General features: G+C 38.0%; 2 protein-coding genes and 1 long non-coding RNA gene across 4 annotated transcripts; 2 read left to right on the forward strand and 1 right to left on the reverse strand.

Moving 5' to 3' along the window:
* Nucleotides 1-1,884: 1,884 nt before the first annotated feature.
* LOC148158264 (uncharacterized) lies at nucleotides 1,885-4,371 on the forward strand. Its single transcript, XR_015763719.1, has 3 exons — nucleotides 1,885-2,459; nucleotides 3,051-3,143; nucleotides 4,010-4,371. It is a non-coding gene; the product is annotated as an uncharacterized LOC148158264 (long non-coding RNA).
* A 12,903-nt stretch (nucleotides 4,372-17,274) lies between these two features.
* Nucleotides 17,275-34,058, reverse strand: slco4a1 (solute carrier organic anion transporter family, member 4A1). Of its 2 annotated transcripts, XM_015001281.2 has the most exons (11): nucleotides 32,921-34,058; nucleotides 31,736-31,826; nucleotides 30,398-30,519; nucleotides 30,138-30,249; nucleotides 28,337-28,491; nucleotides 26,229-26,499; nucleotides 24,619-24,781; nucleotides 23,675-23,850; nucleotides 22,929-22,993; nucleotides 22,681-22,829; nucleotides 17,275-21,894 (listed from the first exon to the last, which is right to left on the reverse strand). In XM_015001281.2, exons 1-11 carry the CDS (start codon nucleotides 33,765-33,767, stop codon nucleotides 21,724-21,726), a joined length of 2,322 nt encoding a protein of 773 aa, XP_014856767.2. In that variant the 5' UTR covers nucleotides 33,768-34,058; the 3' UTR covers nucleotides 17,275-21,723. The 2 variants fall into 2 exon arrangements, with proteins under 2 accessions (XP_014856767.2, XP_087863051.1); XM_088006925.1 differs by lacking the exon at nucleotides 17,275-21,894 and having other exon boundaries at nucleotides 22,069-22,829.
* Nucleotides 34,059-54,816: 20,758 nt separating this feature from the next.
* LOC106926398 (nuclear factor 7, ovary-like) lies at nucleotides 54,817-57,473 on the forward strand. Its single transcript, XM_015001285.2, has 2 exons — nucleotides 54,817-55,240; nucleotides 55,352-57,473. The coding sequence occupies exons 1-2, from the start codon at nucleotides 54,986-54,988 to the stop codon at nucleotides 56,588-56,590; spliced, it is 1,494 nt and encodes a 497-aa protein (XP_014856771.2). The 5' UTR covers nucleotides 54,817-54,985; the 3' UTR covers nucleotides 56,591-57,473.
* The last annotated feature ends 14,616 nt before the right edge of the window (nucleotides 57,474-72,089 follow it).

Below are 72,089 nucleotides of genomic sequence, written 5' to 3' on the forward strand. Positions count from 1 at the left end.
CAGTGAAGCCATTTACTAGTAGCGTTAGCTTTGTACCTCTCATTTGTGGCCTGAATGAATTCTGGATTGTATTTTTTGCATAAGCATAACTTCAGACTACTAGTTCTACTCCTGTCACCTGCACACTCAAAAAAATGAACTTAGGGGGTTATTACATTAATAAAAGAATATCATGTACTTTTAACACAATAATTTCATGTTTTAAACAAAAACGTGATAAAATCATGTTGAACAAACAAGAAATTCATCAACTTAATGTTTATGAAATTGAATCATGTTGAGATAACACGATTCATTATAGTCAGACTGATCTTGTGCTGGAGGCGACGAGCGAGATCATGGCAGATCCCGCGAGATCATGGGAAATCACACGAGGTCCTGCGAGATGATTGTTTTTCGTGCCAGGAAAACGCCAGCTGCAGTTTAGAGAATACTAAATTTTCCTGGCAGTATTGTGCACATATCAGTGTTGCTATGTTTGGTTACGTTTCTATGTAATTGATGTACTTTTCTTCTTTTCTATTCACTTTTCTTATTGTGTACTATATTACTTTTTATATTTGTATCATGTTCGAAATAAAAAAAAAAAATCAAATTTCTCATGTCAGTGGCTAACATGTGTTAACATCACATGAAGTGATGGTTAGCTGGTAATTAATCAGCGTTTTTCTAACATTTGCACCATTTCCTGCTTCCTCCATGCTTGTGTCAAAGCACAACTGAATTGAAGTGGTCATTGCATTTATAAAAAATAACATGTTTAACAGAATTATTTCATGTTTCAAAGGCAAATATGACAAAATCACGTCAAATAAACATAAAATTCAACAACCTAGCGTTAATAAAATGTATTCAAGTTGAGACAACGTGATTCAATTTAGTCAGACTAATCTCCCGCCGAAGACGGTCTAGCGAGACCCGGAGATCACGCGAGACACTAGCGAGATTACGGAAGATCACGCGAGATGCTAGCGAAATTATGGAGGATCACGCGAGATGCTAGCGAAATTACGGAAGATCACGCGAGATCACGCGAGATCTTGTGTCTGGGAAAACTTCAAACGGTTCTTTCAAGAGAAGCGGGAAGATTCCTGCTTTGGATCTGCTTACTTTGAAAAAGGTAAGATTCAGTCTATTTTCATCCGTCTAAATCAAAAATAAAAATCGAAATAAAAAGATGCAAATTAAAACCATCAGACTTTTTAAAATAACATTTTTTTCTGTTTGGTCACGTTTCTATGCAATTGATGTACTCAAATCATGCTAACATCACATGAAGCAGTGTAAGGGACACAAAGCTGCTGTCAAGACAAAAAACGGACCCCATAAATGTCACAGTTTTGCTCCTCCTGAGGTTGTTAAAACTCCCTGGAAAATAGTTAGACTGATGTAAATTCAGCATCTGGTGCCATACAAACTCTGAAGTCTGAGGTTTAGGGGATTTTAAACACAGGGGCCAAACATAAGTCTATTTAAATGTTTTTTTTTATTATTATTATTTTATTTCAGTACTGTTATTATGTAAGTAAATGCAGAGTGGACATCGGATGCACACACACTTTTGTGGCTTTCTATGGTAATACAGATTCTTCATTTATTAATAATAAAAAGTATTAAATTTGAGTCAGGAACCTGCAGAAACCTTTGCTGTTAGAGCTTTAAATGTGCTTGCAATGTCCACATAAATGTCCACCTGCTAGCTATGGATTTCTAGTATTGTTTTCTGGCTGAAACACTCAGAGGATTGTCCATTATTCCTATTAGTCCATGAACAGGCTTTCTTTTTTTTTAAATGCATATATTCCTCTGCTCTAAAGATGTATTTTGTTATTGTACTTGTTTTTCCACAAATAATTGTAGTTCAAAAACAATTTTTAAGTTTATCGGTTTAATTTTGAAATGTTGAGGTTTTTGTTTTGATTTTTATGTTTTATATTTTTATTGCTTTCTACCATGTTCAATTCACCACTGTTCTGCACATACATGCTTGCATGTGCCCAGTGGTTATATTCAGTTTCAGAACAGCTGAAACACTGGGTGCCTTTAAATCTCAACTTAAAACCCACCTGTTTAGAGTTGCTTATAGCTAAATTAGGCTTAGTGCGGTTTTAATGTCTTCAATGTTTTTAATGTTTTTGGCTTTACTTTTTATCTGTTTCACTGTTTATTAAATGTTGCATGACTCTGTGTTTCTGTTTTTAATTATGTAAAGCCCTTTGAAATGTCTTTCTGCTGAAATGTGCTGTACAAATAAAATTTGATTGATTGATTCATGATCCATTCAAGAGACTTTAACTAAAAGTTTGAATGTTCAGATACAACTCTGCTCAGGGTGAATTACATATTTTAATGTTTGAAAATCTGATCTCTTTCAGAACATCACCTGTCTGTTATCCACCTACATAAGCACTGGTGAAGGGGGTCATCGGCCATCAAGTTTTAGATTGCAGTGGCTAATGGTAAGTTTTGCCAGATCTAAAGTGACTGAATCTAGTGTTGGAGCACTTATAAAGCTAGGGTTCAGCTAAACTTGTATTTGGTAAGTCTGTTTTATTTGTCTTTATTTGCGTGGGGATGTGGAACTGTAAGGAGTGTTGTCTCTCTCTGTCTAGTAGATATGAGCTGCTATCAGCCCTATGCTAGCTACAGAAGAGTACAGAGCAAGGGGGAAGAAGGATGAGCAGCAACATGAGATTGTGATTGACAGCACTAAAACTCTCCTGCCACTGACTGGTTGTTTCTAGCACTGGGAGAAGGCAGAGGAAATAGATTTTTCACAGTATATCCCCCTATACTGTACCCTTGTTTCAGACATAAATATTTCTTAGGTGACAGCTTCAGTTAGAAGTTTAAATAAAATGTTAAACTTAATTTTAGTCATGGCATAATGAAAGGAGAATAACAATTTTAAAGATCTTTCAAATAGGCTGCAAGCCACTGATCACTTTCGTTGTGACTTCATTTGAATTTAAGTTTTCAAGTATGTGACCCTATAGTATACTGCTGGATTTTGGCGGTTGTTCTCATTGTTTTCTGATCTGCATATTTAGGAAAACACGGCTGAAGTCAGACGAGAGTGGATCCTAAAAGGTCTGTGTGCATACCTGGATGAAGATCCAGAGAAGCTGGAGAAAGAGTACATGGTATGTTAATTTATCTTTGTGTCCACAAAAGAGGTGATGATAGTTGGAGTTAATTGGACTTCCTGTGAATTACCAATAAATTTAAAATAAGAGAAGATCATTAAAACTCTTCTTTTTTTTCACTTGGGTACATTCAATTTTAATTTGACTTTTGAAATGCTTGTAGATTTCTCCCACAGAAAAGGATAATCATTAGTAAGATTGATATAATTACAGTTATTGTTAAGTGGGTTTAAAATGAGGATTTTTAGGTGAGTTAAACTCCACAAAAAGATCTTTGGCCTGTTTTATTTAGCCTTTTTTTCTAACAGCATTGTTTCATATGCAGACAAACATATTAAGTAACTTTACCTAAGATGTTAGTACTGATCTATTTGGAAATAACTACCACACATAGTCATGACATTTCCTCCATCCAGAAAACAAGACAGGTTCTTCATGTATAAGATGTTTGGTTTGTGTACAGAGTCAGGGCTTTGTTTGCACATAAGTAGGACTGGTTTGGAATGACAGTCTGTGTGGTGGATCCTCAGACTGTCATTTCAATTGAGGAGAACAGGCCATGGAATATGGGGCCTATTTGGGATTCATCCCTTCTCTTCATGTTTTTCCATATGAGACAATATACCGTATTTTCCGCACCACAAGGTGCACCGGATTATAAGACGATTTTTGTGAAAATGTAGAAAATATGGTACCTTTTCTAAATGGAAAATCTTACCACTGGACTCACAATTAACACAGACAGGTCTTTGATGGACCTTAGCTGTTGTTGAGTCAGCCAAATAAGTGTAAAGTTATTTTTTTATTTAATGAGATGTGAAATCTCTCCCCCCCAAAACCCCACCCATGTTCCCATCATCAAGGTGCACAAATGGCCGAGACCGTCTGTGGAATCTGTTATCCGACCGGAGAGTGCAGAGCCTGGCGATGCCATTGAGGATGTTGGGATTCTCCTGGATGGGGTGGAAGTGATGAACAACTTGAGCAATGTGTCTTTAAATTTTTTTCCAAAGACTGCAGTCGAAAACTAAATTTTAATTGTTACAGTTCGCAAAGTTGAGCGAATTTACTCACACTTTTTATGTTGTTAAGAATTTGATCTATGCTAAACACAGCCCAGTTTTTTTCTGGAAAAACAAAACTGACCTTTTGTTGTTTATTTCAACTTTCAACTCAGCTGTTTTTTGTGCTGTGTAAAAAGAAAATGGATAACAATTTTGAAAATAAAGTTCATCTTGTACTTTTTCTCATTGTTGAGTGTTCTTTCTTCTTTCAGTGTGGTCTTAAAACACTTCATTTAATAGCACTTAAGAAAATGTCTTTGAATTAACATAATTCAATCATGGAAAGATTTTCCACACGATTGTATAGCTTTCTTTCAGCATGAAGCATGTTTGTTCAGCTAACTTAATTTTCATGGGTTGGATCAACTTAATTAAGTAGTGTGAAGGTATCAGTGTAAAATTAGTTAGGCTGGCTCTATTAAATTACATTGGGTCCAACTAAAGTAAATAAGTTGAATCAACCACAAAAATTAAGTTGAACCAACACATTTGCTTTAAATTGGAATAACCTTAATAAATTAAGTTGAGCCAACACATTTTCTTTAAATTGGAGTAACATAATTACATAGTGCTGAAATAAAGCAAAGTAATCAGGTGGAAAATCTTTCCATGATTTTTTTATATTAATCCAAAGAGTTATTTCTTTCAGTGCAGAAATACTCAGATGATTCTGCAGTCGTTTGAATCAGAGATGGACTAGAGTACAGAGAGCTGGTGAACCGCTTTGGGAACAAACATCTTATCTTGAGTGTAAACAATAGAAGTTTTTACATGTTTCTGCTGTCTGTCTTACATGATGGGTAATATAAAAGGTAAAAAAAAGAATCTTGTCAAAGAATAGACTCAGCAGCAATGACCTCTTGTTATGGACTTTTGTTTCTGTTATTTCCTTGTGTTTATTTCCTAGTTTCATTATTTTCCCTTATCTTAGTTTTTTCCCCCTCTGTTAGTTCAGTTATTTCTCGTTTGAGTTTTTGTTCTGTTCTTTTGCATTTAGCATTCATTTGATCTCTCCTTCCACAACTGTAGTCAGCTCCCTGTAATCAGTTCTGTACATTTCCCTCCCTGAACTTCCTCCATATTGTCTCCTATGGCGCCTGTTAAGTAACTTTTGTATTTTTCATCAAATGTTACGTGACAATTCCCATCGCTTCTCTGCATTTTGAAATTGCTCCAAACACATCTGTCATGGCATATTTTTATTTATCATTATATTGCATCATATAATGGACAAGTTGCTCTCAAAATCCCTTAAGTGTATATGCCAGACAAACGGCGAGATATAAAACTGTCTTATTTAATGAGCCATAAGAGCACGAAAATAGATAGTTAAAATGTAATTATCTTTTCACTCCGTGTTAGCTGGGGTTAAAACCCTTTTCATTGCAAACACTTTTGATTTGCCACCATTTGCAAAAAGGCGCAGATGGATTCACAATGGGCTGGTTCCATTAGGCGCTCCGGAATGTCAGTGAAGCAGATTCAATAAGAGCTGGACGCCGACGCGGTGCAGCCGCTACTGGAAGCTGCTGCTCTGTGACATGCACATCGGTTAATCACTCGGCAGATCGTACAGACAGCTGTGTGGTCCGTTTTCATAAAGCAGCTGAGGTTTGTGCAGCTGCGGCGCCGTCCTGAGTGATCCATGGATTTGTCTTTCACAGCTTGGAAAGACAAACCCGCTTAATGTTGCATGAATTGATCACGTAGCAGGATTGTGTGGAACGGGTTCTCCATGAATGGCACCATTTTAATACTAATGCCAAATGCACATGTTAAAAAAAACGATGGTTACATAAAAATAGATAAGGTATTTTGTACAAATTTACTCACAAACCAAAAGAATAAAAAAGAGTTCAATTAAAAACTGATGGAGAAAAGATGGAAATGGACGGAATTTTGGAGATTTATTTATTTTCATAAAATAGAAAATAGAAACGTCAAATACACCTGCAAGTTTTTTTTTTTTACTTTTAAGTAAAATAATATTTTATTTATAATATTTTAGTCCTTAATTGATTAAACATAGTAGTTCACACTTCTTTTCCCTTTGACCTCGGTGTGCTGTAGGCGTAGGGTCGCACCAGTTGCAGCTTTTTGGCTGATCGCCGATTACTGATCTTCAAAAAGCCTGACCTGCCGATTCCAGTTTTGGCCAATGCCAGTTTATTTTATCTGAAATGTTGTTATATATAGCAAGATCGTCACAGAGTTGGTAACAGTTGGATGACTATTATGAACTGCAATATACAGACATTGATAGGTACTTTTTCTCGAACCTATATAAAAGACCACAGACAACGTATATGAATTTTATAACAAGGCTTTTGCAAAAGGAGAAATCTCCATCAACATTCTCCTCCGAGCTGCTGACAGAGAGTTCTGATCTGCTTCTGCGTGAGCCCCTGTTTTATTGTCAAAGCAGAACAGCCACAGGAAGCAGTCAGGAAAACAACAGAGGTCGTAAAACTTCTAACCTAAACAAACCAGCCAGGTGTGATATCTGATCTACGGTCTGAGCCCAGTTCAAATCTCGGTCAAGCTGTTAACAAAACAAAATACAACTGCTCACAGGCAGTTAGGAGGTATTCTGATTGATAAGAATTAAGGTCTGGGAAACACAGAGTTAACTGTTTCACATGAAGATGAACAGACAGTCCTGACCTCCAGGTCAGTTCATACACACATAAGGAAGAGAACACTTTAAACAGAAAATTACAACGATCTATAGACTGAATGTGAACTAAAGTAATGACAAAATGATAATACCGAAAATTCTCTAACAGACATGACCTGGTGAGCGGGGCCAACAGCCAAACCTCTCTCACAGAAGAGCAAACGTGGACAGTGGCTGAGGAAGATAAGATTGGGTTTTACATTTAAATATTGTCAATTACTGATTGCCCAGAATTAAGGAAATTGGGGCCGATTTTTTTGGCTGGCAGATTTAGCATTGCACCCCTACTTTTAAATATGGGCTAATTCATTTCTTGGTTGCTCAAACTTGGGGGTCAACTGTCTCCTCCCTCTGAACATGTCAGAGGTGCTTCTTTGCTTCTAATCTGAGCCTTTCCCCCCTCTCCCACATTCACAGATTGAATTCATGACGAGCTGTCTTTTTTTTTGGTTCACTGCAAGTATTTCTTCATATTCTCTGCCAAAGGAACTCAGCCTCTGAACCACCAAGCTGACATTTGACCAGCTGGTTCATTTGGGGTTGTTTTTCTGGCTGTTCATCTCTCCAGCATCAGCCAGTAATCTGGCATCAGTAGCCTTTTGGCTGATGTTTCTTTGTGGTAATGGCAAAGTTACTGTCTGATTGTTTTTTTGGAATTTTACCATGAAATAATAACAACATGATTTTTATTTATTAAAAACTTCAGTTTGAGATTTATTATCAGTAAATGTCAGTAGAATTAAAGAAAAAAAGATATTATCTACCAACCAAATAGCAAGAAAGAGAGAATAGGGTTTGTTATGACATATTTTATGGGGTGCCATTTGTAAACAGTGTCATTTGGTTGCTGAGGCATGATTGGCTAGTTCACTATTTTTTTTTTAAGAAAAAGGTTCTGAACAGATGAGTGAAGGTTCCATTTATTGACCATTTTCAAAAAGCTTTGAGTTCTTAGGGTTTCCATGCCTGAACTGTCTTGATGAAGGGCTGTTTCCATCAAACAGAACATTTGTTAGAAACAAAATAAAAAACATAATTTATTTCTCTTAATGGTGAGATCCAAGAGCGTTTGCAGAATTGATAGAAGATAAAGAACAGGGTGTACGAGGAGCTAACATATCTGACATGAATGACAGCAAACCAGAAGCACATTGTAAAGATTCTGTACTATGAAACAAGATGATATGACTTGGTTGATATGGTTCCCTTTTTTCTTTCTTGGTGTTGCCCAAAAATAAACGAGCAACAAAATGACAACAGGTTCTGTAAAAGAATAGAAACAGCTAAGCAGTAAGTTAGCATTGTTTGTCTGCCAGTAAAGAAATCAACGCCTTGGTAAGGATTAGTTTGCACTAAACTTCCACAACAGACTCCTTTGATGTCTTGTGCTCTATTGCAGGGGTGTGAAACTCCAGTCCTCCAGGGCCATGTCCTGCAGTTTTTAGATGTGCCACAGGTACAAAAAACGCTGGAATGAAATGGCTTAATTACCTCATTCTTTGTGTAGATAAGTTCTCCAGAGCCTTCCTAATGACCTAATTATTCTTTTCAGGTGTGGTGCAGCAGAGACACATCTAAATGTTGCAGGGCAGTGGCCCTCCAGGACTGGAGTTTGACACCTGCGCTCTATTGAATCTCAGAGGTTTTAAATTGATGTTCAGACTTTCAAACTTTCTGTCATCCTTTTCTTCTAAAACCAGCTTAAGGCCTTCCTGAATAATCAAGTTTTTGTTTTACTTGTTGATTTCCCCAAATTGATTTACTGGCATACACAACTCTGGATTTATAAAGTAGGTAAAAACAAAGTGAAAACTCTGTGAGATATAAATCATTTCCACAAGACCGATTTCAAAGTCACTGAGGAGATTTAAATCAGTATTTATCAAATCCAACATAAGTTCAGTGTTAACCTGCTGCTGATCATGACTTTTAGAGGACCTTTTTTTTAAGACTACACTCTGCAGCTTTTCTTCCCAACCACTTGCTCTTTATATTCCTATGTGACTTTACATGATTCCAGTCTCTAGGTGTTATCATAGAGTGGATTGTTTTTTCATGTTTGTGTGCTTTAACCAGAGACAGGACTGAATTTCCCATGTAAAGACAATGTGCCTGTATCAATGTTTGGATTTCACTCTAACTGATTCAGCATCATTCTTTCTCTCATTGAAGTATTTTGTTCTAAGAATTCAAACATCATGTATTGATCTGCAGTGACTGCAGTTATTGTTTTACATTCATGTCATGTTGTTGAATAAACTCCTTTGCTTACTAATCCGTCTCTGCAAATGTTTCTCCTTAAATGCCTTTTGCAGCCTCAACGTTTCCTTTTCATTTAGTCTTCACAGTTACATGCCATGTTAGCATGTCAGCACTCTGAATGATAATATTATGCCATCATAAGTTTAAATTCTAATTTATCCTGATGTGAAACAATAACAGTTTCTAGTTCACTTACTGTAGTTTATAACCATTGTTATCTGATGAAAGTGAAAAACATGCATTATATGTTGCAAAATAAGTTAACCTGGACAAAAATTGCAACCTGTGAAGTCTAACAGTGTATTTTGACTACAGCCATGTTTCCATCCAATTATTCAATTGTTGGTAAATGAAAAAAGTACTACCTCCCACACAGGACCTTTTTCTGGGGTTAATTTCCACCCTGGTAATTTGTTTTTAATCTGGTGAAAGTAGTTGGAACAGAGTGTGTGTGTGGGGTGATAACCCTCGAACACTAATGGTTCTTGGAACAGGTTCTGGTTCTGGAAATGGACACAAAGTATTTTTGAAAAGAAAACCCTGTAACAGAGTTAGAGAATAAGGATCTGGAAGAAATGATGACACAAAGATGAAACAGTCATTCATTTGTTCTCCATGAAGCAGATTCAGATATTCTGATTAGGAAAGGGTAAAAATGTAAGCAATGAGCTGTGGGAAATCAATTTGGCATAGCATTTCTTGTGGTTGCTATTTTGATTATTTTAAATGAAGGACAATCACATCTAAATCTAGCAGTTTATTTGAAATCAGCAATGGCGGTTTTTGAAAAACAGAAACCAGGCAAAGTGTTTCTGCAGTTGGAGTTAAAGGATTTGATTTAGCAAAGACAGGAAAGACTTGCTTTGCATAAGAGTTTGATTCTATGAAACTCTGTTGTATGTTATGTTATGAAGCCTAGGCGTAAATTCAACCTGGGAGACTCTCTTCAGTTTCCTGGCATCATCGATTACCACGCCCTTGCCAGCCAGGACCAGATCGTCGCTCTGCTCCAGCCAATCACCTTGCAAAAGCTCCTTCAAAAGGCCAGTCAACCATGGATTCACCAGCTGCAGCTGTGCTTCGACCCACCTCCTCCCCGTCTCCACCCGCATCCTGCCAGGCTTCTTCCAGGCTCCCTGCAGGCTCCTTCCTCTCAAGGCTGTGCTCCAACGCCAGTGTTCAGGCCTGGGGGAAGATGACCCTGAGCTGATCATCCAAGCTTGCAGCGATTCTCAGCTTGCACGTCTTCTGCCGGTGTCTGAGCGCCAAATTCTCGGCCCAATAAAGTGTCTAACTGCTGTTTTCTCTCTCCATGTGAGTCTCTACAGATTGAAAAGCTTTTAATGTTTTTATTGTGTATAATATGGGGGTCATGTAAAATCTTGGTTTTCTACTCCTTGGGTTTCTTCACTGGTTTTTTACATTTTTACATCTTTTACATTTTTACTAATCTGTTTTATGTTCCTTCAGTGTGAAGCTGGAATTCAACTGGGCCAGTTCTTTAACTAGTGGAGCAGATAACTTAGGAAAAAATCTTTCAAATGCAGATCAAGAGACCTAACTTGGCACTGATATTCCTGAAAAAACTATTTTTTGAAAAAAATGAAGAAAAAAAAAAAGAGAGAGAGAGAAAAGCTTTAGCCACTGAAAATTTAAATATGGCGACCATTAGTCTTGATCAAGAAAAAATTATTTTTGCACTAGAATTTAAAATTGATTGTGCCAAATCATACATAAGTTAACCATCTTAATGTATTTTGGTGGTCATTTTTCTAAATGCCCACCATGGTTATGATAGAAAATTAATTTGTTCACTAAACTTGCCAATCAAGTTTTGTCTGGTGTTAAATCATACATATTTTGAACCATAGAAATCATTTGCATTTTCTTGATCTTGTGTTTTCTTTTCTTGTATTTATTTTTCAAAAAGGCCACCCTGATTGTAATGAAAAATATATGTTTGCACTAAATTTGTTTGAAGTTATTGCTGGTGATGACCACAGCAAACCAAAATGTTAGGTTCTCAATCCACTAATCTGCTAAACAAAAATCTTAGCTTCATTAATGCTAAACGACTCAACAGCAGCCATGGACAACATTGAACCACAATCCTTCACTTACAACAGCAACTACAGTACTTCATTCCAAGGTACTAGGATCTTTGCTTTAAACATTCAACAAAGGCCAAGAAAGGAGGTGAAGAGTGTGGAAATCTGACTTTTGGACCACAAACAGTTAACCATTCCAGAGCTTCCTGACTTTTTCACCAACATGTGCCCTGGCTGTCTCTTAAACAATAATCATTGTCCTCTTCAGACAGGTTGCTCTCCAGAAGTTCATATTTCCTGAACCCAGGAGAGGTCCCTCATATTGCTGCTGTTCAGCCAGTGCATACCATAGCAAAGCAGATTCAGTGGAACTGGCCTGAGTCCTGTGGTAAAAATAAGTTTGTGCTAGTGTTTGGCAGCCTACACATTGAGTTTGCAGGACTGAGATCAATAGGAACATTACTAAGGGTTAGGACAGGTGACTCATTTCTAACAGCTTCGAATGTCACCAGGATTTGCAAGGACTCGCCAAGTGCACCGGGTCACAGCATGTACTCTGCACAACCTGCTGAGGACAGCCTGTTTGAGCTATACTACTGATACAGCCGAGTAGCAGGTGCTCAGCTTTGAAAACTGGTGTGAGATCCGCAAATAGCAAAGCCCTCAGTTTCAATTGGCATCTGGTTTTTGTCTATGGAACTAACTATCTTCCTATTCATCAGATCATTTAGAGAGTACAACTTTGAGTTTCATTGTCAGTCACTGACTGAGCTCAGGCGGTATGTTTTTTGCAAACAACGGCAGCTATGCACAATGGCTACTACTTTCACCTGTCAAACTTTCCAAGACAGACATTCCTCAGCAGGACCAGTGTAGAAGTCCAACACGGCTACCCCGCGTATAAAACATGTTACACTTCTGCACTTCTGATAGTATATATCTATATACATCAGATGATTGAAGCCATAGTGGAAATTTGGTTTACTGAAATGTATGTGAAACATAGTTAACACAGTTCTTATGCTGCGATTCAGTATTTGGCTTTGGAAGGGACATGATCAAACTGTACCTGATCACCAGATCTCAGAGAAAAACACATTTGTAATGGCATTAGGACCATCCTAAATTAACATCTGTTTAATTACAGTCCTCCAGTTAGCCCTGTTTGTCAGCGATGAATAAAGGCTGCACAAACCAGTCCTGACACCTGCTATGTGAAATAAAGACTCACTGAATCAAAACTGTTACCGTGTTTCAGTTCATCTCAATGGGGACAATAAAACAACTGAAATGTGCCTGCGACTGAGGCTGTGCAGAGGGCAAGCCGGTATCTAACAGCTTACAGAAGGCTCATGCTGACGTAACATTTCAGGGCTGCCAAAAGTTAGACTTAAAGAGACAGGGTGAAATTGTGTGTGATCATGTAGACACTGGGGCTGAAAATAGTATACTCATTTACTGCTACCAAAGCAAGAAGCGGCTGACCGGTGAAAAATGTCAGCATTAAAGAAAAAGTAAAACAAAAAACACAATTTTAATTGGGAAATTGTCTATTCAGGTAATCAGTATTGATCTCAAGTAAAGTTTTCTTTTATTTAGAATGCTGGACAAAAATTGAATTCAGTTAAGTTTAATTGTACAGTGACATATTCCCACCACAGGTCATGCTGAAGCACTTAAAAAAATATAAATAAAAGGACCATATTAGTGTGTTTGCAAATCAAATAAAGGATTCCCCAATCACAAAGTATGTTTTAAAACTTCTAGAAGAATTCTAGTAGAAAATTATAGTACATGTTTGAAGTGTACCGTTAAACCGTCATGCTGAGGGCAACAGAAGACCTGATGCTGTAAGGAGAGAGTAAACGCCTGGTAGCCACAACCTTAAATAATAAACCCCTTTCACCTATTAACTGAAAACAATACAATGTATACAGAAGTTATGTACCACTGTGGATAACTGCATTAACTACATGTAAGGGATGTGCAATGTAATTCATTTATAAATGAATAATTCATGTAATCCTTGAGTAATTTTTTTAAAATCCAATATCCTTTACAGTCTGCAGCTGTGCATGAAAAACACATTTCAAAAGCGAGCGTTTTATTTTCAACATTCTGAACACGATGCATCCAGGATTCAGACACATATTCTCACCAAGGGAATTTTTTTTTCTGTCTCTCTTTGTCATGTCTGCACTAGTTTATTTTTCAGCAGGAAACCACATTTAGAGCAAGGATAAGTGCAACATGACACACACACACACACACACACAAAAACAGAGCCTGACATACTCACACTGGCTGACCTTGATATGTGTGTTTGTGTTGGTATGTAATACATTTTTTGATTTTGGAACCGAATGCTGAGAAGAAGCAGATTGCAGCGACAGCATAGAATAGAATAGATCTTGATTGTTCACCCCGGTAGAAAAATACCTTTGGCTCATTAGCATAAAATGTGAAGTTAAAAGAATTTTAAAAAGACACACAGACAGAAATCTTTGTACTTCTATACAAACTGAGGACTTTTTGTTACTGATACTGATATAAATTTGTTATAAAAGTATTACTGATTGCACTTTAAAAATTAGGTAACTTTATGTTATTAAATGTAAAGTTTAAACAGTAATGATTCTTGGTTAATTTCAAGTTGTCATAACAAAGACATTTTGAATAATGTCAACTTTGTATTAAAAGTGTCATAATTTACCGAATGACACTTTATGACAACAGTCATAAATATTCATGAAGGCTTATTCATGTTCATGACATGTGTTATGTCATGTTTATGACAGTGTCATGACAGTCTTATTCAACCCCCTTCAAATAAAGTGTTACCTAAATTTCTAACACAGACACTTTTCCTGACCGTAACCATTACTTGTCCATAATCTTATGCAAAACTTAATAGATAATTGCATAGTTATGTTTTTATGTTGTCTGGACATGAAAAATGGCCTTATAACTTCAAATGTTCTCACAATGTTGGTTGTTTCCCAAGAGTAAGTCTTTACAACATACCTCAACAAGTACACACACACACACACACACACACACACACACACACACACACACACACATGCACGCACGTGCACACACACAGCCTCTATCGCATTAGAGCTGCTGCCTGATGTCTGAGAACTAAAGCTTCCTAGAAGGTTTTATCAACACTGCAGTGACAGAGTGACTTGTTTACTTTCTGACTCCAACCAGACATGATATATTAGGACCATCAGCATGCAAAAGAAGTTCGAAAAGCATAAGACTCTGTAAATGAATTTTCTAGAGTCTTCACTGTTGCTGCAGAACAGGTCAGTCTACCACCGGCAGCTAAACAGCAGTATGTCATTTTTTTAATTTACTCTAAACTTCAAATTAATTATTATTTCAAATGAGGTCTGTTTGGTTAGCATAGCTGTTTACCCTTGACTAAATGAAAAATCATTTGAAAATTACTCTTTGAGCTAAAAAAAAAAACAATAGCAATCAGTAAGCAGGCAAAATACTTTTTGACAGCATTTCACAGAAACCATAATTCACAGTTGGGATCGTTTGCAGACGCCATTTCAGATCAGTTGAAGAAGTCTTTATAAATAGAAAACTTTTATTGCCATTGCACTGAAATAACACATCAAAATTAGTAATGCAACTTGACAGTACGAGGTAAGACGTTCACATTGAGTGCAGGATTCACAGTCGGGACGGTATTCTCAGGGTAGCAAGCTTCCCTGATTTTTTTTTTATCCAAATGTAACATTGATCCTTATGACCAAACAGTTGCACTTTAGTTTCATCAGACAGAAGAAAAATGTGCATTCTGGCTTCTTTATGCTTCTTGTGGAGGAATGTCTTCCTCTTGCAGAGTAGTACATTCTTCGTTCTCGTATTACTGTGCCATTTAGCAAATAGAAATAATTAAATTAATTCTAAGTTTGGTCTGATTATTAAAAAACAAGATTTTTTTTTCTTGTTGCTTCCAGTGAGCAAATTTATTTTTCGAAAAGGAAATGCAGCTATTGAGAAAAAAAAAAGTTTTATGTGCCTTTATATTCAGGCACACAAAAGTTATAAAAACTTTTGGTTTCAAATGTATGTGTTGAAACATGAGACATTAAGGGTCAATGTAAATTAGAAAACATGGGAAATATCCAGGTTTTCTTTTTTTTTTACTCTTAGGGTGGTCTTCCTTGTTCACTTGTACAAAAATATATTTATTTCTATTGAGCCAGTGGAGGAAACCTGCATGTCTGTATTTGAAACAAGGAAAATAAAAACAAAAGAAACTGAATCCATCTCCTGCTCTGATAAACAGCAGACGCTCAGATAAGGCACAGGACACGGCGTGCATAAACGTGAACTGACGGAGCCATGGAAGTAAAAACTGAAAAAACAACATGCGTCGTGGTCAGGAGTGTACATCTCTGGATCCGTCATACATGGAGGCATAAATCAATATTAAGGCGACATTTTCTACTGCCATTCGATATTGTTATGAGCGGTGTGTCATCAGTGAGCATTGAGTTTCCACATCATAGGTGCACAGCAGAGAGAAGCGGTTGAAACAGAGACACAGCTGATGGCCAATTTGTGTCTGTGATGTCTTAGAGAAAACCTTTAAGACATTCTTTATCATTTTTAAGAATGAAAACGTTGCTCAGAGTCTGGTCACAAGGCTAAATTAGTTGGTTTGTTAAAAGTTTTTCTGTATTAGTCACTTCAGATCAATGATAGCAAAGGAGTAATTACATAATTCCATTAAAAAATTATTTGTATGTTTCCTCTGATGTTACGATACAGAAAAATCAGGGTTGATCTGAGTCTGTACTTAACATTGAACACTTTCTAAATAACTTATTTACTGCCACCTGGTGGTCAAAATAACAGCAGGACTGTGACTGTTTCCTACAGGAGAAATAAAAGATCTCAAGCAAGCATGTCACAGGGATTCTTTGGAGTATTTTTTCTTAGTTATTTTGTCCTGTCAATATTTTTCATCAAGTAAAATCATATTTTTATTGCCATCAGTCTTTATCCAGCTGGACCAAAATTAATCATTGGAACATAACAAGCATTTACCTTAATCTCTTGATGTTTTAGCCTTTTCATTGCTTTCCCAAATCAATCCAGATAAACAAAATATGGCTTAAAAAAAAATAAATAAATAAAAGAAGTACAAAAAAACTCTTTATTGTCAAAGTGAAAACTGATTTCTACTAAATAATGACAATGAAATAAAACAATGAATCATAAAATAAGAGCTTGTGTAAATACTAACATCACTCCCAATCAGCATTCAGCAGATGGACCTTTGGCTGCAGTCACAACAGCAAGTCTGTGTTGATAGTTCTCAATCAGGCTGTGCATCTGGACTGCAGACTTTCTGCTAAAATATTCAGACTCTGTCAGGTTAGATGAGGATTGTGTAGCCCAGCCAGATATTCCCTATAAGACTGTTCTGGGCTTTGACTGGGCCAATCCCTGACATCCATTTTGTTATCTTCAAACCGTTTCATGACTTCTTTTTAGTAAAGTAAAAGTCATGAAGTAACTTTTTTTCCTGACTTACATCGACACTAACTCTAACATATTTAGTATTGATCTCCTGCATATTTTGTATTGTAATATTAGTAGTAATATGTGTAGTATTTACAGATTTTCTGTGGAACGTACCTCCCAACTCTACCAGACTTCTCTGCAGAGCATGTGAAAAATATTGAAAGAAAACGTAGCTTAGCTGAAATAAGCACAATTAAGCTTCACACACTGCCAACTGGTGTTTGCAAAGCAACACCAGGAGTGCGATTCACTTTTCTGGCCCTGACTGACTCAAGAGCGAAGATAAACAAGATCTTGAATGATGCGTTTCGCCGTACTGCTAAGAAGTTTTTTCATTGTGTTTATTAATACGTTTTATATTCTTTGTTTGCATTACTAAAAAAGGCAGTTGTTTTAGAGTGGTATTGCTTTAGTCACCAACATTCACACCAGTCTTCAGAAGGTAAGTGATCGTGGCACAAAAAATAATATGAACAAATAATCAAACTGACAGAAAAAAAATGTCAGATGCAATGTCGTGCTGTTCAAATTTTGTAATTATAAAAACAGTTCACATTTTGAGTCATTCAATAAAAAAATTTAAATTCACAGCTTCCATTAATAACATACTCCACAAAACCAAATTAATATGCAGTTTAACAAAAGGGTTTTATACATTTGTTATTCTGAGTTAGGAGACAGAGAAAAGCACAGATAAAATGATTTACAGATGCAGGTGAAAATAATTGTTCGCCATCAGTTGAAATGTGTCAAGGTCACTCATAACATGAGGATCGAACACCATAACGATACAGATCAGCACAGTGGGTTGGATCTGACATCACAAACAGGAGAATGACAGCAAAGACGTTCAGTACTTTTAAAATTACACCGCTGATTAAAAATTTAAGTGCAAGATATCGTGAATAAATTATTTGCATAAATATGTAGATACAAAATAAAGTACAACAGTTAATTTGCAAAGCTGCTTTGGCACGATCGGAGAGTTACAGTACTGAAATAATTAGGTCCAAATGTAAAATGCACTGTAGAATTTAAGGTATGTTACCAATGTGAATCATCTTTTTCAGGTCTAACACATCATTCAGTCACCATGCAAAACAATTTCCTTTTATGAACTAAAAGATGGATACCTTGGGATTACTCAAACTGGATTTTCATGTGTCTACCTGCCTACTTTTGGATATTATATTTGATCGACTTTGGTTTCACTTTGGTTTCACTTAACCTATTGATGAGGAGTGATCTTTTTGAGTTTTTAAATGAGTGAGGCTGTGTCATATCAAATAACTAGACAGCCAAACACTGAAGCAAAGTCACATCATTCCATTTGGGTTCAGGTACATGAATGCAAATGTTTGCAGTTTGCTACAGATAACTTTTAAAAAATTGCTAGCAACTTTACCATGCTGAATGTTCAAGCTGAATTATTGTGAAGATGTTCTATTATCAGATATTGTCTTATGTTTGGCTAAACACATTTATTTAGAAAGTCACAGGAATCTGAATTTTTACTAATTTGGGTTCAGAAAATATTTTATTTGTATTTAATTTGTTGCTTAGAAAAATCTTTATCTTCCTACAGAACCAAAAAGATAAGGCTATAGATTAAAAAATATGTAAATTTTTCCCATAACCTTTTAGTTCCTATGTCTAAATAAATACAGTTTACTGAAAGGAATCAGCTGTAGATGACAGTTTTTTAAAAATATATGCATGTTTTCATTTTATTTTAAATAACATCGACCAGCATGTTAATATGCCTGTTAGATTTTGGGTTCATTCTCTTCAGCCCAGACATTCATCTGCCACTGTATTCAGATCCATCAAAGAAACACTATAGGGTAAAGAGTGCCATCTGGTGGGACACTGTCAAATAAACTTAATCACAGAAAGTTACCACCTTTCCTCCAGAGGTGTGGTATTAACGTCCCATATCTAACATAAATACAGAGCGCTTAAATTCATAGAATTATGCAAAGATAGTCAGGCTGCAGGCGATTCCAAATGTTTGTAGCCTGAAGAATAAACCGTATACATATTTAGGTATTTCCATCCAGCCTTGGCAAGGCTAATCATACATGTTTTGATACATGCTGTTCATTGTTAAATCACATATACTCTAACATTTATTACCTTATCGTGATAAGCTATTGTTACAAAATATCAATTTGATGTTTGGGAATTTCTGGTGAAGTTTGATTAGTATTTTGTTCTTGTTTAAATCCATCTTTTTGCTGTTGGTATTTCTCAACACACCATTGCACAATCTTTTTAAAACATGATTGCACTAAAGAGCACTGTCAACTGGTAAATAGAGCAACGTAGGTACGTTAACACAGCAGGCAGATGTGATCGAATCCACTTGTTTTGCAAAGATGCGACTTTCATCCGACTTTTTGAAGGCAGTCTTAACTGGAAAGTTCAAATCTTTTTACCTCACAAAAAATTATACTTGTGCCACTTCCCTATGTGAACCATATCGGACATATCGGATACGAACCCGATTGTTTTCAAAGGATCTGCAGTCCAAACAGTCATGTTCACTTTTATGTCATTGATGAATGACAGCCGTCATAATTCTGCATCAGCAGAAGCCAAAATATCACTACCTTTGAATCAAACATCTCCTGTACAGCAGCTTTCAAAAGTATTCATGTGCTTCTCAAGGTGAAAATGCGTTTGTGCTATTCATCTGTGGTGATAATCGACGTGCACATCAATATACGTTTGCTATCGAAAGACAGACCTCTTGAGCAGATTTCACAGATTAACTTAAGCAAAGAAACTCGAAGCCTGACATGGACGGATGGTTTCTGAAACCCCGCAGCCTATCAGGACAAAAAAAGGAAGCCATCACATTGAAAAACCACTAAATTCTCTTCCAATATTTCCAAAAGCGAAAGTGCAAAGACTGACAAAGAAAAATGCTCACAACTACACAACTCGAATTTCTTTTAAGAGAATGACTGGTACAAACGTTTGACTGAAGCCACACTGGATTAAAAGGCACATGGCAGCCTGTTGGGAGATTTCCAGAAACCTTCACACTGGAGGAAGACCCGGCTGTGCTCTCCAAGAAGTAGTTCTTGGAGAGCACAGCCGGGTCTCCAACAGCATCACGTCACAACAGCAGAGACTCTGTAGAACTGTGCTGTTAGCATTAAGCTAAGTGCTACAAGATAATGTGGTAACACTACCATTGTGATGAGGTTGGAGTTTGAATGAGACCAACATGGCAGCGCTGCCACAGCTGTTTTTATGCTCCACTACCCAGGCTCCCTTGATTCAAATGTTTTATGCATGACCAATACCTTTAGAAAACACTCAGACTCCATCATGCATAACGGGGAGCAAACTGTGTTTTTAATACCTTTCCATATATTGTGGATGGTCTCTCTTAACGAGACCATCCACAATCTAGTTGAATTTTCACATCCTTGAAATTTACTGTTCTCCCTGAAGGCACCCTAAGAGCATGGAAAGCTGAGATCCTTGATTTGCCTCAACAACACATCAATTGCTTCTGATGGATCCTAACCAACAAATATCCCCTGATGTTATCATCCCAAGAATGAAGCAAGGTGATGGCAGACGTTTGCTCTGGGGTTCCTTTGGGACACAGAGTTCATAGCAGAGGGCAGAATTGTCATAATCATTTGTAAAGATTCTTGAAGCTAAATTACCTCAGACTACGAATATAAACAAGACAAGAGACACTGTAGTGTAATGGTTCAACACACGAGGAGTGACAAACAACAGCGAAAGACAAAAGTTTCCGCCACTCGTGGCAAAACCCAACACATGGGACACAGTAGCGACGACTGCAAGAAAAGTTGAACATTATTATCTTTTTTATGTCATGTCACAAGCTCATGTGCGCAGGTTCACACATATAAGCTCAAAATTTCCCATGAGCAAATTTTGCCATTAACTTGCCAGGAGAAAGGCAAGTTAATGGTGCCCTAAGCTCCATAGGAGATGAATGGAGAGGGAGTGATGTCATCTCCTTTGTGTCGAGGCCTCAACAGATTCCACACTCAAGACAGAGCTGGAGACAAGGCATGTCCAAGAATGCTCCTGAGTAGTAAGAGTCCATTAAAAGTTCAGAGTTAAACATAACAGATCATCAACAGGATCTCATGTCACCAACCAACTCAATAAGAGTGTGGCAGAATCTGCCAGGAAGACTGGAATCCGTTGTCAATATCCAGATGTGCGCAGTTTCTAGAGACATTTCCAAGATCAGACACTACGGACTAACTTTTTTTTGTTTGTTTGCTTTTTAGGAAAAACTGTCTAGCAGCCTTCAAAAAGGGACATTTTCTGTTAGCTAACTAGGAAAATGGTAAGAATATGAATTTTGCATTAAAGTGTTGAAACCATAATAGTGGCTCAATACTTCCTCTGATGTAAAGGTCGTTCAGGACTCTGCTTTACTTCTTGTGATAAGAAGAATATTTGGCTACATTTTCACTGGCCTTGAGGTTTGTTACAGCATCTTAAACATGGCTTTATCTGTTCTCAGAAGACCAATCGTATCTTCCAGTCAGTCACTGTAAAACAACAGACGAATAGGAGATTCCTTTTTTTTTTAATTCTTTCAAAACCGTAAAATGTTTCTGTGAAGAGTCTAATCGATCTTTGAAAGATGGTGTCAAGCTGGACATAGTCAAAATGATACACACACCATCGCACCTGGACTTGAAGTTATTTAGCTGATCAGATTTGAGTTATTTTTAGAGATGAAACGTTAAGAGAAATAACGTTGTGAGGCTTTTGCTGAGTCAAACATACATGTCAGAAACACATGCAGTCAAAGCATGATTTCATTCTAGAAGAGCAGCATGTTAGAAGTGCTACACACCCTGTCTGGGTGTATGTGCATTTGTGCGTGAAGGCATCCTGGGTATTTTTTATAATCACACAAACAGAGACTCTGTATTTGGAATGGAGGGTCTAAGATGTCATAACCTGGCATGCAGGTTGATAATGACGCCATCTTCTGGCAGGTCTTTGATTGGCAGGTCGCTTGCGTGCTCCGTTCCCTGGTCCGTGCTCTCGCAGCTGGTTTGAGGAGACTCCGGAGGTGGCTGGTAGAGAACGCTGGCTATGAGGAAAAAGATGGTACCCAAAAGCTGAAACCGAATACAAGTGTTAATAACCATCTTTCAGCAAAACAATATCACACACACGACAAAAAACACACCTGCAGCATTTGAGAGATATCTAAGAGCACCACTTTCTTTTTCTCCCAAATCATGACAAATTGAAGTGGACCTTCTTAATCAGAGAGAGTTACACACCAAACATTCCTTAATTTGCATTAATACATGCAGAAGAAGCCATCTTGTGGTACTGCAGAAGCTAACATCCACAGTCTTCCTTATCTCTGCTCTTGGGTTTGCATCCAATGAGTGCCAAGGAAAACGAATGGGGCTTCTGGATTGGCTGGTTTTGCGAATGCTAGCCAATGGTTTATTGAGTAGGATTACGTCTCTGAATTTCACCCACAAAAAGGCACAGGTCCACTGTAATGTCTATCATTATCTTCCTTAAAATTATAATTTTTTTTTTATTAAAAGTTTGCCTAAATAATCTATATTTCATTGTAATCAATATTCCTTTTGAAAAAAACAAAACAAAAAAACATTCAGTTGTCAAAACTGAGCTGTCCTCATCTCCTCAAGTGTGAACACAATTTGACACAGAGACTCTGCAGCTGCTGTCCTCTCATGTAGAAGCTCACCTGAACTATGATGGCTGATGATCAGCACAGACAAATTGTGCTGGAAATGTAAATCGATTATACAATGGGAGGAATCCCTCCAGGACCATAGTGAGGAACTATTTTTTTGTTCTGTGCCACTTGCTTTCATTTTTATCATCTTCAAAGTGAAATGGTGTCTCACTAGGAATATTACCTTGAAGATGATTCCAGCAACAAGTGTGTACTGACTCATGGCTGAGTTGTGATAGATGTAGCAGGAGCCTTGATCACCGCACTGGTCTTGCCACAATAAGCAGGAAATATCAATCACTGAGCCAAATGCAATCGGTCCTGGAATACTCCCTGTATGGAAAGCAGTGGAACAGGAGGAAGGAAGAATTACAGTTGTTTTGGTTGCAATTTTGAGACTTAAAGCATAATCAGAGAAAGACTTGGGCCTACCAAGTGTGCGCACCAATATCCACTGGATGCCAAGAGCAAACGATCTCTGACTATCTGGTACACACCTGTACAGAACAGGGTTGGACAGATATAAAGACAGACTTCAACTCAAAGTCTAGTCCATGGCTGCCTGAGTAAAATTCTGCTTTTTGGAAACACAAATCCAAGGTTGTGACTTTTAGGCTTAAACACTTGTAAACTATTCCCTTAAGTTTACTTCTAACTCGCTTTCTTAAGGGCTCAGCATGGCCGAACTGCTGCTCTCATGATGGTCACATCATTTTCGGATGTTCGCTTCACGGTGCACAAAGGGGTTTACTGCAGCGGGAGGGGTTTCACAGGAGTCAAGCTCCTGTAAATGTTTTACCATGTGTTTAGAGAGGGGACTGTTACAAGTTACCCATGGGAGGTTTGACAAGCGAGGGCAGGTGACAAAATGATGTGATTTTCAACATGTACCTGCAACAATGAGAACTGATTTCAGCAGTTCGGCTTAACCACACAGAGCCCTTTAGTTTTCTCTAATGCTGCCTGATGCATTTACTACACACACCAGGATTTACACTGGAAGCTCTTTGCTGCCATCTAGTGTCAGAATTATGGCAAATTACATTTGCTTTTTATCTCATTTTCACTCTGAAGATCCACATTTGTATTTATTGGCTGTGCTATATATCAAGTAAACCACTTCGACTGAATTTAGCATCTGCTTAACAAAGACATCCTTCTGTTGTCGTGACACATACCTGAGAGTGGCAGTGAGAGCTGGGATGCTACAGAGAAAGGTGAAACAGATGATGACGAAGAGCAAGGAGAGGAAGACTGGCATGTGGTGGCAGGTGCTGCTGCACTTCCCTGTCAGAGCGAAGCCCTCCTCACCCCACGATACGTTCCCCACCACACAGCCACACCCAGAGTACACCTGAAACACCGACACAGGTATGCTTGGTTATAGTGTTCATCACTGAGCTTTTTTTTTTTAACGTTTGGATTTTGAGAAAATATATTTATTTTTCAATAAGGTTTTTTCTACATGTCTTTTATAAAAAATAATAAAAAACAGGTTCCTTATTGTTCCTGTGTTTCTCAAAATTAGGTTATGGGCAATTTAGTTAGAAACAAGTAACTGTGGAGCAATATTTTGCTAACTAAATATGACAACTGAGAAGTTCTATGAAAATGTGAAGTTAAATGTGTTGATCTGACTTCACATTTAACTAAATTTAAATAAATAAATTAACATTTGCATTTCCCCATATGTGGATTCTGTGGCAGAGCTTTGTGTTCTGTTTCAAAGAGCTCTCTTGCTCTTGGAAGGATCGCTACATGTCTTTAATAAATACGTAGATTCCTTATTGACCGTGTTCCTTGTTCAAAAATGGGTTATGGGTAAATTTGTCAGAAATATGTCACTGTGGAGTACAATTTCTCTGACGGTAGAAAGTCAAAGCAAAACATATAACTTAAAAAATGAACATTGCCGTTTTTCCCCAGGTATAGGTGCTGACGAGCTCTCTTGCACACATTGGAAAGTTACAACTTCTTAGTCTTCTAATTAACTCTGCCACATCTGAATGTCTAAACACAATAGACATTCAGGAACCTGCAGATCATTCTGAACTGCCTCAGTTATCGCCCGGGTCATGTTCTTCCAGTCTTACTGAAGTAAAACCAGCAGTGTGTGCTGTACCTGTCTGCCTGTGGACGGTTCAGTGTGGTTGATGGAGGTGCAGCCAGCGTGGCACGGGGAGTAATACATCACCCCGTCCGCCCCACACACTGGGTTGTAGACTTCTCTGGCACAGTTACAAGCTGCATTACAACTCACTGTGAGGTTCATGTCCAGAGAAGAGCTGCAGAGAGAAGCAAAGGAAGAAAGACAAGAAGAGACAGACAGTGAGAAACAGGTGGAAGCAGGGGCCCAAAGAAGGAATTTGGTCTGTTTCAATTTGGCTAGAACCACTTTGTTATGTGATGTATTTTTAGCCATTGGCTAGTGGATAAGAGGAGAATAAATGAGGCGTAGCATCTTAAAATGATGCGCACTGGATTCTCTGAACACACTCTGATATTAGCCTAACATCATGTATCAGTATTGAGATTTCATGTACACACTTACAGTACTTCTGATCAAATAGGAGCAGCACTACTTCAACATATTTTCCTTAAACACAAGTAAAAACCAACTTTCAATGAAATTACTCCATAGTAAATAAATGTCACAGGTCAACATGCCACTGAATTAAAAGGATTTCCTGTAGGTGGGTCTGAAAAAGATATAAATAATAACCTTATGTATCTAATGCTGACTACATCCTTTAGCTTCTTTAATGAAGTACATTCTTTTACCTGATTTACTTGTTTTGTTATTTTTATATATCATTTCAGACTCACTCAAATAAGCTTAATAAAAATAAACAGTCTTTCTCTAGAAGACTCTGGAAATGTCATTTTAAACTTATAGTTACTTCTCCATTTCATTGTTCTACAGCCTTTGCTTTAAATGCAACAAACTCTGACTCCTCCTCACTTATTCCTTTTGATTGCACCACAACACAGACATCTTTGCTGCTTTACTGGCTGTGACCTTGCTTTCCTTTGAAATTAATGAAACAATAACTCCTTGGGTTACTTCTTATCAGGTTGTTCTTTCAGACATGGTGGGCTCTGTTCTCAAAGTTTAATGCATTATTCCTCTTAAACTGAAACACAATAAAGTCAGATTAAACTTTTATATAAGGCATATGGAGAGCTGCTGTTACAACAGATCAACTGATGAACATATTTATGTAGCTTTAACATGTTATTAATTGTTAGATGCAAAGTTCACTGTTATTGGTTAATTGGTCTGCCAATTAGGATTTTGACTGATTTAACATTTTCTTCCAGAGGACAACAAGTTCATACAGCACATTTATGTATATTTCTCAAAATTTAAGAAAAGAAGGTGACCCTAACCCTAAAAAAGTACTTCATTGCAACATAGCACACTATAGGTCATTAACATTTCAGGGATTTATTAATGTAATAAATGAAATGAAATACATGAAATGAAAATAATGAAATTAATTTAGAATGGAGGATTATTCAGATTAATGGAGATGGTAGCTTACGAAAACCATCTTGTAATTACATAAAACAGTGATAACAGAGGACAGGTGTAAGGATGCTAAACTTCCAGCTAGAGCCAAGCTGAAGGACATATAGACCTGATTTCAGCCCAATATGGACACCTGGAACAAATCAAAATTTCAGTCTTGTTGCTTTTTACCTACCAGATGTAAAGAGAATAATCCCCACCTGTTTCTGAGTCGCGGTTTCTTGGGTTTGTCATACAGATGTTTGTAGTGGTCCAGTTGGTCCTGCCCCATCAGCCCCAACTGATAAGGGGCCGTGACCCCAGCCATGGGCACGTTGGGGCAGTGGACGAGGAAGATGAAGATGGCGAGCAGACTGACCAGAGCACACATCATGCAGAAGCGTATGATGCCTCGGCAACGCAAGTTCAGCCTCTTCACGATGTAGCCGCCTAAAAAAGTACCACCGCCCCCTGCTGGTACCACCATGTATCCTTAAGAGGCACAGAAAAAAAACATAGACAGAAATAAATAAATAAAGAAAGAAAGAAAGAAAGAAAGAAAGAAAGAAAGAAAGAAAGAAAGAAAGAAAGAAAGAAAGAAAGAAAGAAAGAAAGAAAGAAAGAAAGAAAGAAAGAAAGAAAGAAAGAAAGAAAAAAAACATAGTTCGGCTTAGAGGTAAATTCACTTTTGAATAAAAAAAAACACAGTAAGCTGTGGCATCAACATATTTTAAAGTTATAGGAAATATTAATGGTCAGTAGTGAGCGCTGACAATTTTGACTGGTCCTTTAAAGATTTTATCAAAGATATGAAACATTATGAGTGAGTATTACAGTATATAGTTAGCTTTTGCCCTAGTTACGGTTGGATAGGGAGAAAGTGATAGTTCAGATGAGAAGATGTAGACAAAGAAAGAGAAGAAGACAATGAACAGAGTCTCCTTAGAGTGTACAGTGAAACCAGGACCGGGAACAGAGACAAAGGACGAAGTAAAAGACAGAAACAAAACTGAAAGAAGGCATCAAGTCCACTTTTTGGTAAGAACAGTGCACAGAAATACAATCTGAAATCTGATTCCTGTTTCTCACTGGCTGGGAGAGAAAAAGAGAGAGAGAGAAACAGAGATAGTGGCACATATTTTAAAACTCTTTCCACATCTTTTTCGCGTATTAACTGGCATTTATCCTATAAAAATCCAGCTTTTAAACAAGCAAATGTGTTAGAAGGAAAAAATAAAAAAAATATGCAATAACCCGATTGCATGGTTATGCACACCTTCAAACTGATACTTTATTGAAGCACCTATTGCTTTCAGTTTTCTTTGGTAAATGCCTGTGAGCATCCGACATTTTGATTGTACCCCATAAAGGTTCCCCTGTGAGGATATCTCTTCTGTGAGATGTTATGAACTCTGGCTACATTTGCCTTGTTGCAGTTGCATTGTTGCCTTGCAGCAAGAATGTCTTGGGTCCTTCCATACAGTTTGCTCCATATGTGCAAACTGTACGGAGATTGGATGTTCTCCCTGTGCATGCGTGGTTTCTACTCTGGATTCCTCCGACAGTCAAAAACCATGATTAGCTATGTTTCCATCCAACTGCTCTGGAAATTTTGAGCACTCTTTTAAAATGCTTCAAAAGAGGAAATGCAAATCAGGCATGTTTCCATTTACTGCGGTGAAGCCAATCAACCAGGCTGTGCAAAACCTTCACTAGATGTTGATGCTACTCATGACTGTAATAAACAAGATGCAGGCATCTTGTTTAAACATCTCGGAAAAAATGGAAAGAGTCCTCTCCACCAATCTCCAAAGTTTTTGTCACCAGCTGCAAAGTACTGCTTGGATGTAATGTTGGGTAGGATGAAGCTCACAGGGAGTGCTGGATTTTGTGTAATGGCAACAGAAAAAGGTGCCAGGAAAATGTTTGTTGATTGTACATTATCGTCACAGTTTTCGATCACAGTATCGTAATTACATATTTTCCTGATATTGTGCAACTCCAGTACTGAGGAAGACTGAATGCTGGGTCAACATTAAATGGTAGTCTCAGAAGCTTCACTTGTGCGACCAGGATATTGCTGTTTTGCTTTATTGCATTAATTCCAACAACAATAATACATGGAAAAAAGCTACCACTTTGAAATAGTTGCATTGTAAATTGCATTACCAAGTTGTCTCTTAAAACTTGGTAATATTTTAAGAGACATTATCACATAAATTGTCTATATGTTAAATGTTCAGCATTTTTTTTCCTCTGCATGACCCTGTAGAAAAAGATTAAATAGATGTTCAGTCCTGTCTGCAACCCTCATTATCCGGTCACCTACCGAACAAGGTGGCAGCTTCAGATGCACTGAGACTGAACTGGGACTCCAAGAACTTTGGTCCAAAGGTGGACATGCCTGCGATCAGCGTGGCCTCAGTGGCTCCCGCCAAACACAGGAAGAGGAAAGTAGGGTTCTTCAAGAGAAGCAGCACAGACCTGAAACAAGTTAGAGAAGATCGTCAGTATGTGTATTCTCATTGTGGGTAAATAAGCCTGAGCTTTATTTTTTTAATTAAAACAGTCTGGAGTAATCTCCCCAGGGTGTAGACAGATAATCACTGCACTGGACCTAAAGATAAATAATCACGTTACGTAATGTTTTGGGTAATCCTCGCAAATCCCGAAAGAGACTCGGTCAGAGATGACGTCATTCTACGGGCTTATAGTAAGCACTGTTGTAACCTAAAGAGTCAGAAGTGTCACTCACCTGCGACGCTCTGCTCTAATGACTGCTATGTTTCAGCTAGTTGCAACATTTTGATAAGAACCTACTCATTCTTACATAAATGTTTGGAATTTATATGTAGGACTGATAAACTTTCACACAGATTTGTCATTTACTTGAGAAAATATTTGAGTGTGAAGTACATCTTTCAAACTGTAATAATTCAAACAGTTTCCACTTGCAGTAAAAGGAACCTGTCACCATCAATCTCTTATTTCAGGGGTTTATGCATCAGGACTAAACAAAAGAGATCTTGTTTTTAGAAGGTGCTGAGAGTGTTTCGAACCTTAAATGCACAAAAATGCATAACATTTCAAAACTGTTATCTATTAAACATATCGTAAATGAGGGGGAAAAAAGCCATGGGAAGAAAAACAAAGAGGGAGAGTAACATCAGCATGATCAAAAGAAGTTAAAACATACATGCTTACATACAACATACAACGCCAAACAGCAATGGGCTTATAAAATAATATGTAGGCGAAAATGCAATTTCCAAAGACAGATTAGTCACAAGTGGAAAATATTACTTTAAGAAAGTCTACTTATTTTATTTTTATTTTATCTATTAAATTTTTCTGTGGGATCTATAAAGTATTTTTAGATTTGAATTTGAAAGCCTGCAGACTCCAAAGGAATGGATGGGTCACCAACAATTCATCAGTTCAGGCAATGCAATGCTCAGAAAATATATGGTTCCATCTTAAACTATCGGCCCCAGTTAGCATGTGAGATGTTAAAGTTCATGACATTTAGAAAAAGACCAAACAACAACACTTTTAAAAGAGTGCTCAAAATGGCAGGAGAACATGGGGTTTGGGAAGTGGCCATGTTTGGACAAAGCCAAACATCATATTAATACAAACACTTTGTGCCGATTGTCAATATATACTCATAATATCTGCACCCTTTTTTAATTGAATTGACCATGAATTCCTCTGAATACCAGCATTTATTCTAGATTCAAATGTTCTGTAAGTCTGTCTGTCTGGCAGCCAAAACATTTCTGAAACCAGGTAGTATAACAGGAAATAATCCCAAACACCAAAAACAATGCTTAGCTAAAAATTATTACTCTAAACTTTATAACTTCAGACTTTGGGACAATAGATGTAACACTTTTATTGATCAGAAATCATATAGTCACACTAGGAAGTGAGATAACATCTACCAATAGCAATTATTATTTATGCTGAGAGTCTTCATTGTGTCATGTGGCCATCTTTTCTGAAACCAAAACATTTTCTAATGCAGGATAAAAAGCTAAAAGCTGTCAGGTTCCCACACATGATTTGAAGATTACGCCAAAAAAGTCTGCTGTATCCAAATCAGACCCCTGCTTTAATTAGACCCCTACCTTGGCATGTCTTTGACTGATTTTCCAAACTGAGGGTCAGAAGCTGTATTGTGGCTTCCATCTTTCAGCTGGTGGGCCTCAGACACCCGCCCCGCCACATGCTCCTGGGAGCCTGCGTGGAACCAGAACGAGTCATATTAGGCTATGATTGATATTTTTGCCTTCCCAAACCGTGTCATAATACAGCGCGAGACGTAGAGTTTCCGTTTAGGATACTAAAGCCGGAGTAGGAGTGATGAAGCAGTGGGTATGAGTAGTACCTGGCAGTTGTTGTGGGTAGCCAAGGATGGGGAAAGCTACCAGTAAAGCAGCTGCTCCTCCTGCTAGGAAGCCAATCCACCAAGCCCCAACCCAGTGTGGGTTTTCTGGAGTCATCTCTGTTCTGTAGCAAATAAAATGTTACTTACCATTTGACTGTGACCATGTTAACAGCTAGATGCCAAACTTCAAGTTTGTCTTACACAACTTTGTTTTATACAAAATTATAGTTTTTTTTTTTTTTTTTCATTATATACAGGAGCATTTTGATCTCTGGTCAGCTTTATTTATGTAAGTTCAGATAAGTTGATTAGCATCATATTTCTTTATTGTTTTTTGCAATAAGTATATTAAATACATGTTATTTAAATAAATTTAAATTTAATTTATATTTAATTTAAAGATCAAATGAAATCCTACTTTGAAGCCAGAAAACCATGGATACTGAAAGTTTGTAAAATAAATAAATCACAGTTGGCCAATTCACATAATGTAAATATAGCACAACATTTGTTTAAAGTGACTTTAAGCAAAATGTGGATCATCCTTAGAATTTGACAGCTACATCATTGTGCCAACAGAGTTGGAGCAGAGTTGCTGGTAAGTTGAGGAGTGATTATTATTTTTTATGTTTTTTTTTTAAACAGATTTTTAGCTGCTTCCCTTCACTGGTTTTACACAACTATGACTTACTTGTATGAAGTAACCTGGTAACACAATTGTGTATGTAGAATAACAATGCTGTTCTGAAACAGAAATGTATTAAACTCTGCTAGAGTTTAAGCTTTTTGAACTGCAGTTTTTTTTCCACAAGCAGACTTTCACCACTGTGGAGAATTATAGGCAGACTGGGCTTGTTGGTGAGTGCTTTTAATCCCTACATAGGGTGTTTGTCTATTAAGTCTCCAAGCTATTGCCTGCAGGCATTCATTCTGAACTCCTTACCCCCACAAAAAAAAACTGCTGTACCAAGCTTTGTTTTACCAACTCAAATTCAATTTGAAGACTTTGTTGTCCACTTTGACTGGTTAATGTAAGTCAAGTTCGGACATCATCATTTTCAGAAGCCTAAGGCATGCTTACTTTCTTTAACACCTAATTAAAAGAGACCACTAAGCCCAAATGCAACTGAAAATGTGTAAATGTTTTGTTCTTACTCTTTATTATACTTCCTAGTATACTGTGTAATAGATCTGTTTTTTTTTTTTTCAACTTTTGCTAGGCCACGTTACATGTTGCAATAAGACACAATCCAGTATTAAATAGTCAGTAAAATTCTGTTCTTTCCCCCCCTCATCATTTTAACCCTGTTATATTGTTAGTCACTCAAATAAACTCACGCCAGATGAGTCTCTGTGTAGATGGTGAGGAAGTAACCTCCCAGCAGGTAGCCTGCAGCGGGCCCCACAACAGCTGCTGTGTAGAAGATCCCTGGTGAGACAAACACCAAAGACAGAGTCAGGGCGTGCCAGTACAACTACTTCCTGTTCCCTACTCACCTCCTGTCCCGCAGGTTAAAAGGCCCCCATTGTTCTTTTTATGAGCTCTGAATCAGAGGAGGGGTCATTTTTTTAATAAAGAAAACAATTTTGGTATATAAGGCGTTCTGCATTGTGTGTGTTTGTGTTTGATGGGAACAGATTCTGTATATTTGATGGCAGACTGATCTATGAAACTATGACAACTTGGCACTTATTGGAAACAAGATACTGAGAATAAATATTGTGCAAGTTTGTTAGTGTGTAAATCCTTTGAACCTAATAAATTCATTCATGGACTTCAGTGATCACCTTCTGTAAGACCACTGCAATTAGAATGAATGAATGAATGAATGAATGAATGAATGAATGAATACAGGAAAACACAAAAATGGATGCACATCATTTTAGGTACAAATGCTGCAGAAAACCTAATGAGATGCTATGAAAGCACATACATAAGTGATTCTGAGTCCTAACGCTGGAATTGCTTTTAAGATGAAAGTGAGCATTCTGTGTTTAGGAATGAATTTATTACACAACTCAAATTGTAGAAGTTTGAGTCATACCGAAACAATTATTTTACAAATTTCAAAAACTCAAAAAAGGATCAGTGCTTTCGTCATGTTAAGTCCTGTTCAATAACCTTAGGTTAGAGCCCATAAATAAGGTTTAGAAGCCAAAAAGGATTAAAGTACCAATATATTAATTTTAAATTATGTGTATTCAACTGTTAATAACCACAAAATCATTATCAATAATATGCAGTGAAGTAGAAAAGGTTACTTCTACAGATAAATATAAAAAAACATGCAAATTTTTCAGAAATTAGAATTTGTATCATTTAGAAAGAAAAAGGCTTTTTTTACATATGGACAGAAAAAGACGTTCCTTTTTATGACATAGCTTTTCTAGTATCATGAAAGCATATTTATTTTGGTTTGTCATTTTACACAAAACTGTTTTTCTTTTTTATGATCAGTTTTAATAAACATACGCTGTGTATTTGTTGCACACAAACAGCACAGGGTTGTACACGACACTCACCCATGTAAACAGGTCCATAGTTGGAGCTGACATTCTCGTCCAGGTACGTGACCCCTAATGTGTACAGAGGCGTGGCGCCGATACCGTGCAGAAACTGTCCCAGCATGAACACAAAGCGATAACTTGACAGTCCTCCTCCCTCCTTGTTCTGGCACTGGCTGGTGCCGTTGGCAGAACACATTCCTATTTGCTCCTGCATGCTGACCAAGTAGGGAGGAGCAGTGAAATGAGGCAAGCTGAACACCAAGGAACCCAGCCCCATAATGAGTACGCCCCATCCCAGCCAGCGGGGCTTGTGTCCAGTACCACCAAAGTAACTGACAAAGGCCAGGCAGACACAGGCAGCAATGTCATAGGAGCTGGCAATGAGACCGGCCTGGTAGCTGGGCAGGTCAAAGCGTCGCTCGATGGAGGTCACCACCGTGTTGATCAAGCCATTGACTATCATTCCCTGGAGAAAAGAGGCCACACAAAGAAAGAACAGCACCCAACGGGGGGTGTTGAACACTTGGATGATTTTAGGCTTCAGAGCCCCCCAACCGCACAGTTGATCAGAGTCATTGGGCTGTAGTGTCGACCCCGAAGGAACCTCTGTGTCAGGCTGACTGCTCTCTCCATATAACTGCCCCGGCAGCATCGATGCCCTTGTGAAAATAAGGGCTCCAGTGAGGTCATCAGCTCCTGGCCCGCCAGGGCTTCTAGGACCAGACCCGAGAGGGCTTCCTGTCTGGGAGTCCACGGGACTAGGGGTGTCCAAAGAGCGGCCCCCATTGAGTGGACAGTCCTGAAGGTCCAGGAGCTCCTGCCTGGAGCTAAAAGAGGCGTCGGCATTAAGCAACACTGGCATCACCCCTCTGAGGGGTACTTTGGAAGTCCTGTGAGGGTCTCGGAATGGGAAAGAGATTTATTTTATGTTTAGCAGCCCTGAGACAAAAAGTTGAGGGGATATTGCTCCTGCCAATCGTCAGTTGGGTTCATCTCGGTTTTTTCTTCTCCTGCTCTTTATTTCCTTTGCTGCACAGCTCATGCACCCACAGTGCTCAAAGCTGATGTTGTACAGAGCTAAAGACTCTTCAAAGGTTTATCCACGTTACGTGGTAGAAGACGGAGAGAGAGCCAGGTGAACAGGCAAAGTAATGGCATCCTGTTGAGAGAAAACAGCGGAAGTTAGGCTAAAATCAACAAATTACCAAACAAACAAATAAACATACACCATGTAAACATGAACTTATGTCTTAGACATGTAACTTCTTCTAGAATTCAAGGACTAACTCAATCTCATCGTCCACCAAGGACAAATAAGTGCAAAGAGGCTGATACAGACATTGTAGCCCACTGAAGATCATATAGCAAAACATCTGACCAAAGACTGACTTATACTGACTATAGTTAAGGTATAGCCAGTATAATCTGTAGACTGAATGTTTGATGAAACATTTTAACTGGGATCACCTCCAAGACTATGCCAGTCTGACCTGGACAAAGTTTATACCAAAAATGAACAACTGAATACATGGAGTTGAGACATTCTTCTTGTTGTTTCCTTGTCAGGGTAATATGATTTCAATATCAGTTCTGAAAGATGTTAAGATCAGAGTTAAACTCTGATCTTAAAGTCTGAACCTTTTGGTTATTAATTAGTTTAAATGCATAACTCAAACTCAGACTCAACTCTATCTTTTAGGATTTATCTTTTGGTCTTTGTGGAACCAAAATTAAAAAGATTTGAGCAAAAATATTAAGCTTTGCTCTTAGAACAGAGAAGTTACTTGGCATGTTCAATGTAAATAATGTATTCAAAACAGGTGATAAACTATTTTTAGATTGTTCACCCAAACACAGGTAAGTAGGACTGAATTCCAAGAAGACACTGTAAAAAACATGATTAAACTTTGTATTTTTAAAATGGGCGAAACTTAACTCAGCAATTCTACCAGCTCCACTGCTTCACCTTCTTTTAACAAAAACTATTACTAATGGCACACCCGTAGGTTGCAATAACATTTACAAAAAATCATGCAAAAATTAAGTGGAGAACTAATTAAAACCAAAGATTCCTCATGTTTCCTTCTGAAACATTCCCATCATGCTTTTCTTTGATAATTTTTTAATTTGCTTAGAAGAAATCGAATGGAGCACAGTTTTGGATGAAAACGTTGGAAGTAACTTTTAAAATATAGTTTTTCTCAACAAAATCCAATTCATTTGTGGATGGTTCAACCACAAGAAACAATGTCTGAGTGTAAAATATGCTTTATATTTATGTCTGCCACAAAACATCCATTGTTATTTTCCAAAGTTCACGGGTCAGAAATGTTATATTTTGACAAAACCGGAATTCAAAGCATTCCAGGAATACTGTATTTTATACTAGATAACCACGTATTCTGACCAGATAACCTTGCAGAAGGAAAGCATGAAGCACGCAATACGTCCCGATCAGAAATGGCATCAATCTATTAAGTAAAGGTGAAATGTGGCCTGATGAATACATTCAAATCTACAGTAAAATCAAATGAAACGTGATTTTTACTAAAACTTGTAAATAAGCAACATGACTGACTGGAACGTTAAAGAATAACTCACAGAAAATTCCCCAGGCAGAACATTTACCTGGTACATGATAAAAGCTCATTTTGGTTATAGGTGGAAAAAAAATGAATCATTACCCAGATTCCATGGACAAACTGTGAAGCTGAAATAATTAACTGCAATATTTGCATAATAAATCAATAAGATAAATGTAAAATTGTTTTTTAAACTACACTTGGTACAATAATAAACCTACACATTTAAGGTTTTACATAGAAAACAACGTATATACCACAATATGTTCTCAAGAAGTGTTTTGATAAGTTAATTTATAGCTTTAGAAAAATAGAATTATTATTAATAACAGTAGTTTCTTTCACTTTTACCACAAACATTTACTGTGATGCAAATAGAAACACACAAATTGGAGTAGTGTGGCTGTTTCCATCATATTAATCACAATTACAAAGATTCACATTTTGAAATGCAAATAAAATATCAATAAATATTTATCCTGTCTCCTACCTTTAGTTCTTTCTGTGATAAATAGATCTTGTGATGTTTAGTAAATAGACAAAATTTGCAGGAGAGAAGTGGAGAGAGGGAAAGTTGAAAAAGGCATCCATGCCTAGTGCTAAGCCTGTCTCCCAAAGCCTCTTATAAGTCTAGCGCTGAGGCAGCACATCAGCAGATTGGCCTCAGTGTCCGTCCCACTGAGCAGTCCCACAGGGTGGGAGGAGTTCTCCTGGTCTACATAATCCTCTGGAGGGAAAAAAAAAAAAAACTGCTCACCTGTGCTGGAACTTGTAAGAACAGCAATATGACACCAGCCACTGTCCAGGGTTAGAGAAAAACAAGTAGGAAGTACTAAATGAACTGTATGTCATGTTGTCAGCAGCAAACAGGGTTATTGTTTTCTTCCCTCACAAAATGAGGAAACTAATGAGCCATGATAAGTAGACACTAATGACCCAAAAACCCCTGAGTAGGAATGAATAAAGACATTCACATTAAAACCTGTGTTGTCTTGTTTAGAGGAGAAGGGTTGTAAGTGAGTAACATGGGAGCAAATTCATGAAACTAAAATTCATAATTAGGTGCAGGAAAAACAATTTTAGGCAATGCAGTCTGCCTGTACTTTAGGGAATAACTACATGGCGATGTGAGGATTTGAGTTTTTCTGTGTTTATTTAGATTCTGTTTCTGTGAGTTTGTGCTGTCCTGTTTTGATTGTTCCCAGGTGTGTCTCGTCTGCTGTGATTACCCTGATTGTGTATTTAAGTCCACCTGTTGGCTTTGTCTCTTGTCGGATCCTTGTCTTGTGTCAGTCAGTCAGTCGTGTTGTTTGTCACGTTTTGTTGTATCAGTTAGTCGTCACAGTTGTACTGTTAAGTCCTGTGTTGGCTTTAGCTCTAGTAAGTCAGTTTATTGATGCTGTTAGCTACCGGTGCTCAGCCTTAGCTTCCGCTCTGCCGTGCAGCCTGTATCCTGGACTGTCTGAGCCACATTTTCATCATTAAATCATTACTTTCACTTCTACCTGGGTCCTGCCTGCATTCTGCCTCACCATCTAAACCACGATTCATGACAGGTGAAGGTCTTGGAGTGTCTGTTACCATGTATCCCCAATATAAATACTGATGCTTATTTAAGGTTAAATATCATCAATATTCTGACATCTAGGTGTTTTCATTGTTTAACTTTTGAAGTGTTTTGGTCAAAACTCAGGACAGGATTTGGATAAGGTTTTCAGTTGCCTACTAAATACTTTAGTGATATGCTAACAAGATAAACAGAAACAATAGAAATACAAAAAAAATTGTCAGCATTGTGTTTTAAATTTAAAAAGTGCCAAAGTTATCATTTGAGAGCGAATCAAAGATAAACCTTTTCTATTTTCATATAACTACAATGAAACAAAATAACATTTCAAGAGGGTATGTGAAACTAAAGTATCAGTCTTTTGTTAGTATCAATCTGATACTAATATCCACTTGGTATCGATGTTAAATTTTTCCCAGATATCAACACCTATCTGGATAAAAGGAAGTATTGACTTCAAATTTAATTCAGGAAAACAGATACTCCTGTCAAAAGCTCTATGGAGCTTGTTAGGCAACTGCAATGAGGCATTTATTCAGTAAAGTAGATAACTCTGAGTCCATGAACACAGCATGACAAGTGGTAAAACGCACCCCTCCACCCGTCTGTTGACTCTGCTGCTCACTCAGTGGTGGCCAAGGACCGATCGTCTGTTTTGCAGCAAAACATCCATATATGGATGTTTTGCTGCAGACATAACATTTCCTTGAAGGCCTATAGGGGCATTTTAAAATTTCACCGCTGCCACCACCTGTTTTGAAGAGGAACTGCTTGTTCCAGAAGTGTACTCTGCCAGTGAGTTATGCCCCTTGCCACTCCTTAGCACTGCCCCTGCCAATAAGATCAATCAGAAAAGTCACTGGAGCCAACTGACAAGTACATCCGTGGAAAGAGTAAGATATGCACTGCTGGGATTGCTTCATGAGCTGCTAGGGATGTTTTGGCAGGAATGTGATCCCATATAATTCTTTATGGTTTTGTAGCATTTAATAAGGTTTTTCAATATGCACAAAATTACAATGTATGCAATATAAAATATTTCAGTTAAATGCTCTTTAGAGTGTAGGATTTTGAGTACAAAAATGTAAATGATTGGATTGCTGTTGTTGGGAAGAGACCTTCCCAACAACAGCAGAGCCAAATGAATGGGACACGTTGCCTGAACTTCTACTGTCTGGTCAGCCACTCTCCTGTAATCAGCAGGAGGTTTAGAAAGTTCAGAATGGTCAGCAAACTCTACAATCCAATTAGAATCTCATTAGTGCTTCACTGACACATTGACAGATAACATTAAGTTCTTGTTCGCCTTTCTGTGACAGGATATATGAGGAAGTAAATTCAAAAAGTAAATTCAAAAACTGAATTTACTTTTAACTCAAGCTGTGATTGGATGGGAAGGTATCAGGGAGTGGATTAATATCAGCTGATGATGGGATGATTAGAAGTGGGAGTGTCCTGAAAGGGGAACCAGGCCATTACCCAAAACAATGCTCTAATATGAGGCAGCACCTTCCTGTCTCACTGTTTGTTGTTCTGAGGCCAGCAATGGAAATGTTCTCACAGGCTTTTTTTGGGGTCCAAATCTCCATCTTGCTGAGATCAGAGTGGGGAATTGTAATATTAATAAGCACGGGGTTTTGTCCTTCCCACCAGCTCCTTTATCTACTCACAGGAAAGTTATTTGCTTTGGAATTGGGAGTTTTTCCTCTGTGGTACACAAAGGCTTTTGAAGTATGAACCCAGAAAGACTCCCATGCATAAATATATTAAGGCAAGGCAAGGCTTCAGCTGTCTATCTGATTCAGAGATCACTTTAATTGACACTGTTGCAGTGAGATGTCACTAGGCCAGAATATTTATTGTCCTGGAATATCAATCTGGTAAAACGGGAGCGTAGGTTTGACTCTGGGAACAAGCTGCTGTGTTTGATTACTTCATTCCAGGAACCAGCTCTTTTATCCTAAAATTAGAAAAACATACATTCTCAAATGAGGCAAAATCTGTTATGTATTTGTCCCTGTTGACCCTGAGCTCATTCTCAGGCCAAGGTAGAGAGAATTTGAGAGGAGAAAGAATATAACAACTTTATTTAGCTGACTTCTTATTCACTGCTTATTCTATTGCACACATATGTTTTATTACATGTTTTTCTAACATTGTGTATTCATAAATAGTTCATACAAAGAGTAATAAGTGATGGTCCTCCACCATCTCTCCAGAGTCTGACGTCCTGTCTTATGTTCCCTTTTCTTCGGCAGGATTTTAATCAGGCAGCTGAACGTCTATTTTCAGTTTTGTGACAGAGGCCAACTTCTTTCTTAAAAAAATCTGCTGATATTTTCAGGGTTTCATAAAGTCAAACACTCTAACATGGTTCTCAGTGGCTTTGGAAAACAAAAAGGCCCCGGAGCATCACACATCATCAGCTGTAGGCAAGAGGTCCTTCTCCACAAACATGCTTCATTTTCACACCAAGCCTTAAAGCCTATGTACAATTTTCCTTAAATTCATCATAAATGCTAATTTATGACAAAGACACATATGATGTCAAAGTGTTAGCCTCCATCGAGTTCGCTCATTAAAGCTGAAAACTGCTCACCAAGCGCCTTCCATGAATTAATCTGTGTATGTACTAACTCTAACATACATGAATGTTTGTGGTTGCAGTGTAACAAAATATGAAGTTCAGAGTTTGAGTCATATTGTAGTTTTTTTTTTTTTCATTTTTGCTTGGAAAAAAAAAGTATATATATATATAGTACTCCCATTATACTTTATAATGGGAGTACTACAGTACTCCCATTATAAAGTAGACAGTCACGTTTGCAGCAGCAGTGGGATTTCAGAAGGCACTGACCCAGTAACGTTCTTCCGCTTGGCTGCAGCTCAGAGAGTAAATGCCAACCGTCCCCACAGGCAACAGACAGGCCGGCTCGTTTAGCACTTGTCTCTAAATGAAAACGTTCCAACTGTTCCCTCTGACATTGGTTACCTTCCTCTTTCTGTGTCACCATTTCGTGCTGCAGAAATGAAACAAGATGAGAACCAAACAAATGTTGTAGAAGTTCAAACTCTTTTTGAACTACAGCTAAATGTGTGTTGGAGTAAGATGGAAATCATTTGAACTTCTCAGCAGCAGAATTTGATAAGAAGGTGAGTCTGTACAGTGTGACAGCATTGGAAAAGTACAAAGATGAAGAGCTAAAACAGCAAAGTAGTAACAACTATAAGTGGGCGATTATGGGCTTAAACTTTTATTGTTTTACTGTGATTATGATAAAAGTGGAGATCAAAACTATCCAATGCTCCTTTTTTAAACATCATTAATTGGAATTCATTTTGACAACGATACATTTAAATTCTTATCATAAGGACTTTATCAGGATAAATGCTAAAGATGTAAGATGTGATAAATCCCCATCCCTAGTAACAACACGTTTGATCAGAGGCTTTTGGAGCTCTAAGAAACAGTCCAAGTCGTTTCAGGAAATTAGAATGCCTGATGTAGATATTCACAAGTAGAAGTCTTCTTCTTTTCTGCCATGCTCACCGTCTCACATCAGAGGAACATCAGGATATGTACAGGTTCAGTGTCTTTTTTTTGAAGATCCTTAAACTGAACATAGAACAGGCTGGACAGCCAATTGTTTGAAGTCATTTTTACTGCAGTGTAAACGATTCATTTTCGCTTACACTAAGGATAAACAAAAATGAATCTGCCTGTAGCTACAGACTCACACAGACACAAAGCAAGCATCAACGCCCTGACCTACATCTTCTAGACATTCCAGCACAGTACTGCCCTCTGCTGGAGAAGTAGAAGAGAGAGCTATTATTTCAAAAGGTACTTTTTCAGGAGGAAATATAACACGATATAAATAGTTGAAATTGAGAAAAGTAAAGATGCTTTGTAACTGAGTGACAATAAGGAAGTACTTTCTTTTGTTGCCGTTTTAAGTTCTTTCACAATAAGGTCTTGCATAATAACTGTACAGTTGCAAACACCTGAATCTCAAGTAAGGAAACATTTTCAAAAATCTGAGTCAAAAGACGTGATTATCATCCCAACAGTAAGACAGTACTAAGCAGAAAAATATTTAGATGAAAAATAAAAAAAAAAGGTAACCTGTCAAAGATGGGTCTTTAAAATTGTTCATTTATCTGAAATTATAAACTTGATGCAGGAAACAAAAACTAGCAATTTTTAAAAAGTAATTACAATGATTACAAAAGAAAATGGCTTAGATATGATGAGAATTCTGCAATAGACTGGCAACCTGTCCAGGGTCAGGTTGACAGTCAGGTTGACCGTTGGAGATAGGTACCAGCAACACCTTGTGACCCCAATGGGATAAGGGTGTCAGATAATGGATGGATGATGAGAATTATAAAGGGAATGTATTATGTACTTTCCAAGCACACAGGGCCATATCATAGCACAGTCAAGTAACCATGTTACTATAAGTTGTTTTAAAAAGGCTGTATCAAATATGACTTAAAAGAAATTTGACTTCACATCTGATGTCTTGAAATTGGCCTCTGTCTCTTTAAAAAAGTCTCCCAATTGTTCTGACATTCTCCATTAGCTCACCATAACAACAATGCTTCTCCATGATGTCGTTTACAACCGTTCTTAGGTGCATTAGACTGAGAAGCAGTTCGTATGATGACTTGTTCAGACTAGCCAGCAGCAATTAGCAAACAGCTGGTGGAACTGCACTGCACTCCTGATACGAGCTGCTTCTCAGTGCAACGCTGGTAAAAATGCTGTTAAAGGGTTAATAGAGGAGCGATAAGTGATTACTTCCTAAACGAGAAGTTTCAGAGGAGTTTTTAGAGAGACAGAGTCCCATTTTCAAGGCATTAAATTACAAAGTCCAATTTTGTTTGTCATAGTTGATACATACAGCATTTTTCACAACAACTGAAGGTAACAGTTGTTTAATTGTGGTATAAAATTATACTATTTGCCTGAACATTACATAATACTTCACCTTTTTTTAAAATTATATATTTTACTTTCATTTGAACAGATGAGATTTTCTCTCTACAAGCTTTAAAATACCAATGGGACGTGATTTCTTGCAAAAGCAATGTATAATCATGACTGCAAACCTGCAAACTACTTCTACTATTGCACTACTGGTCCTCCTATACATTAAACCTTTGAGGTCGCTACCTGACCTTAAAGGTTATTGCATAGAGAAACAAATCTGGTTACTGTCCACCTTCCAGGAACTAGATTTCTGTAGTTTCAAGAAATCTACCACAAACAACCTATTTTTTGAAACGAATCTTCAGTCATGTTGAAACCTCACATCAAGCAAATCATAGGGACTCCCACATTGTCAAACCGAACAATTCAACATGACTTTACTCACTTTGAAGATAAAACTACTGAAAAAAAAAAAAAAAACAGATTCGAGAGTGGTTCTTTTTAAGACGCTGAGGCTTGAAAGTTGTTTTGTTTGTGTCCAGGTTCAGAGCATCCGCAGAAACATGCGTTTCTGTGAACTGGGTCAGAGACTCTCGTCACATTAAACCAAATCACTTCTGCTCATCAGTCCAGAAGCAGAACTCCATGTGAGATCACAGCGGTATCATTAAAATAAATGTAGGGTTCCACATGAAAACACACACTGTTATTGTACCATGTCATTCTGGTTAAAATGACTGTCTAAAATTATTTTGCAATCCTAAAAACGCATCTGTGAGTAAAGCAGGAAGCACTGAGTCAGACCTCTAGCAGTCCACACACAGATATTAATCACTCTGACATCACTGGTGGCAAGACCCATACAGGATCTTCCATTAGTTTAACAATTTTCACAAAAATGTCATCCAGCTATGCCCTTTCAAGAACAAATATTCAGCACTTCATAATTTCAGAAAGTAAAAAGAGTATATTGCCCAAAGCATGAGAAATAAAATGTTTTAAGCTTGCCGACACATTATCCAATTTGTCGGCAAATTGGATAATGTGATACTAAGATGTTAAGATACTAAATATCTTAGTAACATCTTAGTATGTTAAGATATTTAGTACACTAAATACTAAATATCTATACCAAATAGATATTTATAATAAATATAAATATCTATCCTAAAATATTTAGTCTTAATAAATATTACACTAAGCTATTTAGTCTACTAAATATCTTACATTTCAAATAAGACAAAACTAACTTACAAGTAACTTTTCAACAAGGAGCTTGTTTTAAGCCAATAATTCCATAATATTTCAGATTGGCAGATTATTTGACTTAGAGGGAACATGTTTTGTTATAAGTGAAATTATCTGCAAGTGGAACTAATACTTTTTTTTAATCAATTTTACTGATTTTTTTTTTTTTTTGACTTAACGCAACCTCTTGCTGAAAAGTTACTTGTAAGTTAGTTTTGTCTTCTTTAAAGTGTACTGAGATATTTGCACTATAAACTAGACCAAGAATACTTGGTAAAAATTTGTATTATGAAGGAGGACTGCTCAGTTCAGCCTAAACCTAACCGAGTGTGAGCCCACACAGGATCTGTGGGATTAGATGTTATGCTCAGCCACACTGATTGCTCACAGTGACAGTATAATGTTATGAGATCAGACCTGTGTTTATATGATGGAAGTGAATGAGAGCTGTGGAGCAGCTGTAAACTTTAACTGAGCTGCTTCATACTTTGTAGGTCATAAATGAAATGTTGCGTGTGAACACGTGAATTGTTGCCAACTGAAAAGAGGTTTCATTAATTTTTAAAAAAATCTGTTTTAAAGAAACAGAATAACCGACATTTTGAACAAGAGATGACACACAGTGAAGATTTTTAAAATATACCTTTAGCTAACTGGAAGCTCAAGAACAGAAGTTAACTTTAACTACAGCTGTGTTTCCATGACAAACATGAGAAAACTCAATATTCTTCTAAAGTAAAAAAAAAAAGACACAATTTTTTGTTGCAATTGGGGTGTTTCCAATAAATAAATAAAGCTATGGAAATCATGTGAACAAGTTTGCTCACATAAGTAATTAAAAAACATGCCATGCCATGATCCTCTAACTACTTCCTGTCATCTTCTTCTTTGTGGTTTGTGCCAGTAGTAACATCCAGTTGATTTTATGTGTGATGCGGTTCTGTAAAATATACTAATTTTGATATGGCTGAAAATCCACTTCATCCTAGCACCAAAACTTTTAATCAAAAACTCAAGTTTTATTTTTTTAATTGGCATGTTTCCATTAAGTAAAATTATTTTAAAAATGACCAACTATATGGTCAATCGAAATGCACCTGTTGTAAACAGTATCCTAAAAATCCTTTTTATCTTGATTTTCACTCTGTCACCATTTGTTTTTTTCTACCAGGTGCTAAAAATGCTCCCACACAATAAAATTAGAAGTAGGGAGAAGCATCTTCTAGGCTTTGATGTCAAGTATCTAACATCAAAGTAAGAGTCTCGAACATGGAGGCAGGTTGTCATCAAGCTCATGCTTTCATATTTGGGCTCATGATAATGGCTCAGCATTACTTCTCTGTTTTCTGCAAAGCAACAATTCTGTGTCAACGCGAGCTCAGTGTATTGATTGACACACCGGATGTCCATACAGCTGTGTAGGTATAACAAACATGACTTTTAATTCCTGGTTGTGAGAGCAGAAAACATCCAGCTAACCAATGTAAAGATGAGTTGAGCAAATATTTGATATCCTGCTCAACAGGTTTGTAACACTTTATGCCTGCAACCAACTTTCCATATTCTGATCAGAGGGCTGTTTCATGTTTCTAAGCAAACGGCTGAATGTTGAAGTATATTCCAGAAAGATTACAGCTGACTGCCATGGTGGTTGGATCAAATGAGTGGATCTTGTTTATGACTGGAGTGACAGTTAGATGATAAGTTTAAAAATAAACCTGCAAATTTTACTGTCAACTAATAAAGAATGTGTTTTTTTTTTCCTCTCTCAGAAGATAACACCACCAAATCAGATAAGAGTATGCAAATGAAGCATATGAAAAACATTGACAGTTCCAAGAACCTGTCGGTTCAAAGTGACAACAGACTCTCTGTCCAAACATGACTTATTTCCACAGTGGTGTTTTCAGTCAGAGTGAACCTGCGGGACACTTTTCCATCCGTCTGCTGACTGCTTCCATCTTGATGTCTCTTTTTTCACTTTGATTGTTTGGGTTGCAACTACCTCAACTAAACCTTGACCACATCCTCAAAGATTGCAAAGAACACCACCACACAACAGATCTGTGTTGTATATGGGAAGGTTGCACAACAACTTTTAAAGCCGAGTTGGTAAAATGGAGAAAAATAAAAAGCACAGGGCTCTAGAAAAGCAACTGAGTACAAGAAATAAAGAAGCGGTTCTAAAGTGATGGAGAAAGCAATCTAAACCAACTTGGTTCTATGTAAAATGGTAAGTAGTTCTTTTGTTAATTCTTAAGTTCACAGTGATTTCTGTGATTCAATTTCATTAACCTTTCTCAGGCCTGATTACTGCCAGACCTCTAAAATCAAAAATAGGACCTTCCTGACAACATCCATCATCTATACCCACCTGTTCTTGTAGGGTGGCAGGGTGATGGGGGGCTGCCACCTATCTCAACTGGTCATTGGCCAATAGGCAGAGTACACCCTGCCCACTCTATCACACAAAGGGGAAACAACCATGCACACACACACACACGCACACACACACGCCTAAGGATCGCTTAGAGAGACCAATTGTCATATATGAGTCATGATTTTGGACTGTGGGAGTAAACCAGAGTACCCAGAGAGAGCACACAAATCCCAGGCCAATAACTGAACCCAGGACCTTCCTGCTCTAAGTGACACAGTGCTACCAACTATGCCACCATGCACCTGGTCATTTGAAGTAGACTAAAAGATACCAAAAGCGACACATTATGCTGCATCTGCTCTAATTCAAGAGCAGATGAGAATCAAAATCAATGGCATCTATCAGTCTCGAAAAGTTACAAATGGTTTATGATTCGACAGTATGAACGACGACAGTCATCTGTGGCAGAGTTTAAAAAAACAACAACAAAAAAACGTATAGACCAAAAGGAGCAATAATTATTTTAGCCTCCCAAGTAAAATGTGGACTGGTCATGTGTAGACTTTCAGCTGCTTCCCTTTATTGCTGCCGTCACTCCGGAGCTTATTCACAGAAATGATTCCGGTCACAAAGTTAATTTAAGAAAAGGGAGTGATGATGTGAGCATGTGTCAACATGATGCTGCAGAAGGCTACCAAAAGGTTATTTCTTTAACTTGGATATTTACTTCAACACTCTATGAACGCACATTCTGTATATTGAATCAACTTTCAGCTTTCGCTCCTTTCTTGCCATTTTCACTTCTTCACATTTTCCTTGATTTCTAACATTCATATAAACACAAGTCAGAACACAAATAAAAAGAAAGTTGTAAAAAATGATACCCATTTAAATTAGACAAAAAGTTAGGCACTAAGTTACATTAAAATTAAATTTCGAAATCTGAAGCTGCTCTAATAATTCTGCTGCTGACGTGAGCGGGGAAAACCTTGCAGGAAGAATCTAGGTTAGGCTTTGCATGGAGTTGGGCCCCCAATTAATTCTGCTCAGGGCCTCAAATATTCTTATGACACCTCTGTTTCACCTTGATAAACAGTCATTTTGACAAATCAAAATAGCTATTAAGTATAAGATCTAAGACAAATTCTTCTTTCTAAAGAAGAAAAAAAAGCACATCCAGTCCAATTTCAAAACACGTTTTTAAAGATTCTTGGAAAGGGAAGTTGAACCTCTAGAAAAGGTTCGAGATAAAGCAGATCTCCATATCTCTAAATAACCCTCTAGTTCATCTGATGCGCAGCTTATGTCTGTTTTACTAGACGACTTAATGTTCCTTTTTTTCACGTCTGCTTCCGGCCATTAGAGCAGAAATACTTTGTCGGCATCGTCACATAAGGGGAAATCCCTCTGTTACTCTGCTGCATGGGCTGCCTGATGCAAGCTCAGTCAGTCATGTCTGGCCGTCTGGTTACAGCAGCGCAGGTTCTGCAGACCGCAAATGAAACAAAGCGCAGCCGGCGAAACCAAATGACACGTAGGGCAAGAGGGAAGAGAAATAATCTTCCTCTTCCAGGTTCCAAATATCACACACATTACGCGGCATGTCTACGGTAGGTGCAGAGTCTCATATAAATAAATGAAAATATGTAATTGAACAGAAAACACGTGACTGCATGGTAGACGTTCTCATTTTGAGGGGAACCCTCCACAGACACATGCAGGGAGTGGATGATCCTGTGTCCTGCAGCGGTTTGAAGAAATGCGATTTTAAAACAGTCAATCTCGATTGGAGACAATATGACATTTTAAAACGGATTTCAGCTACAAAAAAAGGGCAAGTACACAGAAAAGCCTGGTTATTGTCCGACCAGCGCTGAGTTCTGCTTTACATATTACAGATCATGCTGAAGGATGATCTGTCATATTATTTATTTACATAAATAAGTAAGATTTATGCTCATATTTTCAGCAATATTTCTTAAAGCACATTTCAGACAGAATGCATTAGGATAAGAGCAGCTCAGGCAGTTGATGCACCAAACAGCGCATCCTTCACACCGCGGAAATAAAGCAGCAGCATACCTTGTTACCGACCTTCATCAACCTCGCGTCCTTTCATTGAACGATCCGTCCAGAAGGGAGACGGAACGCAACAGATGTGCTCCGTTTGCATCAGCGCCCGTCGCTCTGAGAGGAGCGGTGTAAGCGCTTTGTAAGGCTGATGTTCAGCCGTGTGGCGCTATCAGCTCTGGACCAATCACTGAGCGCGAAGAGGAGAGACGAGCCGAAGCAGCGCTGTTGTCACTTGATGAGCGGGGAACAGACAGTAATGTACGACGGTGTATTAGGGCTGTTTTAGATAGGAAAAGAAAAGGACGCGTGAATTTCCACAAAAAAGTCCATTTTTTTAAATTAATTTCAGAAATTCTCTAGAAAAAAAAGGAAAAATGAGCTTGTCGAAAAATTGCTCGAAAAAAGTCAGAAACGTTGAGATTAAGAAATTTTCTTGAAAAAACATCTCCGAGTTTGAAAAGTAGAACATTTTTTTTACTTTTGGAAATTTTCTGAGTTTGAAAAATTGAAAACGGCATTTCCAAAATTGAAAATTTAGATATTTGAGACAACATTTTTTCTAGGAAATGTAAGACTCTTCAAAATGTCCCTGCCCCCCCGTCCTGCATGTTTTAGGCATTTCCCTTCTGCCATACACCTGAATTGTATCTCTGGGTGGTTAACAGGGTTCTGCAGTACCTGATGGCCATGCAATCATTTGAATCAGCTGTTCGAGGCACATCTAAAACATGCAGAGCACAGAGCAGGGGGCCTGTGAGGACCAGGGTTGAGAAACACTGCTCTAGAAGATGTCTGAGTTCTTTTGGTTGAAATCTATTCCTTTTTTCCATCTTGACCCTAACAGGCCGTCAGAGTGGTTGGGAATGCAATCAATAAATAAAATAAAAACAGGTTACTGACATGTAAATGGACTGAACTTGCATAGTGCTTTTTCAGATCATTTTGACCACTCAAAGCACTTTACACTAGAGTCACATTCACAAACACATTTATACACTGATATGCAGATCTGTAGGCAATTTGGGGTTAGGTGCCTTTGCCCAGAATGTGTCAATGTGGCCTATGTCAATGTCAGCAGGAATTGAACCTACAACCTTCTGATTCCAAGACAACTACTCTCCCCACACAGCCACCCTATGTATATGCATGTATATATTCATATGACAATGGAAAATTATGTTGATAATGTTGAAAAACTATACAAGTCAGAATATTTTACTAAGCGCCTTGCAAAAGAAGAAAGAAAGTTCCCTACATTATTGAATTCATACATTATTGAATTCAATTCACTTCAAAAAATACTTTATTCACCATCCCAAAGGGACAATAAATATTGCTATAACATATCAAATTATATCTTCAGAGTCCTTGTGAGTGGTGATAACTGACTGACAAATAAAATAAAGTGCCATCTATTAGATTTTCACCATGTTTATTTGGCCCTATTTGAACACAACACAGAGATTTATATTATAACTGTACAGAAGTCCATAAAAGTTAGTCTGTTTAATCAGAAACAATAATGGTTGAGATCATTTATCTATGCGACCACAAAGAAGAAATCACTGTGGTTTAGAGAGCTCTCTGTGCACTTAACACTAAACACATGTTTTAAAGAAACACTGTGAATTCTCAACTTACCTTCAAGGAGTCGGAGATGATGAGAGAAGATATGATATTAAAAATGATTCAGGATTTCTTGACCGTTCAGTTGGAGTTGCTCTGCAGTCTTGTCTTCTGGTGTCTTCTGGTGTCACTAAAGCCCACACAGTGCTTTAGGACCAGTAGATAACATCCTGCCCAGGGTTTTATAGGCAATAAGCTTGCAACATCTTTACTGCTAAATGTTAAAATGTTCCACATAAAATATGTCATAAAGCTAAATTATTCACCAGCTTATGACCTAATTCTACAATATAGGTTCAAAGAGTAATTTTTTTAAGAGGTTAAAAGTCATTCATATTTCACAGAAAGTCCTCTTTGTTTTTTAGTTTTTCTTAGAAACTGAGATTAGTTTCAGAGCTAAATTACTCAGAGTGGAGATAAGAGTGGATTCCTGCCATGTTAAGACTGTTTCCATAACACCAATGTCTCATTGAACATGTTTTGATCCATTTTTAAAATGCCTTTTAAAAAGGCATTTTAAAAAGGCATTTTAAAAATGCCTTTTTAAAAGGCATTTTTAAAATGCCTTTTTAACAGGCATTTTAAAAAGACCTTTAAGGGTGCAAGGTTAAAATATAGATACTCCACTGAGCAGTATGGCACAGGTCAGTGTGGTTCGATATTCCATTTTGTCTGTTTCCATACAACAGACCAACATGCTGCAACATTCCTCGACCTCCTCCAGGTGCCTATGAGTAAGAATCCAACCAAAGCACACAGACCCGTCCCATACTGCTCAGTGGAAACCAGGCGGTCTGGGAAACTCCTTCATTCAGACATAAAACTTGTTCAGAATATGAGATCAGAAATTAACTTAATTTTATTTAAAGTTGAAGCTTCATTCTCTTTTTTTCAAAGTGGTCGTTAGGCATGTAATAGATTAAACTCGTCCTGCTGTTGGCTGCTGACACTCTTGGGGAAATATGAAATATCAAACTTGTTAACCTGTTTACTAAATTTGCTGTTTATTAGCTGCTGTTACGTTCAAATAGTTAAAATAAAATGGCACATTTAAATACTACTCTGCATTTTAAAATCCACTTTTTTGTTTGCTACTCCTGTAAGGTTAAAATCAATAGTCATAGCATCACCAGTTTGATGTAAGCTTATTACAAACAACGTTAATAACAGCAGGTAAGTTACTTAGCATAGGAATGACAAAGCATCTTTGACGTGTTGGTATGGTGGGGCCCAAATGAAAATATGCTTAAGGCCCCAAAAAGGCTTGAACTGACCCTGTTCACTGTCTGTATGTTTTTTAATGATGTTGGAGAAAAAAGGGCCCAACAAACTGAGTGTCCAAATTTGAATGAAACAGCAGTTATGGTATTGGAGCGTAATGATAAAAACGATAGTCGATATGGTTTTATCATGTGCTGTTGTTTATATAAAGAGTGTATTTGCTACATCAGACAGCACAGAGGACCTGGGAATAAAATGACTCCAAAAATCTAAACTTTTTTTTTCCTTTATATCACGTAGCACAATGTAGTGAGTCAATTAAGTTGAGCTGCACGTCTGAGATTGTGTGATTTTGTTCATAATAAGTGAAATGAATTATACAAACATTTTTTTAATTTAATATTTATTTCTTTATTTCAAACAGTTTTTTTAAAAAACAAAAGAACAAGCAAACAAGCGATCAGTAGGACAGAGAAAAACATGCACACAGATAATCAAGAACAAAATACTTTGTTTACTACCACCGTTATGTTTGAAAAGGGGTAGGAGGAAGTGAACACTTATTTAATCCTATCCCTTATCTCAAATTAATGAAAGATATTACCTAATGACTCAATTATTATCAACATGTATAATCAAAACCATGTTAAAATATGCATGTACCTGTTCAATATACTGTGCTAAAGAACCAACAATAAACTATATTATATTGACAAGATGGTTACAAACTAACTCTCATGAGACAAGAAAATGTATGGATAGTAATACTAGTAATGGCAATTGTAAATAGCAACCTGGCATCCAGCTGGAGTTCACTGTACAGTGTGAGTAACATTGCTTTGTATTTGTTTTTAAACTGCTTGATGCTTGGACATTGTTTTAGTTCCATATTCACTTCGTTCCATTGTTTGACCCCAGTTATAGTGATACAAAAATCTTTTCAAAGTTGTTCTGATGCTACATATTTTCAAATTCAGTGTTTCCCTTAAGTTGTGCCCACCTCAATATCATAAAACATTTCCTGAAGATGTTTGTAACAGATTGTAACGGATTTTATACATAAATAGAACATTACTTGTTTATCAAACACAAGTGATTTATAGATTACGCATTGATGTCCCATGCAAGCTTATTTCAATACACCTGGTCTTGTTGAGAGTCTGGACTTACGGGTCTGTCTGGGCTCTACTTCTCTCCTCACAGTTCTGGCAGCTTTCCATCAGAGGGCGCCAGGGAGCCATGGTTCTTAATTTGCTCTACTGCGACATCAAGTGGACAATATATGTAAAACAGGCAAAATGTTGTATGAAGCTTTTAAATTGAATAAATGAGATGTGTGAGAGGTATGAGATGCCAATAGATAAATTCTGCATATTGTCTTAATCTGAGAGGGCTGAGTTGTGAATGGGCTTGTGTTACGTTAACCATGCTTATGTCAATGACAATTTTATTTTGTATTTATTGCTTGAAAATAAAACCTTTTACTGTGTTCAGTTCTGTTTTGAGATGATTCTGTCTGCTGCAGAAAATAGAGTGTGGATGTAGCCTGAAAAGCATCAGCACGTTTATAGAAGGTGGAGAAAAACATTTTCTGTCCATCTCAGTATTCCAATACTCTAAATAAAGAGAGTATTTGTCTCAGTCGTTGGATAATAAAGTCATATAGAGTTTATTTCTTCAACAAACAGGCCTAAGTGTAGAAATGAATTCCCCTTTTGGATCAGTGAAGTCATGTCAGTGTCAGTGTTTGAAATCCTAACTGTTAACGATGACCAAGAGAACAGTTATCAGCCATTTAATGTTGTGTTCATTCTTGTTGTTCTTGTTAACTCCTGTGTGTGTTACAGCTGAAGAGGAACAGAGCCATATGATTATGTATTTTTAACAGATTTACTTGTGATTTACTACAGTTATATAAAAATATCAACAAAGTATTTATCTGTGCTTTCCAATAAAATCCAATTATTTTTTAAAGTCTTTCCGAAGCATTTTAATTTTGTTCAAATCTCCAGTAGAAATATTTACTGCACCCATAAGAAGTTATGAAAACTGACAGCATGTAAAAAACCTCATAAGAGTTTGAGTTATAAAGTGTATGAGAATTTTAGCACTTAAAGTACCAACCTATATCTATTATAGTGTGTAACGTAATATGTATAAAGTGGAAAATGACAGAAAAATAGGTACAGTGATGTCCTCAATTTTAAAATATTTACTTCCTAGAGCAGATCGAGGATGTTGGTCACTAGAGGGAGCTATATTCCCTTAGTAATTGTTTTTCTTTTCAGGTTCTTTGCCCTGACGATGCTGCTGATGCTTTCTGCCACCGACTTAGACAAAAGCAGACGGTTCACCCACAGATCAAGGGCTTCACATAGGGCACCAAAAGAAACTCAGCCTCATACAAAAGCAATAGAGCTATAGTAACCATAACAACACATTTAAAATGTGTAAAATGTTAATAGAACCAAAACAAGAGTAGAATATTTGCCTGATAAAAAGATGAATCACTCTCCAGGATCAGTCACACTCACCCAGTTCCTGCTGCAGACATGAAGCTTGTAGTTCAGACCAACACACTTTATTTGGTTTCATCAGACCAGGTTGTGTTATTTTTGTTGGTCCCATACTCTCTAAGGTGTGTTCTAGCAAGATTTAAGAAGGCTCCCATATCCTCTCTGAGTGGTTCGTTTCCACAAAGAAACACAGAAGTTCAGCATTCAGATCTAGGGTGGCATCAGTTCTAGGCTTAGTATTCAAATGATGAAGTTCATAATACTTTTAGGAAGGTCCAGAACTGCTGAAATTTGTTTGTAACCTGCCAAAGTCTTGAGGTTTCAAATAATTTTGTGACTTGTTAATGAAGAAGTAATTGTAATTCATCCTAAATCATGTTTCATTGGAGGATGTGGAATTTTCTGCAATTGAAAACTAACCTGCATACTGTGAATTCAGAATGCTTTTATTATGATTTGTAGTCTTGTCATAATCTTTCATAAAATTGCTCTTTTCTAATGATAACCAGTGTTTGTTTCTTTCATTCTCAACTGAGTGGTACAATTGTTTCAGTAGAGCTAGAAGACATGTTATCCAGCCAGCCTCTTCTTTGGTTTTTCACCACTAGGACAGGGGTCCCCAAACTTTTTCCTGTGAGGGCCACATAACTTTTCCCTTCTTTGGTGGGGGGCCAGAGTCAGTTTGTAACAGAAAGGTGTGACGTTTGCAGGAGTGCCTAAATGTAAAAAATTGTTTTCCAGAAAGCACAATCAAATAACCCTCTTTGGGTTCTTCACAGAACAAAAGTCAGAAAATAAATAACAACACCATTAATGAAATAAATAATAACCAAATAACCCTCTCTGGGTTCTTCACAGAATAAATCCAGGAAGGATTACAGTCCGTATTTTCCGAACTATGAACCACACTGGACTAAATAAGCCACAACCCCAAAGTAAAAAAAAAAAAAAAACAGTAAATATACACATATAAGCCGCATATTTCTCTGCCGCTCCAGGTTTTCCACAACGATGCAGCAGCAGCAGAGGGGGCGGACACCCAAAATTTTAGTCATAACAGGTCAATTGAATATCACATTTATTACGGTTGAAAAAGAAAAAGTTGCCAAGTTTAGATTTAATTGAACTGATTACGGTAGTTTCCGAACAGTAACTGTAACAGTAAAAGTGCTGATCCTTCGTGTCAGGTGGATGCGAAAACATAAATCGGTGCACCCCCCCCCCGACCCTCGAAAGGAAAGTACATATGAGCGATCGTATACCCACTTTTTGCGCCACTGCTTCGTGTCTGCTACTAGCATGTGCTAAATGAAAACGGTCTCCTTCTTCTTTAGATTTCAACGGCAGCTTGCATCCATTATTGTTGCACTACTGCCATCTACTGGTTCATAATATCTATACCTCAAATTCTCATATTGATCCCAGTATTATTAAAAAAAAAAAAAAAAAAAAAAAAGAAATGAACAATCTTTTTCCCCTCAATGCTATTTAACTGATCAACATTCTCAAATTTCAATTCCCTATTAAAATCTAATTCCATTTTAATGGGCGCGTTCTTCTTTTATTTCCAATTTTGACTTCCAATGACTCACTTCCTGCTAAAGAGCCCCCTGGTGGTTGAAGAAAAATCCACATATAAGCGGCTTATAGTCCGGAAAATACCGTATATGAAAAAAAATCTGAATGCCCTCTGGTATTGTTCAGGGGGCCGGACCAAATGTGGAGGCAGGCCGAATTCGGCCCGCGGGCCGTAGTTTGGGGACCATTGCCACGAGGGTAATCCACAGCAGCTGGGAGGACAGAGCAGAAACGAAACTTAAGGAGGTCTGTTAAAAACGCTGCATGAAGCTTGGGCGGGGCTCTTCCAGCAAACAGAAAGTTATTTCCTGAAAGCACAGATACACACACAGGAGAGCAGATCAGCCAGAAGCATGGCGTCTTCTTCCTCCTTCTCAGAAGATTTGACTTGCTCAGTGTGTCTGATCATCTTCACCGATCCAGTAACCCTCTTCTGTGGACACTCTTTCTGCAGGGAGTGCATCACACTTTCTCTGAAATCACTGAATCAATGCCCACAATGTCGGGCGACTGTTCCTACAGACATGATGGATTTCACAACTAATCACATCTTAAAAAGCCTTGCTGAAAAAGCAAAGAAGGAAAAGGAATCTGGAAAAGACACTGAGGTAAGCGTTTAACTTTATTACATTTTACAATCGCATAACATAGGACGTGACTGTTTACCAGAGGCTAGAAGTCAATTGTTGACATTTTTTATTGCTTTATTGACTCTAAAGGCTGCTGTGGGGTTTTGCCCGGAACACGACGAGAAGCTGAAGTTGTTCTGCGTCACTGATCAGCAGCTAGCTTGTATTATATGCAGAGACTGTGAAAGACATGAAGGACACAAGTTTAAACCAGTCAAAGAAGCTGCTGCATCAATCAGAAAGGAGATGGAGACTCTGGTGGAAAAAGAAACCTCTGACATCTGTGCCATAGAACATCTGGTCGAGTCACAGAACGAAGAAATAAGAAAATCCGAAGAGAAATCTCAGCAGCTGAGGATCCAGATTAGCAGCCAGTTTCAGGAGATGCACCAGTTTTTGAAAAGGAGAGAAGATGAAATTCTGAATAAGCTGAAAGACAAGGAGAAAGATGAGCTTGAGAAGATGAGAGGGAGCTTAAATGTTGTTGAAAAAGCTTTAACTGAAGGCAGAGAGGTGGGGGAACAGATGAAATCTGTCCTGGAGGTTACAGATCCAGAGAGTTTCCTAAAGAGCTGGTCAGAGAGCAAAATGACACCAAAACCCAAATCCAACCCCAAAGCATCAGATCTCAAAGTGGTGACCTCTTCTCTCTCACTGGGGCCGTATGAGAGCCACCTGCAGTTCTTCATGTGGAAGGAGATGCTTCAGGTGATCCAGCCCCGGGCAGAGCTGCTGACGCTGAAGAGCAACAGTCAGGATGTGGTCGTGTCTGATGATGGCAGAAGTTTGTTCTGTAGACCCAAAACACACCAGGCCTTTGGATTCTCCAAAGCACAATCTACACATTTTGAAACTGGTTTTGGGAGGCGACAAAAGCATAATCCATTTGATTTTGAAGCTTCATCCGGTTTTTCATTTGGTGGAGCTAGTTTCTACAGTCCAAATCCTTCTGGCGCTCAAGCCACAGTAGACTTACAATCTGCCTCCAGTGTCAGTGAGTTCGGAGCCGGGCAGCATTACTGGGAAATTGAGGTCGGCAGCAGAAGCTATTGGGAGCTGGGGGTTATACACAATCTCCTGAAATATGATGGAGTAAAATATGCCTCCTGTGGCCCAAATGTCACCACAGAGCTGGAGTTTAGAAACAGACCCAGAAAGATTGGGGTTTACTTTAACTGCTCTTCTAAAGAGCTCTCCTTCTACGACGCAGACACCATGACACACATCCACTCAGTGAGCGCCGTCTTTGTGACCACGCCAGTGTCCGCACAGATTAACATCAAACACAAGCAGCCGGATCACAGTCCTGTGACTGTCTGCTGGTACTGAGCAGCTCCGCAGTCCAGCAGGAGTCGCTGGAGGTTGAGCTCACAAAACAGCAGAAAAGTACAGAACTGGATAAAATATGACCTAGACTTATACAAACTTTGTTTGCTGTGAAATATTCTCATATAGAAAATAGGGGTGTTTGAGATCTGCTTGTAAAAATATATTTTCCCACTGCCGTCCATACTTGTCTCAACAGAGGTGTAATGTACAGACAGGCTTTTGTACATAGTAATGCAATAGAAAATGCGTCAGATGTATTTGATTGTTGCTGAAATTTGGAGAGAGAGAAAATATGAGATGATTGTCTTCTTTAGCTAAGAGTCAGTTGAAATGGTTTTTATGTATTTCATTATTTCATCTTTAATGCAGCATTTTATTAACACCTGTCAAAAAAAATAATCTGAGCTTCAGGCTAAATTTATTATCTGTTAAGGAAACAGTATTGAATTGTAAATCTTTCTGGATTGTATATATATTTTTCTTACATGAAGTTTTTATAAGCAGTATTAAGTTATTTTCTGCTCTCATGATTATTGCTAGAATTTTTTTTCCCCCATATGCCTTTAACATTTTTGAGATTACAAAAGGAAAATTGATTACTAATGTGTCTGTTTTTAATGAAGTCGTGATATAACTCTACCAAAAAGCTTAAAAAATACAGTTTAAAATAAAAGGTTTGATGTAATTTCTTTCAAAACTTGATGAGATTTTGTTTCACTTGGATACTGAGTTTAGCTAAGTGTATTTGTCTTGATGTATAAAACTCATCATTTGACATTGAGGCAAACGTAATGTCTTAAAAGAATATGTTTGAACTTTCTCTGAACATGTTCTGTGTTTTCTTCTCTGTACACAAATGAATAAATTTCCTCACATATTGTCACATGTTTGGTCTGCTTTGTTTTTCTTTCCTGGAACTCATATCAGATATTTCATATAAATACGTAACCATAATATTTAATTGCAAGATTAATCATTATTTTATTTTATTTTTTTTAATTTGATAAGTTGGGATTCTGTTAATTTGACATATTACTAGTTTAATCAATTTGAGTTATTGTAAAACTCACTACACTGGAAAAATGTTCTATTGTTTTTGCTTTATCAAATTGTGGTTTCAGTGATGTTTCTTGTCTTTGGTATCATTGAACTCTGGTGTTGGTAGTTGGTTTTATGCTTGTTTTGCTGAAGGAATGCCTCCTGCTTGTGCTCTATGTTCACAACTCGTGTTTTTAAAACTCAAAAATAACTGAAATTATCTAGATATATTTAATAATCCCATAAAAAAAGCCTGTGACCGTGAAATTTCTCCTCATTCTCATTTGGTGTTTAAAAAATGATTCAAAAATTTAATAAAGACAACACAGTCGCATAAAAAGCATGGTACGAAAGCCAACTAAAAATATTTAAAACAATGATCTACATGAAGGCTGGTGAGCACAAGGTTGCCACCAGGGGGCAGCAGGATACAATATATATATATATATATATACAGTGACCTCCAACTAAAACAATGAAGTATTACCGTCTGACATTACCTTCTAAATAACGGGGAAAAGAATATATTTGTGCTGCCTATTCAGAAAAAAATTAACCTGAGATTTTTAAATATTGTCTAATTTCACTATAACCACTATCGCCTTCCTTTTTCATTGTCAAGTGTGCAATAATCATTCACGTCAGCATTAGCAAAATCCTTTTTATCAGTTTGCATTTTGTTAAACTGGTGGATTCGTCACCTTCCTCAAGATGGACTGGCCCCATGTACACCACCAGGGTGTACTCCATCTGGTGGAGTACAGGTAGAGTTCACCCAATGACTGCTGTAAAAAAGGATCCCATCACAGGAGCTGGATGCTAAGACCATGACGAGGTTGTGTCCAAATCATGAGGTAAAAATGAACAGTCTGTCTTTAAAATCTCAAAGACCAACAAATTTGACACCGCCATCAGCCCAGTCTTCCAGTCTGAAGGCATCTTTAGGAAGAAACAGTCTACGTTAGACCGTGGTTGCCAGTTAATACATATGGCATATATCCATATTTACAAAAAATATTGTTGAGCTCAAGCTCAATAGAAAACGTGATGTTTCTTCAAAAGTCATGTTAGGCTAATTTTAGGCTGTTATCATAGAGTACCTGCTGCCATTTTAAATCCAATTCCACATGACAAAAGTCAACTAAAATCACATCTTCTTCCTACCAGCATCCCCTAAACCAGGGGTCCCCAAACTACGGCCCGCCACGTCATTTGTTCTGGCCCCCTGAACAATGCCGGATCTGGCCCGCCTCCTCATACCAGAGAGCATTCAGTGTTTTTTTTTCATATATTGTATTTTCTGGTTTATATGTGGATTTTTCTTCAACCACCAGGGGGCTTGAGCAGATGTGAAACTAACTTTCCCTCAATGGAATATATACTAGTCAGTCCCAGTCACCGTTTCACTCACGGTTTTTTTTTTCCATTTACATTCTGGGTAAAAATCTATCTAAAAGCGCGAATGTGTCGTCGCGCTCCCCCCGCCCCCGCTCGACAGTTTCAAAGACAGAACAGCCTCCTCCTCCTCTCCTTCCCCCCCGAAAAGAATTTTCTATGGTTTCTTTCTCCAAAAATTGAGACCGGCCCCCGACCAGAGAAAGGAACAGCTATGTGGCCCTCGCAGGAAAAAGTTTGGGGACCCCTGCCCTAAACTGTAAATGGGTGAAGAAAGGTTGAAAAAGTCTTTCCCTTGGTCAGCAACTGTGACGATGCAGGAAACCTTTGCTATTTGTTGAAAATTGCTGCTTTCAGGGATATTGTTAACATTTTTCAATGATGTGGGTCTTTTTAGATTTGTATAACTTATAGCCATGTTTTACTGTATAAGAAAGATTTGCATGGGACTTACTGTCTTACTAGGAAAAGAGGCTTAACCACACAAGCATACAAACATTGATGAAATAAAGGTTCTTTATGTATTTCTACTTTTGAAAATGTATTAGAAACCATCTCGGAAGGTAACATCAGCTTTTTCTTTCATCAAACATGAGCTAACGTGTATTTAAACCCTTTTCTAAATTCCACTTTGTGCTGGAGATTATCAGGCATAGATCCTTCTCTGTGTATGTCGTGGTCTCATTGTACCTCCAAGTAAGCTCCTTCATTTGTTCAGCAAGAAGCCGCTGCCTGGTTAGCCCTGATTAATACCACTGAACAGTTATCTATGGTTTGGGCTGCGTGGCGCATGGTCCACCGTTGTGAACCTGCATGATATCTTCATTAATCAAAGCTAGGGCCGCTGTCTAGTTAGCATTCATCATAGACCGTATTATGATACTCAGATGATTTAGTGCGGAACAGTTTGTGTGTGTGCGCGTGTGTGCATGTGTGCGCGTGTGTGCAGGTGTGTGTGTGTGTGTGTGCTGAGCTGGCCTGGACAGAAAGGGAGTGAAGGCTGAAAGGGTTCGAGAAATCAATGCATGCTGAGGGGAAAGGCTGTTCTCAGCAGTAAGAGGTCCTGAGCTCAATAATCGAGTCTTTCTCTGCAGAATTAATGAGAGAGCATTTTTTTGTGCCGTGCAGATATCTGTCGAAGTCCACCCAAACACTGACTTAACAACGGAGGAGATGGAGATGCAGGGCTGGGGGGCGTAGGAGAAACGAGAAAGGTCAAATGCCAACACATGCAGGCACACGCTAACATGCAGAGCTTAGAAAGTCAGAGAGTCCCCCACTGATCTATGGGGCAGCATAAAAATGGAAAGTTGGAGACAGTTGGGGCTACGGCTCCTTTTGTGTTGGCTGAAGGAAATAGCAACTTAACCTACAGAAACGTTATACTTCAAAAAAACCAACAGTTGTAGGAAGGTATATGTCCATTAATGATTGAGTGAATGTGACTCTAAAGCACTTTGAGAGTTCAAAGAAAAGTGCTATATGACTAAAATGTTTTCAAAATGTTTACAGCGTCAATCATGGAGGGAGAGAAGTGGAGTGGAGACACAGCAGAGAAACAGATAGAGCTGACTTTAATTCTTAAGGAAGGTTTGGTCTGTCAGTGTTTGCAGCAATGGTGCAGGACTTCTATGAGTCTCTTGGAGAGAGAGCAGCATCACAGCCTGTTGGGGTATCAGCATGAAGTCCAGTGACTTAAAAAGGATAAACAATGTTATTAAGTTGGTTCTGTTCTGAGGACGGTTCTGGAACCGCTGGAGATGATTGTGGAATTGTGGAAAGAAGGTTCTTCATAAAATAAAGAACATTATGGACATCCTCTTTATCAAACTGTTGTACAAGAACAGAGTGCTCAGTGTTGGGCTCTGTAACACTGACCACTACCATGGAATTTTTTTGTTGATTCTTTAAGCTTCAAATTGTTGGTATTAAACACTGTATCATCTTCAGTCAGCGACTATCGCCATGATTTTCCTTAGAACACATAGTTGTGTAAAAAGTTGCATGTTCTGATCCGACTGATAATCTGTCCAAGGATAGTAAAGAGGAAAATTCCTTCCTAAGTTTGTCCAAAAACAAATGTCTTTGGTGTTTTAATCTACTCCTCTTGGTGGTTCTGGTCTTTGTTGTTTGCTTTGACATTGGCAACAATCACTCAGAAAATCTTGGCCAAGCCTGACCTGAGTTGGCAGCGGAAGGAACTGCTGTACCTCCAGAAACTGCAAGAGTTTATGTCGCACAAGCACAGAGCGGAAAAGAGCCCCCTCTGTAATCCACTTACACTAGAACTTTGAATATCTGTCTTAGCGTAGCAAATTTTACCGCACAAAAATTTTGTCCCATAACTTTAGAATGAGCTCAAGATGTATTTATACTCCAAATCATTGCCTGATTTTCTGTCTCTTTAAGGTTACGTGTTTATTGTTTCAGTTGATGAGCTCAGAGTAATTTTTGGCAAGTAAGACTGTTATCGTACAATTAACATAGTATGATGGTCATAATGTGACGTTTGGAGCCTGAGGTGAGCAGTTGGGGTGTTTTGAGTTCTAGGGCACCCCCTGGTGGACATAATAAGTCACTCATTTATTTTGTTTAGAACAGTATTCGTTTCAGAGTTTTTCAGATATGCAATACAATTTACATGTGCAGGTTTTTTAAAACAAGCAAATGGAGCATATGGGTTATGGAAAAACTTCAATTTGTCAACAGTAGATTTAAAAACTAATTCTATTCAAATTTACATACAGAAGATGAACAAATACACCACTGATTGGTGTTTTGCTGCATATGTAGTGCTCCCCTCAGCTGAGGTCATCAAAAAACAATGACATGAATCTTTTTTGAACTTATGATTTCTCTTAAAAGAAAGACGCTAACACAATCATAGCAATAAAGTTCGGATGCAGAATTTAAAGATTATAACCACTCTACTGAATGTGAAGAGTGTATTTTTCCCATAGCAATGCACCAGACTGACTGTAGTGCACTCAAGAGGCCTAATCCAAGTAAAGCAGATACACACGTTTCTTTACTGCTACTAGTAATGAAGTACTTTTAAACAGAGCCCTTGTTGGAACATATCTACTGTGTATGCTGGCCACATTCAAGGAAACACATACACACACACACCTACACACACACACACGCACATAGCCATATTGTAGGAATCAGCCATCACACTGAATCAAACACTTTGTCTTTACTGTTGCAGTTTTATTGTAACAGTTGGAAGTCCACTCAGGTTATTGCTCCGTCTCTGTGAGGAGGAGCTGAGGAGGAGGCCTGGGAAATCTTTACAGTATTTCTTTATGAGCAGCAGGCACTCATGTGCATTACATGGTGTGGATAATGTGCCATGTAAAATGAAGGATTGCTTACAGCCGAGTGATGTAATACCCCACAAATAATCCTGTTTGGTCCTGACAGATATCACAATCTGAATCCGTCCCAGGCATCCGTCTGCTTTATTGGCCGTCTGTTGGAGGAGAAGACGCGTGTGATAATATTGACAGTATTAAAGTGAGATGCTATATTTTTAGTGGGTAAGTAGAATAGAGCGTGTGTGGGGGGGGAGTCATTTTTACACGATGACAAGTTCCAGACTTGATTGGTTCTGATGGCCGGGCATCTTTCACGCTGATGTGCTGAGTTGGTGATGACAATTCACACAGGCTTGCACTTTCCTACGTCGAACACTAGAGGACCCACTCAGCTCTCGTAGATTCTTCTTCCCGGCCTGTCAACCCCGGAGTATGAGATATTAGTTGCTCCCGTGGAAATTGCAAACGATTTCTCCCAGTTGTAGTAATTAAAAAGCTATTACTCAGAGAAAAACAGAGGGTGCGGTATGTATTTGTGTGAGCTGTTTGTATCGCTGCTTTACACAGTTGACTGTTAACTGGGACTGAATATTATTGTTTTAACATTGATCTTGGTGACAGACAACAGGGACGAAACGGTAAGCGGATACAATTTACTCGGCCTGTTGGAACCGTAGGAAGATCAGAAGATGAACTGGAAATAAAGCAGGAAGTTGGAGCAGTTTTCACTATCTGTGTCTGACTGATAATGTAATCTACTTTTAAGAAATGTAAATAATATATTTGAAATAAATGGTTCTTGAAACAGCCAAATCACTCAAAGTTTAATAGAATTTTAGCTGTAAAATGCCTGGAAAGGAAACTTGATTTTTTTTTTTTTTTTTTAAATGACTTATAGCTAAATGTTGATTTGTTGTTGATTTGTACTGAGTGTATAGTGGAGAAAATTATTACTGATTCCTTGTGGAATCTCTCAGATTGCTTGTTGACAAAGAGCTCATCTGTCTCTAATTGTTAAGGTGGATTCATTCTAATGTTAAGAGAAAAAATATGAACCAAACATCCAGAGAAAAAAAAAAAAAACATTTAATTCTGATTGAGATCAGTAGTAAAAAGCAAAACAGGAGCTGAGGCTTTGTTGATAACATGTTTTTAAGATGTTGTAGGACAGTTCTGATACTCAATAGAAATTTTTCCTGAACAAAGAATTTTATAGATGCTTCATTTTAAGATACACTTAGGGCTAGTCCATATGTAGCTGAAAACAAATATACATTTTTATGCGTTTTGACCTCTCTCAAAAACTCTCTTTAATATCACAAAAAAACAATTATTTATAAAAACACCAATCCAAGTGGAGATTTGAGAAAACATACTTTTTGTGTTTGCATGTGTACATGGAGATTTTGGATCCCCCCAACCCCCCCCACACACATTGCAGTCTACCATAAATAATGCGCTAACATATCCACGTACTTGCAGAAACTTGACCTCAGATGCCCACTCACTCAGGTACCAGAGCGCCTCCTGGCTGCTTCCTGAGACTCTGACAGCTATTGCCCGGTAGGTGGGGGGGGATATGTCCAGTGGCAGATTACAGGTTTTATCTTTATACTTGAGAGCCACAGCCAACTTGCCAAATGTCTGATGTGAGCTTTTTGGCAGGCAGGAATCAGACTGATGGATTACAGGTTTAACGGGCCTTAATGTTGACGCACCGCGAACGAGATCGAGTATCAGACTTCTAATGAAGATGTCCTGCGATGAGCCCACTGAGACAGAGCTCATAGATGGGACATTGATCAGAAGCAGCAGACTAAAGAGACACATTTACAGAGAATGGGCATGGCGACAGGACAGAGTGGAAGAATTCAATCAGTTGATTCAGGCCAATGACTTCATTCAGTTTGTAAGATATCTGCACGTGTGATCTGTTCCTATCCTCTCACTCTGCCTCTGTGTGTGTGTGTGTGCGTGTGTGTGTGGCAGAAAGTAGGATGTTGTCCTTAAACTTATTAGAGCAGGTGCAGTGCATTGAAAATCCATTCAGTGTTGCTGTCACAGCAATTCTCTTCCACTGAATTAAGAGGGGTCAATCCTGCAAATCAAGAGATTACGCTGCAGGGAGATAGTGGCCTAACCGCTGAGTGGTGCACAAACAACATGCATGCTCACCGTTTGAATATGCACAACATGCAAGGTTGTAAGGAGACTATACATTCAAGAAAACAAAAATCACATCCACACCCAGGCACGTGAAACACACTCTGCAAGCCGCACACACAGAGTAAACCCTGTCTTGCGTGACCATGCGGTGGTTCCTCTTTACAGAGGTACTGGCAGCAGGAGAGGTGGGCGCAATTGTGCTGAGTGGAACAATCTTGAGTTTGGGGACCTTGGCATTCATCACACACACACACACACACACGCACACAAGCAAACGCTGCAGCAGCCCTGCGGCTAAGCCCGCTTTAATTATTACACGGCTGGCTAATCAATAGTAAAGAAGCTAATCCTATTTCATCCCTTCATATTCATTTATGTTGGTGTCAGAGTTAAACTACCACTGATGCCATTAACGGGATGGCGTACATGGATCCAGGTGTGTGTGAGTGATCCTCTTTTTGTGTCATCATGAGGCACGTTTTCTCTTTTTTTTTTTTTTTTGCATTCCTGCTTGAATTTAGGAACTTGATTCCTAAATACAGCTAAATGCTTTAAAATGCTTTGATTAGGAGCAAAAAAAGACAGATAAAAACCCTAAATGGACATTTACTGTTTTAGTGAAACCATCTACATGTTTAAGAGATGAAATTTAGTAGAACATTGTCCATGTCACTGTGTGAAGTTGGATTAGCTGGATGGGATTATGAATCCACCCAATCAGCTGCGACTTGTCAGTCCACTTTAAGTACAATTTGTGGTGTTTCCACACCTGATAGTTTGATTGGAAACCAAAATTGCAACATTTGTTCCATCTTTATCTGGTGAGGTTTGCTTTCACACTGCATTGTCAAATGAACCAAAACCTTTGGAAAACCTGTTCCCCTCCTCACCTGTGGTGGCGCTGCATCAAGAACTACTGATTGAGAGACACGAAAACCTCTGAAATGTAACTTCCTTTGTAAACAGAAATGGAGTGGTGTCAGATTTTAGTGGTCATAGGATTTCTCTTTTGTTGTTGGTAATAGACCATAAGCTTTTTTTCCCACTACTAATTTGGACTTTGCCTGATAGCTAAACCAGAGATGTTTATATTCATCTTAAAGGTGTCTCAGGTGTGTAATTCAGATAAGTGCAGAGTGGATTACATAACTCACTGGACGATGTGTATTCTGACATACATGAAGAGGTTCTGGTTCGGTCCAGCTTTCTGTCTCCACCGTAGCTGCATGAGAAACTTCAATGTTCTCAAGTGGCAGAGTTTGGTGACGGCTCGGAGTCCTCAGTGTTTTGTTGTAGTGTCACTTTTTAAAGTTGCACTGCAGAACATTGCATTGCATACTTAGTTCAACAAATTAACATTCTGCATGTGTTCAGTTATAAAACGGTACATTATAGTTTGGTACACCTGCGTACTGAACCAACAGAGCTGTACAGATTATTTTCGGTCAATTACGTGTACTATTACACCCTTGGTGATTGTGACTCTTTTTTGTGGAACAAAATCACATAACCATATAAACTTGCCCCATCTCAAACTAAAGGCCAGTACATATTCCATTAGAGCTCAGAAGTGAGTTCTCTCTCTCTCAGCCTTGGTTCAGGAGTTCTCACAGCTTGGTCTCAGCACATTGTCTGGGAAGAACTTCTCTCTTGAGAATTTTGACATGGATCTGGTAACTCTTTAAAATTATTCATTCTGTAGATAAATGACCCATTGAGGACCCTACAGGAGTTCTGCACCATGACCTGCCTGAAATTAAATTGCTTTTTGTTCTTGCTACCTCTAAACTAATATGCCTCTCAGTTCTTGTGAGATTTTGAAAAAGTTTGCTAAGTCTTTGTCAGGGCTCTGCAAACGTTACAAATCCAAAAGTTTTGCAGAGCTGCCAAATAAAATCTGTTTAAGACACAAATGTTGCAAAGACCTTCTGAATAAAAACAACTTAATGTTTTTGGTAAATTTCTACTGTAGGAGGTTTGTTGTAATTTTTAGAGAACGAAGAGAATGAAGACAAACGTATATCGAAAAAAATATTGCTGGTACTTTTAATCTGTCCTAGCAGTATTCCTTTTGATTTCCTTGCAAGGAATTTTGCAATATATTTTCCTCATTAAACTTTTCCAAAATCTACATGCAGAAGAAAATTAAATGAGAAAAAATAACTAGCACACATATTGGACACAAAACTATTTCATTCTTTAACGAATGAAAGTGAATGAAATAGCTTGATTTTTCTTATATGTGTGCACATCGATCACACATAAGAACTTGATACCAAGTAAGACTGAGGCGGCAGCATAGTAAGAATAAGAAATGCTGCCACCTCCCGGTGGGAGTTAGCAGTCACTTTTACCCAATGGTGTTGATCAATTTTGTGGTAAAATTAGCAATTAGCATTAGCCCAAAAATGCAGAGATCTGCTAAAACATAATACAAATTTATTTTTTAAATTTATATTTAAAAACATTACTTGGTTCTCTAGCCAAAGTTCTTAAGTTATTCCAGACCCCTGGTGTCTGTCAGTAGTACAATTCATTTCTAGGCAGATAGCTGTCTGTAATACTGATGTCCAACTGGGTAAAATAGATAGAGACACATAGATTAATGGTATTAGAATTGGGTTTGAGTTGAAAATGTAACAAAAAATAAATAAATAAATAAAAATAAAAAAATTAAATGTTTCTTCAGGTTTGAGTGGTCTTATCATATGGTTTTAAAATGACTAGTATGACATCAAAATACTCCTCCAAAAATTATAATCTACAAGCAAATAAGTCGACTTTGTGCTTTCCTTGATGGTCACCACCTCTCTCCATCATCTCAGCTCATTTTGCAGTCAAACTGTATTCCAGAAAGCGCCCCTCCTCCAGCCTGCAGCATCTCAGAGGACTTCAGCACCGTCTGCCTCAGCTCCCCGTGCTTCCCATAATATTTCTTCAGTCACGTCTGATGAAGTCAGGGTTTCAATTTACTGTAGGCCGGGCCCGCCATTGTGATGAAATACAGTGCTCAGCTGTCAACAGGGAAATTTTAATCTGAAGTAGCTTTGTCATAGACTTTCTCTGTGGGTTTTTAGTGTGAAATTGAATTGCTGTCATTACTGCAGGCCGAACACAAACTACAAAGGGAATAATGAATGTTTAAACCAGTCATCCTTCTCCTTTTAGTCAATGTGTTTATTGTCTGTTGAATGGGGTTATTTCTGAAGATGCAGTTGACCTCTGTCGCCCTTTTTTTTTTTGCATGTTTGTCACACTTATGTGTTTCAGAACATCAATACAATTTCAATATCAATCAAACACAAAATGCATTTTTTTAAACAAATACGTTTATTATTAAGGGAGAAAAAATATCCAAACTTACATGGCTCTGTGTGGAAAATCAATCGCCCACCCTGTTAAATCACACCTGAGTTCACAGTCTGTAGACATCCAGCCCTGAATACTGCCACACCTGTTCCCAACCAAGACATCACTTAAATAGGATCTGGATGACAAAGTTAAGAACACCAAAAGATCCTCACCAAAAGACGCCGCGCTGAGATCCGAGAGATTCAGGAACAAATGAGAAAGAAAGTCAGCATCAATCTGGAAAAAGTTACAAACCGTTTATAAAGCTGTGGGACTCGGTGAAAACTCATTGACGAGGTCACAAAATACCCCACAACAACATCCAAAAAACCTGCAGGCCTCAGTTGGCTCAGTTAAGGTCAGAGGTCAGGTCTCCACCATAAGAAAGAGACTGAGTAAAAATGGCCTGAAAGACCTGCTGAGCAAAAATAATTTTAATTCTTCTCTCAGTTTTTTCAGAACATCTTGATGATCCCCAAGACTCCTGGGAAAACATTCTGTGGACTGACGAGACACACCTTCCACCTCTTTAGAAGGTGTGTGTCCCATTACATCTGGACTAAAACTAACACCCCATTTCCGAAAAAAATCATACCAGCAGTAAAACATGGTGGTGGTAGTGTGGTGCTATGATAAATGTACCCATGAATTCTGCTGTCGACCGAAGCATCCTGAAGAAGAACGTTCAGCCGTCTGTCGTTGACCTCAAACTGACACCAACTTGGGTTCTCCTGCAGAATCAGCCCGTCGTTGCTCCCATGTTGCATTTGTGTCATTGACTTTTCAGCAGTCGATCACAATGAGCATCCATGTAGCTACAAGGAAGAGGAAAACTCTCTTTTAGCAGGAAGAAATTTCCAACAGAAGGTTGTACGTGAGTGTCCATCTGCCAGGGAGGTTTGAGAAGACAGAGCGTACACAGACATGAACAGGAAATACAGAAATACTGATTCATGTCAACGTTCTACGTTAAAGAAAAGTTAAAAAGTCAATAGCAGTATTAGCCCCTTTAATGACTTCATTCAGGAGACAAAAGCCATTTTTCCAATGCACAGTTAGTCGACACAAGAGTTTAACCAATAGCAATGTCAAGAAGAAAGAAAAAGTTAAACACTGTTAGAACAGCGGCCCACTGCAGCGTTCTTATTTGGCATCCTGACTCTAGTTTTGTGTTTGTGACCTGAGGTCTCCCCATGGAGTAAAATGCAGATAACAGCTATACTGATAGTTGGGTAGTTACAGATAATGTTGCCCCCAGAAGGCCTTTAAATAGACCACACTCATCACTGTCCATATCTCCGCCAGTCTCTGTATGTCGTGTTATCCTCTCGCTACTCCCAACTATCCACCCCAAGTCTGTAAAATTCACCCCACACTCTCCATGTCATAACGGTCAAAGGATCTACAGGTTGACCACATAATATTTTACAGCAGGGGTTGTTTGACTTTTCAACCTGTGACCCAAATAAGAAAATTATAGTCTAATCCTGAGGTCTGAGTTCATTAAAATATATTAGCTCTCATGACATCATGGGACCAAACTCCAGCTGCAGGCTTGGGACATGTCCTTCTTCTGAAGGCGAGCTTCAAAATCCATTTTAACAGGATACTTAGCTGGTTTTTATTTAGGCATAAAGCACATTATCGAGCTATAAAGTTTTATTTTATTAGATGACCATATCAGATTAGAATAAGGAGTGAAAATCAAGCAAATCACTGGCTAAGAGCTACTGTATGTGTCACTGGTTTAGTCAATGATGATGATAAGGTCTCACTAAACTTTTCACATGCTCCATGGGAAGCATTTCTATGTGCAGAAGTGATGAGTCTCATAAATGCTGGCTTGTTAACTAACTCATCCTGATGCCAGAACCCGGCCTTATCATTTAGCTTCCAGCTAAATATTGAGACTGTTCACATGCAACCACTTCCTGGAACCTGCTGGTATATTCAGATGTTGACTGGGGAAAAAGTTCCACAATTAGATGACAACGCCAGGACACCTTGAGTAAGCTGTAGTTGCCATGCTAAGCCACTATATGGCGATTTTGTATATGATTTTAGTGCTTTTATGAGCTTTAGACCCTTAGCTTCCACCTCATTAAAAACAATGACCCGTCTATATCTCCAATGAACAAAGACCTCATATATATATATATATATATATATATATATATATATATATATATATATATATATATATATATATATATATATATATATATATTCCTTTTCACAAATTGTTCTAAACTGAACAGGTTAAGAAGCACAATTTAGTTAGAAAGCTTCATATTTAGTTGTGAACTAAATATCAATCAATCAATCAATCAATCAATCAATCAATCAATCAATCAATCAAATTTTATCACATTTCAGCAGCAAGGCATTTCAACGTGCTGTACATCATAAAAAACACAAAGTCATGCAAAAGAGAATCAACAATCAAAACATTACATTAAGTTAAGTGCCATTATTAAATTTGTAATTGATTATGTTTCAAATGTAACTCTAAACAGGTGAGTTTTTAAACAAAATTTATCTAAATATTTAGTTTACAACTTTTAGTTTCTAAAAATATAGTTTGTTTGCAGTTATACAATTAGCCTAAGAATAAATATTATGTTTCCTACATATTTAGCTAAATATTTAGCTTGAAATTAAAATATCTGGATTACTAACTAAATATTAGTTTTTAGCTAAATACTTAGCTTGTTATCTAAATATTCTGTTGGAATTAAAGATTTATCTTCAAACCAAATATTTAGTTTCCTCACTAAATCTTACTGTAGAGCTAAATATTAGGTGGTTAATGAAATATTCACTTTGAAATTGTAACCCTTTATAAGACGGTAAAATCATGACCTTGAAAAATAAACCCCCATTTCATTTTCTCTCATGACAAGCAAAATGACACAAAAAATTACTCGTTTTGACCAGGTAACTTTTGCAAACACATCTGGTTACGCTGGAAACCATAACAGAATCAGTTCAGACCAAACATTAAAACAAATAAAAACTCCAGCTCAGCGAATCTTCATCCAACAATAGCCCAGGAAATATGTACATGTGCTGATAAAGAAATTGGTGACCAGTGCCTTCCAAGCAGCCTGTAACAGTGCTGTTACAATTCTTTCAGCCCTCCAGTGGCAGTAAAACATTACCATTCCATGAGCGATGCGGCTGGTGGGGATAAAAGACATTCTGCTGCACCTCGCCTCCGCCTGTAAATCCACCTGACGTATGTGCTTTTTCAAGCATCTTTGAGCAGGACGTGCGCATACCTGTTCTGCAACGACTTTACCATAATGTGCAGTCATCATTAGGTAGGTGCTGAGCTACTGAAAGCTGCGTAATTTATTAGGTTTCACAATGGTGATTATTTCAGATTGAAATAGATCCTGAATTGTTCTGCTCTGTTGCTTGGTGTGAAATGAGTAATGAGCCCGCATACTGGGGGTGGAGCAGCCTCGACGGACAGGCCAGAGTAATGAAGCCAAGGAGCCATAGTGGAGAGACAATGCTGCAGTGAATATGTACTTTACCTTGGCAATAACAGTGCGGTAAATTGAGTTATTGTCGAGGAGGATTTCGACAATAAATCGACCCTTGCAACGTTAGAAGAGGCCTCTTGTTCCTTTCACGCTTCACAGAAAGGTTGAATCAAAAAGAGTTGGCTTTGTTATTTTTCCGGAAGAGATCATACAGCTATATGTTTAAGAATTTCACAGATTTAGCTCCGAGATTGGAAAGTACAAGAAAAAAAAAAGTGTTTGCCGTTCTCCCTCGCCTGAGGATTGCACATGTATGTGGGGTTACTGCTGCTGCTGCACCCGTGTCGCTGACATGCAGGGAGAACGCAGGGAAACGGGGAAAGTAATGGGCACAGATTCTTCAATTTAACTCTCTATCGATTTCTCTTGTCTCCACTTCGCCGGTGTCCCGGTCCATCTGCTGCTACAGACCTGACAGACAGAGAGAAACTGTGTCTCTCAGCTGTAGCTCCAAGAGGAAGGGATGAGTAAGAGGCGGAAAGTCGGTGTCAGCCTGTGTGCCTGCTTTCAACCTTCTGCTGGCTGCCTGCCATGTTATAACAAAGAAGATGAGTAGCAGCAAGAGGATGCATTTTAATGAAATTAAGGGATATTGTTCTTTGTGCTTTGAAAGGAGGAACTTTCTAATTATGTTTTGCTTCATTTTCCTTTAAAAAGATGAAACGCGATCTCCCACAG

This window comes from Poecilia mexicana, unplaced genomic scaffold, assembly GCF_051168715.1.
Source record: "Poecilia mexicana isolate PSO_F unplaced genomic scaffold, ASM5116871v1 scaffold_7, whole genome shotgun sequence".
Taxonomy (NCBI): Eukaryota; Metazoa; Chordata; class Actinopteri; order Cyprinodontiformes; family Poeciliidae; genus Poecilia; species Poecilia mexicana.

Coding starts and splice junctions, on each gene's coding strand:
- slco4a1 (XM_088006925.1), bottom strand. CDS start 33,767: ATGCCAGTGTTGCTTAATGCCGACGCCTCTTTTAGCTCCAGGCAGGAG. Junction 31,827..32,920: donor CTATGGACCTGTTTACATGG/GTGAGTGTCGTG, acceptor TTGTCTCACCAG/GGATCTTCTACACAGCAGCT. Junction 30,520..31,735: donor TACACAGAGACTCATCTGGC/GTGAGTTTATTT, acceptor TATTTGCTACAG/AACAGAGATGACTCCAGAAA.
- LOC106926398 (XM_015001285.2), top strand. CDS start 54,986: ATGGCGTCTTCTTCCTCCTTCTCAGAAGATTTGACTTGCTCAGTGTGT. Junction 55,241..55,351: donor AATCTGGAAAAGACACTGAG/GTAAGCGTTTAA, acceptor TTGACTCTAAAG/GCTGCTGTGGGGTTTTGCCC.